Below are 72089 nucleotides of genomic sequence, written 5' to 3'. Positions count from 1 at the left end.
ACAAACAGACAGGTAGACAGAGAGAGAAAGAGAGAGGAGTGATGAGTGAGAGAGAGAAAAAAAAAAGAGATAGACAGACAGACAGACAGAAAAAGAAAGATAAACAACAGATGAGTGAGAGATAGACAAAGAGAGAGAAAGAGAGCGAAAAGAGATGAACAAGAGAGAGACATAGAAAAAGAGAGGGACATAGAGAGAAGAGAGATGAGCAAGAGAGACAGAGAGAGAGAGATAAAGAGAAGAGAGATGAGTGAGACAGACAGAGAGAGAAAAAAGATAGAAAGAAGAGAGATGAGCGAAAGAGACAGAGAGAGAAAATAGATGAGAGAGAAGAGAGATGAGCGAGAGACACAGAGAGAAAGAGAGAGAGAGAGAGACAAACAAACAGACAGTCAGAGAGAGAAGAGTGATGAGTGTGAGAGAGAGAGAAAGAGAAGAGAGAGACAGAGAGACAGAGAGATGAAAAAATGAGTGAAAAGAGAAATGTTATATCAAAAGAGTAAGATAACGTTGTTTTTTTTAATTTTTTTTGTGACAGAAAAATACCGTTGCATTTATTCAAACCATTTTGTGACTGTATATATATGAAGCCGTCTCAAAGTCACAATATATTTTTTTTTTACTTTTATTTTGCAACGGTACCTATTACAGTCGCAAAAAACTCACATTTTTTTTTGAGACTGCAGCTGGTGCCATCGCAAAAGCCTTATTTTTTCACGACAGGAATCTCTATCATTGCAAATACTCACATTTTTTTTGCAACAACAATTTCTGCCGTCGCAAATATTCTCATTTTTCGCGATAGCAATTTCCGCCGTCGCAAGTACTCTCCTTTTTCGCGACAGCATTTTCTGCCATCCCAAATACTCTATTTTTCCACGATAGCAAATTGTGCCATAGCAAAAACTCACCTTTTTCGCGACAACTAGTTGTTTGAGACGGCAAGTGTACCGTCGCAAATACTTCCGTCTTTTGAGCCCACTTTTCTTGTAGTGTTATGACATAGTTGATTGAAAGTTAAATTTAATTAATTTCAAATTTGAAATGTTTTCTTTCCCCATAAACAATTGTAAATAGTATCTATAATTAATAATATTCTATATATAATTTATACGTTGGAAAACAACCATCAATTAATTTTAAATGATTCACCATAACAATAAGTTTTTTGTTTTTGTTTTTTTTTTTTTTTTGGGGGGGGGGCTTTTTGAATGTGCAAGTGTAATAATAATAATAAATAAATTTGATATTTTCCCAAAAAAAAATTGAACATTTTTTTCAATCAATTTTCACAGACTCAAAGTGGCCACTTCTTCCGCTGGTGTCCAATGTGTATGAAATTATGTGAAATGTAAGTATATTTTATTCATATTTCACCTACTTTTTCTTTTTCCCTTTCTAAATCCCCCAACCAAATACAGCGTCTATTAGGCATTCGTTAATGACCAAATAATATCAAAAAAATCATACTGTAAAGACGGATTGCTCTACATTCAACCACACCAGAGTGACCTTCGAGCACACACAGAGAAACCATTAATAGTCGAGTGAAACCTGGTATACACCTAAATCGATCCATGACACTCAGCTGAGGTTGGTATATTTATAGGTTAACTCTTTTCAACTACATAAACCTTCTGGGTGAATTACACTTTCTATTAGACAAAGGCAAAAAAATTCAATACACTATATATATATTCTTATGCATTTTTATATATTTCTATAAAATTCATCTAACTAATAGACTAATGATATTTTTTAAAGATTCTGGCAGACGATTACTTATTGCGCATTTGTTAACGACCAAATAATGTAAATAAGAAAAGAAATGGTCACGTGTAGGTCCTAATAAGTGGACTTATTATCTAATAGGTCTTATAGAAAAAATTTATCAAAAAAAAAGTCTCTAATTATAAGTTTTAGCAACAATTTATAAAAATCATGACAAAAAAAAGTCACTAATTGTCAATTTTTAGCGACATATATAAAAAATTGTCACAAAAAAATTATTTTTAGCGATAATTCTACAAAAACTTATTTTCAATAGGACTTGATAGGAATTAAGTCCAACTATTAAGACCTATTGGTAGTTTATCCATAATTTAATACACATTTTATATGTTTTGTACACTTTCTTATATGTTTTAATAATTGTTTAACATAGAAACCAATATTAATCATTACCAGTTCGACTGTGATTAGTGTTTTCCTTTTTCAAGAAAGGTTGAGTTTCTCTCATGTTGAAATCTCAACATTAGATAACTTGATGGGCCTATAAGGCCTACTATGAGTCCCATTTCGATGGTCCGAATTGTTCATTTGGTAAGACTCTCAATGTATAATATTCATGAAAAAATTTAGATTAACTCGATTATCGTAATGTTTTCATTTTATCGAAATGAGACTCGTGGTGGGCCCTATAGGCCTCTCAAGTTCTCTCATGTTGAAATCTCAACATGAGAAAAATCCAACCCTTTCAAGAATACGAGTCACAATTTGTTTGAAATTTTTAAAAAATAAAATCATAAGCATGTTTAAATTATGGGGACAATTACCAAAAAAAAAAAAAAAAAGAGAGCAGGTTTTAGCCTTGTAATAAAATAAATTTTGAGTTTTTAATTTTGTCAATTTACATCTTAATTTTTTGATTTGTTTTCAATTTAAATTATTTACCTATTTTCATTCAATAAAATTGATGAAAAAAAGAGTATTTTAGTCATTAAACTCATTACAATTATAAATAAAGGGTAATTTTAATTACACAACAAAATTAACTCATTACACCAAATTTCTTATTAGACCACATAAAAAAATTTGAAATTTTGACTATCTCTCTTTACACTTATCATAATACTAAACATACCGTCATCTCTTATACCTAACTTTTTAAACCCTAACTCTTCTAACCACCTTCTCTAGCAATTATTGCCCCATCTGCGGCAACCACTGCTGCCGATTTTGGCCTCTCACTCCTAGCTTTTCCCCTACTGGCGACCCCCATTCCTTTACTAAACCTTTTCTCTCTCCTTTCTGGTGAGCCCTTTAAACGACCCCTTCCACTACCGCCACTACTTTTTGGCCATTGTCAATCGCTATACCAACCCTTTCTGCCTTACCTTGCCATCCCTAACCCTTCTCCGACAGCCCCAAACATTCATTATCCTCCTCTTTCTCTTCTTCTTATTTTTCCAGATTTGAAAACCTATATGTCTCTCTATCTCTCTCTTACTCTTAAACCTAGGGTTATGAGATAGGAAAAAACAGAAATAGCGATGACACAAGGTGACCGCAAGTGGGTCATAAAAGTGGTCGCTAAGAAGGTAGTGGTCATGGGATTGCGACGTACAGATTGGAGCGAGGGTTGTGGGGCTACAAGGATGGGGCTAATTGATAGGGCAACTGGGTGAAAGAGGGCTGCCAGAGATAGTTGTGGAGTTGGGAGAGGTGGTCGGAAGTGGAGAAAATAGTGATAAGGTTCGTGGGGTGGGGCTGACACTAACAAGAGAGGTAACAAGGGTGTTAGAGAAATTAGGGTTAGAAAATTAAGGTTTTGGTCTATTTTGATAATTTGCTATAAGGATAAAAGTGTAATAAAAACAATTGTAGCATTTTGAGATTTTCTCCATTGCTCGAGCGATAGATTGGTCACTTGAGCAGTCTAGCGTGTCATCCAGTACTTTTGCAGGTCTGTGATTCTAAGAGTTATTAAAGTTTGCTCGAGCACAAGATTGGTCATTCGAGCGGTCTACCTTGTATAGTCTAAACTTCTGGGAGCTTACATTCTTCGCTCGAGCGACGGTTTCACCGCTCGAGCGATCTGTTCGAATTCAACATCTATAAAAGTCACTTTTGGTCACATCCAGATCACTTTTCTCTCTCACTTCTCCATCATTCCGCCATTTTTGAGCCTCCAAGCACTTCATCTCTTGATTTCATATACTTCTACCCATCTTTGACCCATAGTTCTTTAGACCAAAATGTAGAGCTCAGCGAGGGCTTTCTTTTAATTTGAGTGGATCGTTGTTTCATCGCTAGTAATTTTTGGGTCATCTTCTCTCTGCTTTAAAAGGTTGGGATTTCTTTGTTCCTCTTTAATATCTCGTCTATATAGAGACATGTGGTAGATTTTATTACATAAAAATCATATTTATTATGAATTTTCAAAAAGCATGAAAGAGGGATCTAGGGTTTGATATTTACGGGTTTTAGTTGTTAAATTGATTGTCGTTTGGGTTAATTGGGAAGTAGCTTAACATGTTTGTGTGGAGAGGAAGAAAAAGCCCTAATTTAATATTTTGACTTAGTGAATTAAAAACAGGTAAAGTTAAATAATGTTTGTGTTTTGTTGATATGGATTGCGACATTGTGTTAATAGTTAAAAAGGAAGAATTAACCATGGTATTGGATTATCTTGGATTAATCACGTTAAGTTGAGTTGGATTATAGTTTTGATACCCATGTACTTAGTTTTGTGAAATAAAGATAATGGATTTTGTATAAAGATTGGAGTATGTTAACTTGGAAAATAAAAGAATTGATTTTTGAAAAGAGAAAGAAACCATAACATTTTGTAAATTCATAAATGAACTCGAGGTTGGATTGTGAACACTTTAATTATTGTTACTATTGTTGGGCTTAAGGTCTCGTGAGGATTGGATCCTGGTTTTACGGTATTAAATATACGTACTTAGAGGTTTTGTCCTTGGTCATCGGTGGGGGATGACATTCTGATGTTGAATAGATTTTGTGTATATAGTACACTCGAGTTATCTATGCTTGTTGTATATTGTGATGGTTGGAAATGTGCACACACTGAGAATAAGAGGTACAATTACCTTCTAGCTAGCGTTTAGAAAATTGGTAACGCTTAGAATGACAGGTACCGGTTCCTTTCAGCTAGTGCCTGGAAAACTTGGCAGAGATAACATTACCTTCTAGCAGGTGTCTGGTAAATTGGCAGAGGTCCCATTCCGTTCCAACTGGTGACTGGTAAATTGGCTTGTGTTATGGAAGTATGTATCCTTAGCTTACCATAATTATGGTAGGTAGAGTAGAGTTTTGTTTATCGTTATTATTTCAGTGTATTTGGATACATCATGTGTTATGATGGTTATGGTTCAGGAAGCCTGAATTCCTTTATATGTTGAGTAAACAGTTGTTGGGTGTTTGTTGTTTTCATTTTTTTTTTTTTCATATTGGATGTTATGTATACATGTGAGCGTATCAAATAAATTGTGAAAGTATATTTTTAACTTTGGATGAATGTGTTGGAAATGGACGTAGGTTACGTATTGAGTTTGTAAGCAAAAGTAAGATATCAGAATTTTTGTTAATGTATTTAAAAAAAAAAACGGTTGTTATGTGATACTGTTGAAATGGAAAACAAGAAGGAAATGTGAACTATCCGTATTATTGAAAGAATCGGATGATTTTGGAAAAAGTAGTTATGTAAATATATATTTCGATCATAACCATTACATTATTTACATAGTTTAGGATGAAGCATTTATGATCATAACTATCTGTAAGTTGTTATTGTTTAGGATTATGTTGGGATCCTTACTGGACTTTATGTTTATCCCATGTTGCTAATCCTTTTTCGTGTGAACGTTGAGAAGTGTTTTCAAGATCAAGAATCTTCTTTATTTATTGGCCACGGGGCCTTATGACTGCTGGCGAAATGCCATTATTGTAAAAGGGTTTAACCCTTTCTCTTTTATGTAGTAATGTAAGCATGCGGACAATTTATTTAATTATTTCACATGTTACATTCATTACGTATACGAATGAGAAAATCTTCATTTATTTATCTTTATTGATGTATTAGAACTTCCATAGGTTATATCTGAAATTGCATTATAATAATGGTTTTTGGTAATGTTATTCGTGAAAAAAAAAAAGTGAGACGTTACAACTTGGTATCAGAGTGAACCGGGTTTGAATACTTTAAGCTCGTGGGAAGTGATTTTTACCACAACAGGTTTGCTATGCTTGGTGACGACGTCTGCATATAGTTAGGTTAAGTATTAGGCCTCCATGTGTTGCATTTATGTGAGCATGGGGTTAAGTTTCTTGGATAGTATTTGTAGCCAGTGAACTTGCTTTGAGGTCTTATCAGAAACACGCCTGATCAATGTGGTCTCTGATAAGAATTCATTGAGAGTTCCAGGAGAGTAGTTATCCTTGTGGACTCGATTTAATTATGTGATTAAGTGTTTAATTGTTTATGTGCAATAGAATTAGGTATATTGGGGCTAAGTGTGTCTTGTAGCTTAGCGGTGGTGAGTGTGTGCCTCGGGGAAGGCTGTTGTGTTTTGCACTAAGTTTGGTGCTATTTTGGGATTTTATAGGATGTCTACACGAGGGAAAAGAAGATGAATTGGAAATCAGAGTGTTGGTAGAGGTACAGCGGTTCCTTTAGCACCTTCCATTACAGCATCGGCTGTCAGTGAGGAAGTTGCACGTGAGATTATGAGAGCGGTGCAAGATGCTCTAGCTCGCAATGATGGTGACAACGGGCGTATCCTCAAGCTTACTAAGGAGTTTATGCGCTCCAATCCACCGGAGTTTTTGGAGGAGGCTAAGTAGCTGGAGGCGGATGATTGGTTGGAACAAATTACCAAGACTCTTGACATGCTCAGAGTCGAAGATGAAGGGTTGAGGATCTCTTTGGTGACTTTTCAATTGAAGGAAGATGCGGGCTATTGGTGGAAGTATGCTAAGAATATTGTAGGTAACACGTGGGTTGCTTTCACGAAGACTTTTTTTATCCAAGTACTTCCCTTATTTCGCTCGAGAAAGGTTGAGGGAACAGTTTGTCGAGTTGTATCAGAATGCTATTCCTTTGGCACAGTTTGAGATGTGGTTTACTAGTTTGTCGAGATTTGCTCCAAAGTTAGTGGCAAAAGAGCGTCGTTGTTATGAGTTTGAGAGGTGGTTGCGTGATGATATTCGAGAGAAAGTAGTTGGATCTCTGTGGAAAAATTACTATGCTTTAGTTGAGGAGGCGACCCATGTGGAGGCCATGGTTGTGCATGTTGGTCGAGTTAGGGAGGAGGCCACTTCGGCAACTCCTACAGTTTATAAGCACTCTAGGCTTAGTAAGAGGTGGAGGCAAGCGCATGCTCAATCTTAGGCTCTGTCCTTGCCTTCATCGGGGGGTTTCAGACTCATCTGTTGGAAGGCCTAGTGAGGTTCAGGCTTCAAGTCAGTCTTAGAGTAGGAAGTCTATTGTTTGTTTTGATTGTGGTCATCTGGGCCATGTGAGACATTTGTGCCCATTGCGTGTGAATTCTTCAGGTGTTTCAGAACCTAGTCGGACTCAGTCTCTTTAGTCTAGTCGGGGGCGGTATTGATAGTAGAACTGAGTAAGTTAGTCTTCGAGAGCTTCACGAGGGTCGACTTTTCAGCCATCACAGTAGTATTACCCTTAAGAGGGGCTTTTGTATTAGAGGTCGGTAATATAATATTTGAATTTTTGTTATTGGCCGGCGTACTGTTGGATGTTAAGACATCCTGAATTATGTGTGATATATATATATATATATATGTATGTTATTGTTTGTCTATCCTTATGTATTGGGGGCACGTAGTGAATCTGGAAAACTCTTTTATATATATGTAATAAGAAGTCGTTAATAGGACTGGTGATCCCAGTGTTGTTGTAGACCTGATGTTAATTTATGAGATGGTTATGTGATGGCCTATGAGCATTGTTTTGTTTGGGAGTAAATTGTTGAAAGTGGGAAATCCGTGGGTTACTATGATTGGTGGAGTTGTGTTGCGAGAGCCGAGTTATAAGATTCGAATGTGTTGAGAGTAATGACGTAACTTTGGACTTAAGGCCTGAAAAATATGATGAACGTGTTGCAAATAGACGTAGGTTACGTATTGAGTTTGTAAGTAAAAGTAAGAATCGGAATTTTTTTTAATGTATTTCAAAAACAAAATGGTTGTTATGTGATATTATTGAAATTGAAAACAAGAAGGAAATGTGAACTATTTGTATTATTGAAAGAATCGGATGACTTTGGAAAAAGTAGTTATGTAAATATATATTTTGGTCATAACCGTCACATTATTTGCATAGTTTGGGGTGAACCATTCATGGTCATAACTCTTTGTAAGTTGTTATTATTTAGGATCATGTTGGGATCCTTACTAGACTTTATGTTCATCTCATGTTGTTAATCCTTTTTTATGTGAATGTCGAGAAGTATTTTCAAAATCGAGGATCTTCTTTATCTGTTGGCCATGAGGCCTTATAACTGTTGGCGGAATGCCATTGTTGTAAAAGGGTTGAACCCTTTCTTTTTTATGTAGTAATGTAAGCCTGCGGACAATTATTTGGGGCGAATTACACTGATGGTCCCTATAGTTTGAGATTTGTATCACTTTGGTCCTTGACTTTTCAATTATGACACATTTGACCCTAAATTTTGAATCTTGTTCCAAATATAGACAATTGAAGATATCATTACTCAATTTCAAGGGCAAAATTATCAATTTGATAAAATATAAACCATTTTGACAAAAACAAATGTCAAAAAAATATTTTTGAATTTTTAAAAATTATTTCTACCCACCAAAGATAAAATTATATAAAGTTGATAAATCTTTGACACATTTATTTATTTATTTATTTACTAAATTAATTTTTATTATGTGTTTGGATGATGATCATGTAATGGACAGTTGTTAAGCTTTTAATGTACAATCGATATATTTAATATATGAAATTTTTTTAGTTTTGGATTTTTTGATTTAATGGATTGGTTTAATAATAATATCAAAGTTGTCATCATATTTGACTTTTGGAAAAATAGAAACTAATTTAATGAAAATGAAAAAAAAAAAAAATCACCCATTACATGGCTATCATCCAAACACGTAATAAAAATTAATTTGGTCAAATTAGTTTATATTTTATCAAATTGACAACTTTGCCCTTGAAATTGAGTAATGGTATCTTCAATTGTCTTTATTTGAAATAATATTCAAAATTTATAGTCAAATATGTCACAATTGAAAAGTGAAGTATCAAAGTGAAAAGCCCCAAATTATAAGAACTATTAGTGTAATTCATCCATTCATTTAAGCATGTCACATGTTGCATTCATTATGTATACGAATGAGAGAATTTTCATCTATTTATGTTTATGGATGTATTAGAACTTCAGTTTGTTATCTCTGGAATTGTATTATAATAATGGTTTTTGGTAATGTTATCCGTGAAAAAAAAGTGGGGTGTTACAAAAATAGAAAAGAGAGAGTGTAATGAGATAAAAGTGTGATGTAAGTAGAATTACTGATACATAAAATGTTGGGTAAATTATACAAATAGTCCTTGTAGTTTATGCGATGTGCCAATTTGGTCCTTGTTGTTTCAATTTACTAGATTTTACCCCTTAATTTAACGGATTGTGTCATTTTAATCCAATAAATAATGTAGACGAAAAGTCAAACTATGTGTTACTTTGGTCCCTTTAGTTTACATAATGTGTCAATTTGGTCCATCAAAATCGAGCAAATTAAAATAATAGGAACCAAATTGACACATTGTGTAAATTATAAGGATCAAATTGGCACATTGTGTAGACTTTTTGTCCACCAAATTTAATAACCATTATTTAGTGGACTAAAATAATGCAATTTGTTAAATTAAGGGGCAAATCGAGCAAATTGAAACAATAGGGACCAAATTGACACATGGTGTAAACTACATGGACCATTTGCATAATTTATCCTAAAATGTTTAAAATATATATTTTTTAATTGAGTTTAATGACTAGAATACTATTTTTTTAATGATTTTATTTAACGAAAATAGACCAATGGTTTAGATTAAAAATAAATCAAAAATTTTAAATTTAAATTAAGAAAATTAAAATTTTAAGATTTATTTTGTCAAAAGATTCAAACTGTGGAAATACATATTTTTTTTTGGTTGAAATTTTTTCAAAATTATATTATCATTACTTTAATTGATTTGAAAGACTATTTTGACAAACAAAAAGTTCAACTCGCTGGGGAAAGAATCCATCCTTGATAAAGGGTGAGTTCACTTTTAGTATCATGTTGTGATGATTAAATTTTTATATTATTAGTAAATTATATTTTTTTTATGATTAGTTAAAAAAATATGATTTTTCTTTTTAAAATTTGATTTGTAAGAGTATCTCCAACGCTTACTATTGTATTCTTTTATATCAAATTTGAGTAAAGATTTGGTTTAAAAGTTTCATTTGATACTAAGTGTTCCAACATTAAATTTTCAATTTTCATCAAACAACCGGTATGACCAGGAGAATTTTCAAGCAGTCGACCGGCTTAGTGTAAATTTTCTGTAAATGTTCTCCAATCCGATCGTCCACCTGGTTGTTTGGTCGGTCATCAATTCGGTCATCCACCAACGGTCACTTACAAAATTTGATGAAAGGTTAAATGCTCCTTTGATTTGATAAAAAAAAAAGTAGGATTCCCTTTATTTGATACCAATTTGATGAAACTGTTGAAACACCATTTTTACTAAATTTTTATCAAATTTAAATTTGATGAAATATTTGAGTTTGGGTCGAAAATAGTTTACTAATGAATCTTTAGGATTACCAGAGTACAAAAATAAAGGAAAAATTACTCATAAATCTCATCTGGAAAAATATTAGTCCATTTAGTCCTACTTGTTTTTTTATAAACCAAATAATCCTTTTTATTTGTAGTACGTATTATTGATTTGATTTAGTAATATTTGAGTTTACTTGTTTGCCCCTTATTGTGATTATGTTTTTGATGTTTTTTTTTTTGGATTGAGTGTATGTGGATAAGGTATGTTTTAACATTTTTTTAGGGATTTCATAGAGTGATTGTGGAGATTATTGATGTTACCTTCTTGGTGTTGCATTATTATGTTAAATCATTTGCGTTTTCCAAGGAAGGTGTGTGGGTTGTAACATTCACATTTATCTACATAACATCAGCCTAGAGTCACATTGTCATACCATTAAACCTTCAACTAACAACTGATAACATTAGCACCAAACACCAACCACATAACATAACATCGACATAGTCCGATAATCCCCGACAATTAACAGCCACTACCCTTACTACCACCAAACCCCACCAACACTTTCAAGCATACATCCTCCTACTAGCCCCCAACATTATAAAATACACACCCAACCATACAAACATTAGCTACAACACCATGTGTCTGTTACATTACATATATGCACAACATCACATTTGCAATTACTGGTAAACCCCAAACTCGTGAAAATATTACAACATTAATCAACAAAATCGTGTGTCTGTCACATTAGAAACATGGACAACATCACATTGGCAATCAATGATAAACTCCAAACCTACGACGTGAACAACATTACCTAAAACCCCACATGACGCACCAATTAAACAAAAACCCATTTCGAGCATCGACCTTAATGTTGTATTGTTCCACAAACACCAAACTAATATCGAAGACACCCATATTTGTTGTCATCACACTAACACACGATCAACGATGCCGTCGACGGATTAATTTTAAATCGCCGATGTTACGTTCTCAATGTTAATCGCATTCCAAAATGTCCCAATATCCATGCCGTTTCGCCTCTGTAAATTTGATAGAAGGGGTTTCATGATTTTCTAGGGTTTTTTTTGAGGGGTTTTATAATGTTATTTGGGGAATAACGAATTCTAGGTATAACGTTTTCAAATCCAGCGTTCAATTCACACAAACTAAGGATCAACACTGCAACATCGTTAGCGAAACATTGATGCTCTCATTTTTGAGCTTCCGTTTTGTTTGCAATGGAGGGAAAAGGAAAAAAATGCTATAGTATACTTTTGGGATTTTTGGTAACTACAACATCACTTAAACACCCAATCTATCCCTCCAAACAGCCAACTCCTGCGTTACATTCGTGGGCTCAAGTGTAATAAACATTGACATGGGATCAATAAGTCTACAAAATAAATTACAGGACTAAATGGTTCAAACTATCTAAACTTGGGATTTATTAGTGTTTTTTCCAAAAATAAATGATTGTAACATATAAGTTAAAAAGAACAAAAAAAAATTCTTATATACTTCTTCCCTTTTGCTTATAGTGTATAGACATAAAAGTACGGGTGTAAAAAAAATTGGTAGAACCAATAAATTGATCTAATTTGGTTTAAATCGTTGGTTTGATTTGATTTTTATCAGATTTTGGTTTTGATTTTAGTTTTGAAAAAATTGGAATTGTTCAAATTGGTTCAATTTTCGGTTCCAAGACTTTGATTATGGTTCTAAACTAAACCAAACCGTGGTATATTTTATTTTTATTATTTTTTATATTTTTAATGTAAAAATTTATATATAAAAAATCTCTTATAAGATTTAAAGACTAACCTTCATTATGAAATTGATAAATTTTAATCAATTTAACTAAGTTAATTATTATTAATTTGTTTACTAACATAAAATATATATCATATTTATTATTATATAAAATTTTTAAAACCGTAAAATTGACTTGGTTATGATTCTATCTTTTCAGGAACCCATTCGTAAAATTTAGTTCTTGATTTATTTTAAAATTAGAAAAATCGGACCTGTATAAACCGTACATAAAAAATGGAAGATTATTGTAATACGAAATTTGCACCAGAAAGCAGAGGTTATTCCTCCCCTCTCCGCCCAAGTACTGTAACCTTCTATTTTGGGGTTGTACTGACTGGTGATGATTGATGACGTTAATAGGTAAATAAATTTTTATTAAATTAAATCAAAGGCATATTTAATAAATTTTTTTCCAACTCCTAGATTTATTAAATCACCAGTTATCACATTTGCTTGAACTTTCAACGTACCTTTGAATCATTTTTTTTTTTTAAAGTTAATTATATAATTTTTAATCTATTTAAATTTCAGTTAGTACCTATTGTAATTTGAATAAGTTGATTCTCACATGTGAAGTTCAGTTTTAATTTGATTATTCTACTAAACTTTTGTCAAATTTTTTTATTTATTTATGGGATTGATAAGTTTTTCAAAATTATTAATTTTAACCTTTTACTTAAATAGAAGATCTAAGTCGAAACTTAACGCAAATTGTTCAATTTTGAAAACTAAAAATCAAAATAAAATTTTAATAAGATTACAGAGCTTAAAAATATAATTTACACTTTCTTTTATAATGGGGGTGTTTGGTGTGGCTTTTTTGAGCCAACTTATGGCTTTTGGCTTTTAAAAAGTTATTTTGGACTGTTTGGTTAAACTTATTTTGAAACAACTTCTGATTCTAACAACTTATTTTAAGTCAAAAAAGTTGATTCTGAGAAGCTGCTCACCCCTTGCTTCTGATTATCAGCTTCTGCTGTGGACATGTTAATTCATGGTTATACTCTTATATATTTTTTTTATTTTTTATTTTTTTAAAATAGAAAAAGACCTAAATGGACTATAAAATATTATTATTATTATTTATGAGAAATGTAAACAAATAGTGAATAATAAAAAATAAAAGTTAATTGAAAAAGTTACTTCACAGCTTATTTAACAAACACTACTCAGCAACTTAAATCTATAATCCAACAGTTACACCAAACAGATTAACAGTTTCTAATTAAAGTCATAATCTATAATCTGTTAAGCTATAATTTATAATATATTTTAACAGCTACACCAAACAGGACCAATAAGCTTTGCTTGCTGAAATAAATTCACATGCTTTTCGTGCCCATCTTACCTTTCCTTAATATTTAGTTGAGTCATGCTGGAGACTCTAAACATTTTATCAAAATTTTTTATCAAATGTTTCATATAGGTGTGAGATTCACATAAGAATTATATAGTGTGGATCCCACACTCATATAAGACATTTGATAGAAAATTTAATAAAATTTTGAAATCTCTAACATTATTGTTAAAAAGAATATAATGAGTCATAACTAAACACTATTTATATAAAATATAACCAAACATCTCTTTGATCATAATCAAATTTTATAAGGATAAATTATCGGAAGATCTTAATAGTTGATCCTAGCAAAATCATCTCTAAAAAAACTTTTTGTGACATTTTTTGAATATGTCGCCAAAAATGACAATTAGTTACCTTTTTGTAACGATTTTTCTAAATTGACTTTAAAATTGACAATTAATGACTTTTTTGTGACAATATTTTAAAATGTAGCTAAAACTTTTAAACCACATGTTGTTTGTTGGTGTGACAATAATGTTAGAGACCCCAAAAGTTTTATTAAATTTTCTACCAAATGTCTCATATGGGTGTGAGACCCACACTATGTGAGTCTCGTGCGGATCCCACACTCATGTGAGACATTTGGTAGAAAATTTAATAAAATTTTTGGAGTCTCCAACATTACTCTCTTTTTTATTATGGCTGAAAGCTATTTATTTAGACACTTATGATATCGAGATTACAAATTATTATAACTTGCATGCAATTTATACTAATGAAAATGTGTATTATAGTATAACCTGTTTTTCCATGATTTAATTAATTTGAATGGCTATTTACCAACTGAAAGTTTAAGCTGGGAGAATAGCTAGAACAAATGAAAAAGACACTTCTGTTTTTCGAATTTTTTTATTTTTAGTGATTTTTTTTTTTCAAAATTATGCTAATTTTTTTTAAAATTTTTCCGATCTGTCCTGATGAGACAAATTGGAAAATAAAAATAAATAAATAAAAATTTGAAAAAGTCAAAATAAGCACAAAAGAAAAGCCTACTATTTTTTTTTTGTTTATTTTTTGTCTTTTCTAATTTTTTTTTTCAAAATTTTCAATTTTTTTTTTTAAAATTTTCCAATTCATCTTATTGAGTAGAATTTGAAAAGTCTAAAACTTTTTAATTTTTTTTAAAAGGATATTCACTAAATACAAAAATAAGCCAACAAAAAAAATTATAAAAAAGGCCATTAATTTCTGGTGTGATGATGTGGTGACTTAAATTTTTAGGAATATTAAATTTATTTATAATTGAGGTTTCAATTATGTTAATGTAATGAAAAATGTTTGAGATTTCAAAAAGTTTTTACAATTTGATCTACAATCATATAATATGATGTGTATTAATTTTTAATTTGTTACACACTCAGTAATATAGGGCTCAATTCTCTTGCAGGGTCAGCCCTAGTCCAAGGCGAATATGATGTGTATTAATTTTTAATTTGTTACACACTCAATATTATAGGGCTCAATTCTCTTGCAGGGTCGGCCCTAGCCCAAGGTGAGTGAGGAACTGTCTTGGTCCTTAAATTTTGTCAAATTTTAAAGATCCCCAAATAATTTCCCTTTGGGAATGGCTTCTGTCTAGTCCTTAATCGGATTGGACCGTGCTGTTGGGCCCATGGGGGCCCACCATGAGTCCTGTTTTGATAATCTGAACCATTAATGTGTAGAATTTGTCGAGTACTATATGCCTATAAAAAATCACGTTGATCGGATATCGATAGCTATGTGATCAAATAGATTTTTGTCAACCGTTAATTTATTCACTGTCTATTTTTTTTTATACAAAACTGATTTGATCACATAGCTATCGATATCTGATTAACGTGATTTTTTACAGGCATATAGTACTTAACAAATTCTAGACATTAAATGGTTCAGATTATCAAAACAGGACCCATGCGCGAGCCCCCACGGGCCCAACAGCACGGTCTAGTCCGATTAAGGACTGGACAGAAGCCATGCCCTTTTCGTTTATGGTATTAAAAGGTTTAAGACTCAAACCAACTAATTTGATTTCACAATCCAAATTAAAGGTTTTTAGAGTATCTCCAATTCTTCATTACCTTTTTTCATTTAATTTGATTCTAAATTTGAGTAAACAAAAATGCTTCCCACCTTCAATGACCCCAGTGAGGTGGTACTCACGTGACAGTCACGTGACTGTGACTGTAAGACCCAAACAACAACAGGTTCACATTTCATTTTGAAATTTTCCCCCCTCCCCCCTCAAACAACAGTAACAACTACTGACCCCCCACTCGGACGCCTGACTCCCACTCCGACGCCAGCGACCACTCATTCCCTTCACTCCGACACCGACAACTCGTTCCCTTCACTCGCCAATCTCTCTGTCTCTCTTTCCCTTCACTTCAATTGTAGGTATATCTGCGTATATATATATATATATCTATCTATCTATCTATCTATTTCCTGTTCGATGAATTGTGGCATTTGGAAAATTTGTGAAATTTCATTTATTATCTGTGAAATTTCTATCTATTATCTGTGAAATTTCCTTTTGATTTGGGAATTGTGGCATTTTCATTTACGAATTGTGGCCTTTTCAGTTGGAGTCTTACATTGCCTTAAACGTGTTCGATGAAATTCCCCAACGAAATGTTTAATCTAATCATTTACCTTTTTGAATTGGTTCAATTTCTCTAGTGCATAATTTCTTGATTAAATCAATTTCAGGTTTAAAGCACTCTTGATTATAAGCAATTGCTTATAATCAATTATGAAAACCAAGATAGATACAGGTCAACAGATTTGTAATTGCTTATAAGTAATTATGAAAACCTGAAATTTATAAGCAATTGGTAACTGATTAGGCAAGGAACCAAAAAAATTGAACTACCTGTTTTAGCAATTTAGTTCAATATCTGAGTGAACTACCTGTATTGCTTATAATTACAATATCTGAGTGAACTAAATTGAACTAAATTATAAGCAATTGGTAACTAAAAACATAAAAAATTGCTACAGGACTCCTCTATCACTTTCAGGAGATTTATCACTTAGAGTAAGCAATATGAATTTTATTAGTTTGGTTAGTGAAGGTAGGCTACAAAAAACTAAAATTGCCGTGATGCTCAAAGAAACAAATAAAAGGGCCTTTTTCTTCCCCATAGCCAGTAGGTTTAATGACATTGTTAACTACCCTTAATATGGATATGTTAGCAAAACTCTAAGGTACATGTTGTAAACACACAAACACACATGTAAGGATGGAAATGTGTATTGGGCATGTGTTATGTTTCAGATTGCCCCTGCTATCTCTAATTTGAGGTTTTCCTTTTATTTTATGATTTTCTGCATGAATTTCCATGATCACATTTTGTTATCTTTTCTAAAGCTGTATTAAGATCATTTGAATATATATATTTGAAATTTCTGTTTTATTAGTGACTAAATAGTACATAAAGGAAAACTGAACTTCAGAATGTTAAATGGTTTCCTCAACTTGAAGTATTATGTTGGTACCAACACCAACTGAACTCCTGCAGTTATAGAATGGGCCTTACTCTAAGTGGATTTTGGTTGATAAACTTATATTTTGGTTGCTACAGGACTCCTTATAACTGTAAAATTCATTATAAGGATGAAACCATCAAGGGGAAAATGAAGGATTGTATAAGAACTTCTTCTACTTGGATAATGGATCAGTTACAGGACTCCTCTATCACTTTCAGCCTTGTGAAGCTGAAACAGAGGAGTTGTGAAGCTGAATCAGATTTGTCGACTTCATACTATTTTCCTAATTATTTTTCATCAGAAATACTTTTAAGGCAATAATTCCAGCATTGTACAACAAGACCAAACTACATTCAATTAAAGGGTATTTCTGCTACATGATGACTAAGAAGAGTTGGGTGTTAGAAGTTCATTCACACTAAAATAGTTTACTTAACTTAACTTAACTTATTAACTTACACTAAAATAGTTCATAACCAGTGTTGCTATTTCTCCCTTAACTTACCTTATTAACTTTACTTAACTTGTTATTTGTCCCTCTTTGCAGATGTCAAGTTCAAGTGTCCGTGGTAGTAGCTCAGGTTGGTTGACATACGTCAACAGAAATTGTCATACATGTAATAAAAAGGCCACCATCAAAATATCACAAACCGATCAAAACAAGAACAAGTTATTCTAGTATTGTAATGTTTGTGGTTTTATCGGATGGTGTTTACCTACAAATCCAGAATATGGAGGTCATCAAATTCAAAGAGACGAAGTCCCAACTGTCGGCGAACAAGTTATGACCAAACAACTTCGAGCTATGACCGAACAACAAATACAGATGACGGAACAACTTCGAATTCAGAACGCAAAGATGCAAAAGTTGATATATATGTTGTCTGTGTTGTTTGTAATTGGTGCCTTTAAACTCATGAATATGTAATAAGTAGAAGTAGATGTCAATGTACAAGTTCAAGTAGACTTAATACTTTTGTGATGTTTTGGAGGAAGTTATGTTTTGTTGTGTATTGAAACCTACTTATTGTACATCTTTTGTGGTTACTGGAATGGAAAATGGCTTGTTCAAATTTGTACACTTTCTTCAATACTCATTGAATGGACATTGTTAAATACAGGAAACTGTTGAATACAAGGTAACTATTGTTGAATACAGGTAAACTATTGAACATGGTAAATTGAACATGCTAAATAAACATTGTATATTAAATAACAAAGTTTGAAACTCAAAATAATAGACTACATAATTTCCAATCTTCTCAACATCAAAGTAAACAACTCAGATTAGTAGACTACATAATTTCCAATCTCAAAAACAAACAGTTGGAATACATAGAAACTAGTCAAACAAGTCTATAATATCCAAGCTTCCCGACGCAAAACCATAAATCTGTGTTGGAGCACTCATCAAACTTCCCTGTGTGCCACTTATGAAGTCCGATGGAGTAAGAGATACGCCTCCAATACCATGGGCCACCTATGACAATTCATTGCAAAAAGTACATGTTAGAACAATACACTTTGCAAAAGTACATGAAGTATTATTTTGAATACACTTTGTAAAAGTACATGAAGGCCTCTTTGGAACACGTACCGGTACATACATACTATTTTCTGTGCCAACCATATAAGGATAATACGGTGTTTGAGCTTGAGCTTGAGCTTGAGCTTGAGCTTCAGGTTGAAATCGGAGCACTTAGCAGCCTGTATGTTTTGAAGAATAATTACAGATTGAAATTTATGAATTGCTTTTACATACTTCAATAGACTTTGTCAAAAAAAAAACGTTTGAATACACAATTTACCTTTGCTTTTGTTTGTTTTTTTGTCGTTGCCTTGAACCGATTAACAATTTGATCTACTTTGGCAACCTTCCGTTTCGTAACTGGACGACCTCTTCGCCGAGCAACCAAAGGACTAATCACCTTCCTACTAGTACCTCCTTGTGTAGAACCGGTGTGAATCGGACTTCTTGTTGAACATGGTAAATTACTCCCATCACCGGATTCTTCTTTCATGACTCTCTCCTTGATTTCATCCAACCCAAGGTCTATAATTCTAGTTTTGCCTTCAGAGTTACCAGCAAGTTGTACAATGGAAATCAATTTTTTGTTCATCCTCTCATAGGTACTTGCATTGAAATCATTCCCAAAGCCGGTGTATGTGGTTTTGATGCATGCGTATTCTCTATCCATATCTTTTCTCTACCGGAGCAAAATGTATTTACTTGGCACCTCATTTATGCATCTTCTGACAAACACAGCGAGTGAGTGAGCACACATAATGCCTCTAAACTCAAACAACCGACATATGCATTGAACTTCACATTCAGTTGAATTAAAATAGACAACAAAGTCCACATGCTTCATCTTCTCATAAACTACAATCGCTTCTTGGACATTATATGTAGAAATTGATCCCTCCTCTTTCATAATCACCGTCTGACAGTAAACTAATCTCTTCAACTCTCCTTGAACTTCTTTGAATTTCGCATTGGTGTAGGTTTGCTGAAATTGCTTCTCAAACCCGTATATAGTTAGGCAATCAAACAATTTGTGTCGAGACTTGAAGTCTGCTTTCTTCTCTTTCTCTACCTTATTTCTCAAGGCATTGTCATATTGTTCAACGAATTGCTTCAATGTAGTTTTTGGATTTACATATCCATCAAAAAACGCATTCATACTTTCACTTCGTTGTGTAGTTGACATGCCAGCCCAAAAAATGTCTTTAACATAGACAGGTATCCATCGATTCCGCTCATCATATAGTACCCCCAACCACTTATTATCATAAAGATTGAATGTTGCAAGCATCTCTTCCCATTTACTCTCAAATTCAGCTCTTGTCAAACAGTCATAAACTACATTTTGCATAGCCAACTTTATGGCTTCATACTGAGCATACCCTTTCAACTTCTCCGGAATTTTCTTCATGACATGCCATAAGCACCACTGTAGACGTCCCCGAGCGCCCCGGGAGGAACGAGTCCCCCCCCCCCGTTCCGTTCGATATTGGGCCCACTACAGTTCAGGACTCTAAAATTTGTCACGGTTTTAAGTCTGAACCAAAGAGTCCAAATCCGGCAAATCGTTTTGAGAAAACAGATTTTTAAAAGAAGTGCCAAACATGGACTGTTTTACCAGATACAGGGTCGCCACCTAAATGTTTTATTTTGGAAAAATTTAGGAAACCCTGACTCGTTTGCCTAAGGCCACGTGTCCGTCATCACCAAAGTTGCCTCGGCTCGGGAACTTGGGTACGATTGGGGAAGGTCACTTCGTGAGCACCCCCGCTCGCCCGATCAAAGATCGGCCTCTACTAACCATGATATCTATTTTTGAAAACATTATGTGTTCTTATTCCGGTTATCAGCCTAGATTTACTATGTGATGCACACCGCATACAAGTATAGACTGGGTCGCCTGAATTGGAACAAAACATTTCATGTTTGTTTATTTGAAAATGGTTTGATGGTGCTACCCGCAAGTAGGCTAAGACGTGGATTTGCCACCCTCAGGTGGGCTTAGAAAACATGATTTTGCCACTATCTAGTGGGCTTAAAACATACATTTGATGAATTGTTCCAATCCAAATAACCCAACCTTCACCCACAGGCATTCAGGCAGTTATATCACATAAGCACATAGCCTCATGGTAAGCCTGCTATTCATGGCAGTCACTCACACACATGCAAGGATGCTAAAGCATAAAACTCACCGAGTACTCCAAGCCAAAACAGAAGCTAATTAGAAATCCATGCATGATCCTAATTATACAGAAATGCCTAATGCAACACATGCAAAATGCAACTATAGCAGGCTCGGCTATTCTAAACATGGCATATGAGATGCAACAGCTAACAAGTATTCAACTTTGAAATTGAAATACAAATGTAGTTAGTATGATGCGCCGAGCCCGGTGCATGCAAAACAGATGAATGATGCAAACATGCTGTTATACTGTATACTAATTGAAACATGCCCTAATTTAACCATCATAAACGGGTAAATAAAAGGGAGAAAGACGTGGGTTTGGAAGACATACATCACACGCACGCACACTTATTACAACATTGTCCTCGCGCGGAGGGTCTGAATAAATAATATACAGTCCCAAATAACACAGTCCAAATAATACAGCCCAAATATGTACAAATCCCTAATTAATTTACAAATTAACTAAGAAAAATAATAAACTGGCGTGCAAGCCAGGGACTGTCTTGACTCTTTTCCAGATGATGAATGATGCATGTCCGGGTTACCTTTGCGCGGAAATCCACTGTGATGCCCCAATTAGCCTCTGTTTTGCAATGGTTCTTGGAAAGCGCGCCAAGCCCCGGAAGACTGTTGACTCTTGATTTGCTGTAACAGAGAGCAAGAAAAGGGCATGGCAGAGTATTTTCACACATGTATGCATGACTACCCTTCAGGGAGTGTAGTCCTCGATCCTCGTGCCACCAATCACGCATATCGATGCATGATGGCCGGGGAGTCGAATTACATGACTCACTATGGAATGAATGCACACGAAAACACAACAAGACCTAACTCTATCATGGGCAATCCAGAGTGTCGGTGACAGGGAATTGAGACACGTTCTGTCACTCGAAGTACGAAACGTCCCTCGTTTCTCGTGCTCGGGCTAACTCCTATCCCAAGCATGATGCAATATGCATGATATGCATGAAATGCAACTAAGATACAACCTAACATACATAATGCTATGAAATGGCATACACGATGCACGAGATAACATGGCATACACAATGCGCTAACATACAACCTAGCACACGCAATGCTATGAAATGAAATGGCATACACAATGCATAATGGACTTACATCAACATGAGTGGACCTCAGCCACACTCACATAGGAGGCCATACGATGAAAATGAGACAACTCGAGATGCGCGCACGCATGCACGCAAACCGAGGACCGACCCTAAGGCACAAAATGCCACTCTAACAAGACATGGCAAGGCATGAAATATGATATGAAAACATGAAAATTTCAGAAGCGAAATATGATGCAAAACAACCCCGAATCATGGAAACATGGCACCCGATGCATGAAATGGTACCCGAAATGCAAAATTAGGCATACGCAATGACCTATAGCTATACAAAGCATGCATTATTTGATCATGAAGCATGAAGACAGATTCAAGGAAGTCCCAAAACAAGCATATTTACAGTTTTAAGCAAGGCCAAATAGTGAACACAAATGGGGCTAAGCTAACATGCAAAAATGGCTCCGAAAGAGAGATAATGAAGCAAGTGGAAGCTGCTGTCCCTAAAAAGAGAAGGGCCCTTATACAATGTTGAAGAGGGGCCCAAAATATGGTATTCTACAGTTGGTGGCCGAGCCAAAAACAGCACACAAGCATGCTCAAAATGCTATACAAAATAAGGCCTAAAAGGAGGTCTAAACACAAGGAGGAAAAAGGAAACATCAAACAGAAAAATACCCTTGATGAAACATGAAGAGGGGGTCAAAATAAGGCCATTTACAGTTTGGACCAAAGCCCAAAAACAGAAGCATAAGAGGCTAACAAATCATGCAAAAATGGAGCCAAAAGAGAGATACAAAGGCAAGTGGCAAATGAAAGCCTCAAACAGTGATGAGCCCTTCAACAATGTTGAAGAAGGGCTCAAAATAAGTCACTTTACAGTTTATGACAGAGCTCAAAACAGTTTATACATAGGCCTAAAATACTATGCAAGGAGATGGCATAAAAGAAAGGTAAAGAAGCAAGTGCCACAAGGAAGCCTCAAAAAGTGAGAGGCCCTTAAACAAACATGAAATAGAGCTCAAAAAAATTCTATTTTCAGTTAGGGTCGGAGCTCAAAAAAGTAAGCACAAGGAGCTAGAGTATGAACCAAGAGAAGGGTCAAAAAGGGGAGAAGAGGACTTACCCTTGAAGACTACTCTTTGACAGTCTTTTGGACCAAAATGCAGCGCTCCTAGGCTCTGAAGAACAACCTCAAGCTACTGGAATGGAGGATGGAAGGGTGGGGCTATGGGTTGGTGAAGAAATGGGTGTAGGACTTGAGAGGTTTGAAGCTTGGAAGTGTAGAGGGAGAGAGATACAATATGGGAGCTCAAAGGTGATTTTTCTAACCCTTATTACAGAGCTGGGAGGCTGGTTTTATAGGCAAAAGAGGGGGAGAAAAGAGGGAAAAAATGGGGGGGAAAACAATTCAAGTTTCCCCCCAAAAAGTTGGCCCCCCTGATACAAAATCTGGGGGAGAAAGAGATACATATTTGAACTGTGTCAGCGGAGGGGGTCATGGCCGGCTGGTTATTGAGGTTGCAGGTGGCCGGCCGGCTCTTCCCATGGCCGGCCGGCCAAGGGTCAAAAGGTCCAAGAACAATTGCTGGCCGGCCACCACATATTGGTGGCCTCCCATGTGTGCTCAACACAATCATGTGGTCAAAAACTGGAGATAGAGAACTAGGAGAGAGAACAACCCACTTTTCAAAGGGGTTCAAAAGGTTCAAAAGCAATTACTGGCCGGCCACCAAATATTGGTGGCCTCCCATATGTGTATATCACAAATATGGGATTTAGGGTTTAAGAAAATGGCCCAAGGGTGGTCAACATTGGCTTTGAAGTGAGAAAAACGGGCGACGGAGGGCGATGAAGGGATAAAGTTGGCTGACAGAACAATTACTGGCCTCCCATCCTTCTACGGCCTTTTCACCAATGAAATAGAGGTCCCTACCAAAAATGAACCCAAACCGATGCAGAATGAAGGTTTGGGGGCCGAAACGCGCAGCCCGAGGCCCCGAAAACTGGCTGTTAGGCACCGGAAGTGGTGCTCGACCACGAAGTTGGTTTTTTGGGCCACAGTGTACCTCAAAAGGGAGCAAACAAGATGTATGCCAAAAGCCGGAGCAAATGGAGGTGGTTAAGCGGTCCCGAACCGAGGCACACGGCCAACGGCTCCGAAAAATCGGAAACCGGACTCCAAACGGGAAAAATGGCCTACGACCACGAAACGTAGCCTACGGCCACTGAGAGATGATCTACGGGACCTCTCCCTCCCTTCGGGAAGAGAAAACAGAGCCTGGTTCGCAAACCGAGGCAAAGCACAAAAAAGTCCGAAAGTCGAGAGGCAAGGCTCGCAGTCGAGACTCTGAAACCTCTGAACAAGCACGATATGCAACATCACCGAGCGCTCAACTGGTGACGTCTGAGTCTCAAGGTCGGTCAAAAATGGGGTGTCTACAACCACCGATGTCGAGCTTGTGGAAACACAATTTCTATAGCATTTTGCATAGCTCTACACTGATCAGTTATGATAGCTTTTGGCGAATGATTTGACATGTAACTTAACCATGACTTGAATAGCCCAACAAATGTGTTAGTGTCTTCACTAGACAACAATCCACAACCAAGCAAAATGGACTGTCCATGGTGATTAACTCCGACAAATGGAGCAAATGGCATGTCATATTTGTTCGTCAAATAAGTTGTGTCAAATGAAACGACATCTCCAAATGCTTCATAAGTCGCCCGACTCTTTGCATCAGTCTAAAACAAGTTTCTAATGCGAAACTCCTCACCAACATCAATCACATAAAAGAATCTCTCACTATGTGCTTGCATCCTCATAACATAACTTTGAAGTGATTCGGTATCACCTTCCCCAAGCCTCAACCTTCTAGCTCTCTCAATGTAATTTCTTGCATCTCGCTCGTCAAATGTCAATGACTCGTATCCCCCCGCTTCAACAACCATTGAATGAAAGTTCCTAGACACCCCAATCCCTGCTTGATCATTAATTTCTAATCTTATCTTCACAAGAGTAAGAATTTTCTTATTCATTGCAAAATGACGTGAGTCGGTGGGAATCAAATCATGATTATGCTCAAGGTTAACTGTGGTTAGTTTATATCTCCTATCCTTTTGTACACTACCTCGTACCCTTGCTGTGCAACCAATTTTTGTGGACAAACATGGCTTCAGAGGGTTGACTTTAGATGTCTTTTTTCTCTGCCCCGCTCGAGAACATTCAATTGCAAAGTTTAGCAATTGCCCATCATCTCCAAAATGTTGTGCTCTATGAGCTATATAAATCCAACATGCTTAGCATATTTGCCATAAAATGTGTACACCTCTTCCCTTGAGCTAAAACACATACCCTTTTTAGGTTCTTCAACGTGTTCGCCCTCATTTATTAAAGGATTCTCACCAACATTTGAATCAACCTCCATTTCTCCACTTTGCGTATTGAAATAACAATTAAACAAATATCATTTCTGCAACAATGCCCAAACAAAAATACTGTTTACAGATTATGGAACTAAACTTCATATTTTAGATTTTATATAAACAGTTTACAGATTATGGAACTATTCATAATTGTGAGCCAAATTTCATATCTCACATTACTTATCTCACAAAATTACTTATCTCACATTACTTTTCATAATTGGAACTACACTGTTTACAGATTATGGAACTACACTGTTTACTTATCTCACAAAAATGTCTACAAATTACTCATATTCAGATTACAGATTATCTAACACTGCCCAAATTTCATATTTCATATTATATAACAATTACTCATAAAATAACCACAGTTAATCATAGGTCCAAAATGACAGATTATATTTCATATTATGTTTACAGATTATATTTCAGATTTCATAGGTCCAAAATGACAAATTGATTAGAATTAATTTCAGATTTCCTTCCTTGTACTGAATTTACAATTACCAGTAACTGTGTTTACACACAAGGAATGACAAATTGATAATATGTTTACTTCTAATTATTTCTAGTAACTGTGTTTACACACAAGGAATGACAAATGCATAATATGTTTACACATAAGGAATGACAAATTGATTAGAATTAATTTTAGTAATTTACCTAAAAAACACAACTCTTGTCCAAAATGACAAATTGATTTCAGTTTACAGATTATATTTTAGATTTCAGAATTAGCATATAACTGAAAGAGAACTCAAGTTGGATTACCATATGAAATTGATTTTTTACCTCATAAACCAGATTGACGGACAGAGACAGAGCAGAGCAAAACTAGACAGAGCAAAATTACAGGACTTCTGAGGATAAATGAGAGCGAGTAATCTGATATGGTGGAGGAGGAGGAAATTTCACATTCTTCTGAAGAAATGAGTTAACATCTGAGACCCACTTCCACAACCCATACAGAGAATTTCAATCCTTCTGGAGAAAGACTAGCCACTAGTTTTTGCAGAAATTCCCGGCGAGCTATGGTGGAGGAGGAGGATGGCGGCGAGAGGTGAGGATGGGCGAGGGAAGACAGACGAGGATAGACGACGATGGCGGCGAGAGTTGAGGACAGACGAGGGAAGACAGAAATTCCCACTTTTTTCCAATTTTATTTTATTTTTTTTTCTAGTTGTGTTTACACATCAGTTGCCACCTCATCGCCATGTCACTAGGGGTTGCCATGTCACTGGGGGTCTGTAGCGGGATTGCTTGAGTAAAATACTTAATTTGATATCGATTACTTCAATCTTTTCATCCAACTTTGTCATTTTTCTTAAAATTCTCTTATCCCAAAATTTTCATTTCATCAAATTTCATGAAAAAAAAACCATCTTTAATGCTTTATTTGTTTTGATTTGATGTTTGATGAATTCCCAATTTGATAAATAAAAAATTTTCTCTCTTAATTTAATAACCATTTAGGTTTTGTTTGTTTTGACGTAAAATAGTTAAAAATATTTTACTCTTTTTCAATTATTTGGTTGAATAAAAAGTAAGTAAAATATTTTTGCATCATTTTTTCAAGAATGACTTATCTTTAAAAATTTCGTAAGTCAATTTTTATAAAGTTGACTCTCACTCACTATCTTTTCAACACATTTAGCCATTTCGAATAAATATCTTAGCTCACTAAAGAGTCATAAATGACACTTTATTGAATCAAAAATTTTCTTTTAGGCAATAAAATATTTTTGTTTCAAGTGGCAACCAAACACTAAAAAATAAAATCAAAAATATTTTATATCAAAACAAACGGAACCTTAATGAAAAGATTATAGATGGTTTCTATGTGGGTATTAATATATAAATTTCTTTTTATAAGTATTTACTTACCATTTTACCAACAAATTTATTTTTAATTTTTAATTTTATTTTATGATTATGAATACAATAGTACTATGTACTCTTAAAAATTAATTCAAAAAGATAGATTTCTTTATTTTAGGTATGACTCGTGTTATACTAATTTTAAATTTACATTATTCATTTTCAAGATAAAATTTTGATTAAATAAATTTTTTTTAACACATACAAGGCCCTAATTTTAAAATTTGACCTTGGGTTGCAAAAATTTCAAGGTGGTCCCTGTTCTCTTGCCATGGGTGATATTATAAGTCTAAAATTATAAGTTTCTAACACTTCTCCATTACAATAGATCACATATTGCATGCATTAAACAAATGAGCATGAATGACATAAAATATCATATCACATAGTCTATGTTAAAAGTCACTTTTGATTTTTAATCTTTTTTAGGTCATATCACCCCTCTATTTTTTACATATATATTTGTTTTTTTAAAAAAAAAAGCCAAAAGAATCCAAAAACTAACTTTTAACATAATTGGATTGGAAATGAAAATATTTTATTATCTTCACTTTATAAAAAACAAAGTTATTTTTACGTAAATTTATAACTTTAATCTGAACTAACTAATATCTTCATATTAGTTCATAAATAAATACAATTTATCTTACATAATTAATTTAATACAATCATATCAATAATCTTATCATTTAATCTTACCATACTCATAATGATATCCAATCTATTTCAACAAACAAATATAGCCAAAAGTAAATTTTCCTATAAAATTTTGGCACATTAAGAGCATCTCCACTAAAATAGCCATTTTTTGAGATGACACATTTGATAACAAAATTTGAAAAATATTATAAACCCCACTTAAATACCTCAAATTTACCCAAAATGGGAGTTGTGTGGTTGAGATTGAATTTGTATAATGTGAAATTCATGTGTAGAATAAACTTGAACAACAAGATAACAATTTTAAGTAATTTAACTTTGGATTTATAGTATTACTAATAAAAATTAACATGTAATTGTGCTCCGCTGAAACTTGCAAATTTGAATTGGCAATTGATGTGTATTGGGTTAGCAGTTTGTTTAATGATATAAATATTTATCATAATATAATTACTCTTGATAAAAAAAATATATAATAAAAAAGATGTGAAATTCTATTGTTGTTATTATTTTAATGGTAAGGACTTACAAAAGTGTTAAAAAAGCTTTACCATTACTCCTATTTTTGGTATAATGCAATTCACAAAATTCAAAACTCCATTTATCTACCAGTCTTCCCACTTGACTTGAACTTTCAAAGTACCTTTCAACAATTTCTTTTATAGTAGGCTTTTCCTTGCCGCAAAATTTAAAATTCTTTTTTGTACCTACCATATTTTGCCTTTTCTTGAAATTTTTGTTTAAAAATGGAAGTTAACACCAAGAAACAACATGTAGTCTAAAATAAATAAAAAAAAAAGAAAAAGAAAACAAAGAAACAACGTGTGGTAGTGAAAAATTGTGTGCATAAACATCATCTAATGTTGTTGTAGATTCATACTGTTGTTGGATAAGTAATTATACAGGGTGAGTTGAGCAAACTCTCTCATGATTTGCCCCCACCGCCCTGCGTGTATGGGCACTTTTACATTTTGTGATTGGTTTTTTAGACCACTTTTGTGTTGGTAGGATTACTCATGTATCACCTAATGGATTTTACTATTTTTATTTATGCAATAAAATGTATGAGATAAAAATGAAAATCCACTTTTTAGAGTAATATGTAAAAGAAGTGATTCATTAATAATTAGAGAAGATATAACATAAAGGGTTGTCTTAAATATTTTGGGATAAATTACAAACACCCTCTAGTTTATTTAAAATACAATTTGCTCCTTATAGTTTTGAAAATTACATCTCACCATTTGAAGTTTCTAATTTTATAATAAATGCCTCATTTTATTAATAAATTATCAAATCAAGTAACAGTTTTTAATGATGTCAGAAATTTATTTTAATTAATAATTTAAGTAATTTTATTATTATATAGGAGAGTAGTTAGCAGTTTTATTTTTTCAGTTAATTCTGACAAGGAATATTTGTAATTTTCTAAATCACAAGAATAATTCGTATTTTAAATAAATCTCATAAATATATTTATAATATATTTAATATTCTAATAAACTATCATATCATTCGGTTTAAAAAGTCAACCTAACTTTTGGGTTAGAATTGCATTTCTCAAAAGAATATTAGTAATAGCTCTCCATTTTTTATTTTTTTGAGGGGGGTACCCCATTTCTTCATATTTTTGTCACAATTTTATCTCATAAAATATCAATTTATCTCCATCCCTAACCTCATACCCTACCCCTACCAACTCCGACCACCTTGCTCGCATCGCTGCCACCCTAACCTCTCTTTGTCAACTCTGTTAGGGTTGTTCAAAACCGCAAGTTTGGTCTAATTTTTCTTAGTTTTACTTTGCTTTTGATTCCGAAAATGATAAAACCATTCAAATTGATCCAATTTCTGATTCTAAGATACAGTTTCAAACCAAACCAAACCAAACTGTTATATATTTGTTTATTTTTTAATGTATTTTTACATGTAAAAATAAAAGTATAAAATTTTCTCATAAGATTTGAACATTAGGCACCGTTTGGGAAGCAAGATTTGAGGCTTTTTTTGGCTATTTTAGCCACAAAAAATAAAATAAGCTATTTTAACCACAACAAACAAAACATCACATCTAACCCATAATCATTACACTCTTCTCTCACAAAAAAAGCCAAAAAGCCAAAAAGTCCTTCCCAAACCAAGTTTTTTAGCCCAAGCTAAAATAGCAAAAAAAGTCAAAAAGCCAACCCACTTCCCAAACCAAGCCTTAATCTTGATTGTAAAATTGACAAACTCTAATTAACTCTACAAAACTAATTGTTATTAATTACTTCGTTTACTACCATAAAATATATATCATATTAATTGTTATACAAAATTTCTAGAATCGTAGAATTGAACCAAATCAAACTAGTTTCTATGATTCAGTTATGGTCCAGTTCCATAGGCCTAATGGTTTAGTTACAATTCTAATTTTTCTAAAGTTGTAAGAACTAGTTTGGTTTTTGGTTTACTTTAAAACTAGATCAATTTGATCTGTGAACACTCCTATCCTTTGTAGAATGAGAATAAAAAATCAAGAGAGAGAGAGAGAGAAGAAGAAGAAGAGTAAGAAGAATAAGAGAAAACAGAGGATGAAACGATGAGGAAGAGGAGCGAGAAAAGGTGTTGGCGAGGGTGGAGATGGTATGGGGGCAATTGGGGAGAGGAAGAAGAGGAGAGGAGTTGTGAGGGGTTGGGATGGGCCATTGACGATAGCAATGGTTGTTCTTAGAGGTAGTTATAAGGCCATCTTTAATCCAAATTCATATCTTTTATCAAATTTAATTTGGTGAAAAAGATGCTCTAACCGTTTCATCAAATTAATATTAAATGAAGAGAGATGTATATTTTTCATCAAATCAAGGGAGTATTTAGCTTTTCATTTAATTTTGTAGGTAGTCAGTGGTGGACAACTAGTTGAACGACCAGATTTTGGCCTTATGAATCGAAAATTTACTCTAGGCCAGACAATCAAATAGATTTGATGAAAATCTTAGTTCACTATTGGAGTGCATCACATCAGATTAAACTTTTTGTCAAATTCTTATTCAAATTTGATAAAAGATTTGATGAACGGTTAGAGATGCTCTAAGGTTAGGGTTGGGGTTTTAATTAGGTTAAATTACAAATATACACCCTTTGAGATTTACTTAAAATACGAATTGCTCCCTATAATTTCAGAAATTACATTCCGTCCATTGAAATTTCTAAATGACATATTTTATTCATAAATCATCAAATTAATTAACAGTTTATAATGATATTAAAAATTTATTTCAATTGATAATTGAGATAATTTTATTATTGTATATGAGAACAGTTACAAATTTTATTTTTTTAATTAATTCTATTAAATAAAAAATTATGACGAAAGAATATTTGTAATTTTTTTAATCACAAGAACCAATCAGTATTTTAAATAAATCTCATGAGATATATTTGTAATTTATCCTTTTAAATATTAGGAATGAACACTGAGTTGGTACTAAGATAGGTAGGTGTTAAAAGAAAAAATAAATTTCCAAATTCATAGATGAGTATAAATTTTTTTTTGATGGGTGCTATTAACAGGACTTGGAACAAAATTTGGTGAAATTTGATGATTTTTGTTTTGTTAGCTAGCAACCAATGGAGACCACAAAATTGAAGAGTGTAAGAAATGAAGGAAGGTCGGTGAGAGAAGAAAAGCAATTGGAAACAGCTATGAAAATGGAATGGATTTGGATTGGGATTTGGGATTGAATGGGGGATGAAAAAGTAGGAAGCAGTCTTTGTTAACTTTTCCAGAAAAGAGGCAATCAAAGATGAAAAATGGGATGGGATGGCTTTGGTTCCCTTTGACTTGAATCCTCTCTCATCTCATCAAATCAAAAACAAGAAAAACCCTAATTCTTTGCTTGGTTTACGCAACTTCACTTTATAGGTTCTTTTAACACTGACCACCCCCTACCCAAAGCTTAGCTATATTTGAAAAATGGTTGGTAACTTAAATTTTTGTAACTTAAATCTGTTAAAACGACGTCGTTTTACACTCATTTACACTCAAAACGGTTGAGCCACAAAATTTTAAATTACCTAACATTGTTGGCTATATTATTCACTCTTCTGAACTATTTTGAAAAGATAGTTATAATTTATTTTTTTGATAAAAAATTTTATGAGAGAAGAAAGTGGATTATAATTTGAGAAGTGAATTATAATTCACTTCTTAAAAAACCCCAAAATCATGTCCAAAACCAATCCTACATGGCCTAAATTTCTCAAGTACTACAATTATTATTTTTATTTTATATATAATTCTTCTTCTTATCTTCTCCAGTCTTATTTTTTTAATTTTTTATTTTTTTATAGCAAAATATAAGATGTTTATTAATTAGTTGAGTTTTCGGAAGCTAAAGTGTGAACTCTCAGCATAGGGCGTTTCATACATATTTAGATGAAAAAAATTGTGTATCCAATTTTGTTTTGATAGTGCATGTAAAAAATTATTTCCAGTATATATGTATATTAAAACTTATTTAAATATATAATAAAGTTTATAATAAGAAAAATGAACAAAATAATCTAACCTAAAGTATCAAATAAAAAGTGAAGAAATTGTAATAAATTATTAATTAAACATTGCCCTTCTTGCATTTTTAGCTGTAAAATTATTAAAATAGTTTGCATAATCTAATTCAACTTATTAATCAAATCATTTTCGATGCATAAAATTGGTAATCCATTTAATTTTTCATGTTACATAGTCGAGTAAGATAAGATTTAATCAATTTCAATTTGAAAAGTTATTTTCCTAAAAACAACTGTAGCTGATATAGTCAATGGGTGTTTGAGAAGCAACTTTTTTTGGCTTTTTTTTTTGGCTAAAATAGCACTAAAAGACAAAATAGGCTAAAATAACTAATAATACAAAATGTCATATCAAATTCAAAATCATTTCACATTTTATCTCATAAACATCATATCTAACTACAAAAAAATCAAACTATCTTTCCAAATACAAAAATTTTAGCCTCCTAAAATAGCCAAAAACTAAAATAACCTATTAAAATAACAACTTCCCAAACACCCAAATAAGATTTGTAGATTTGGAAATCTTTTAGTATCAAATAATTAACCACATCAATAAATTTTTTGATTTGTTTTGATAAAAACAATCATCTATTAGTCTTAAATGATTCACCACATCAACAATCTATTGGTTTTAATACATTTCAAATTCCGGTGGGCTTTTTTTATATAAACTAAAAAAATAGTTTTAAAAAATATGGGCCCTTTTTTCAGTCAACTTTATGGGCCCAAAAAAGCATCTTTCCCGGCTTTTGTCCAAAATCGGCCCTGATCACAATAGGCCAACATTCCTCGATTGATTTGAACTTAAAATCTCACCTCATTAGCAACTAAAGTATCCTCTTATGACCACTTTGACTATACCTCACTGAAAAATGATGCAGACCACTAATTAGTGGTTGCACTAGGGATGTGGCAGTGAGTCCCATTCATTGCCACATGTGTTTTGTGTCTTAGTTTTTTTTTTTTTTTACTTGCCACATCATTAGTGGTGGTATTAGTGATAGAAATTTAGTGATATGTAGCATTGTTGATACCTCACTCGTTGTATCTTCCCTAGACTGACTAATCACGGGTTTTCTCATTTATTACCAAAAATAAAAGATTTTGATTGGTCATTTTTCAATAAAATATAAAGAACTAAACTAGATCTCAATTCCGTAGAATAGTGACAAGTTCAAATATCGAGAATCCATAGCGACAAAAGCTAAATTGTTTAAATCTTAGAAATCAATTCTTAATTATTCAAATGACACCAATATTTCTTTTAATCTAAAATTAACTACAGAAAATTATTAAACAAAAGAAAAGTTTAAGGTGGAATTTAAGTAGATAAAAGTTCAAAGTTTTGAATCTACCACTAATCACATAACGAGTAATTAAAGTTCAAAATTTCGAATCTATCACTAATCACATAACGAATCTACCACTAATCCTAGTAAATCAATGATTGGATAATAGTGATGTATTGTGACTAGAAGTCCCGATATCATTGTCAAGAGGATGAATATATTAAAAATGTAATCACAAATCATCTTCAGTTGGCACCAATCGTTCTCACTAAATTAGGATTGTGGTACAATTTATTTTCCCTAACCGATCGTGCATTCTCAATCACAAATCGAATGCATTAAAAAAGTTTTAATTGTGACGATTATTTAGACCAAATCAAAACTAAAATCACAATATATCAATACGAGTTACTTAATTAGACCTTCATTTCAACCCTAAGGAAGAAGATTAACTGCTCATGGTTGAGATAAAATATACCATCATAGATGAGAACTCCATGATTTCGCTTTGAAAAGCTCTTCTCCTTGCCTCTCTAGCCGTTCTCTAAGGTTGAAGACCTTTATTTTGGAGTTGGAGAACTTTAACGTTGTGTTTGATTGAGAAATTTGAGAAGGAATTTAAAAAAAAAAAGAAAAAGAAAAAGTGTGTGAAACTAAGTGAAACGTAGGTATATTTCATTTATATTTTACCTTCTTTTCTCATTTTTCTTTCTAAATCTTTTCTTAAATCTTCCGACCAAACATAATATAAGAATCCCATGAATTAAATTAAATTCTTATCAATGTCAGATTTTAGAAACGTAACTTCTCTTCTTTTTTTTCTTGTTTGGACTTTGGGTTCCACATATGCGGATTTCGGGCAGAGGAGAGCTTTAAATATTGGTGTTTGGGAAGGATTATTATTATTATTATTTTATTTTATTTTTCACTAAAAGACAAATTGGTTACAAAATTAAAAAAAAAACAAATTCAAACAAAATATCACATAAAACCTCATAATCATTTCACTTTTTCTCTCACAAACATCACATTCAATTACAAAAAAACTCAATTATCTTCCCAAACACAATTTTTTTTTTCTCCAATAATATTCTACAACTAAAAAAACTTACAAAAAAACCTACTTCCCAAACACCCACATTATGTCTTGGAAATCTGTGAGGAAGATAGTTTCATACTTGCAAATTTTGACAGCAATAGATTCTTTCGAGCCCATTTTGGCCTAGTAAACGTTTGAATTAAAAAATTTGCATCTCACAAAAAGTAGTAGTCCTTTAGGCCCGGTTTATTTACCGTACATAAGCGGCGGATATAAGGGTGGAATCAGATATAATATAAGGTGGGTTTTACATATTTTTTTTTGTCTCTTTATATCTCGTATTTAATTACTCCGGATATAAAGAGTTCCGATAGTACATGATGCAAAAGGGGATATGCAATACCAACTCCCTCATGGTATTGTATATTTCCCACTATCGGATATAGAGAATCTTTCATCTAAAGGTCAAAAATAATTACTCTCCTCTTATCCCATCCTATATCCTATCTTAATTAAATATAATATAAGTGACTCTACAGTATATATAAGCCATCTCATATCCTACAACATATTATGTCCTATCTTTATACTTAGGTATTATATATCCTCCTCCAATCTATATATCCAATTCGGACAATCAAACAAGCCTTAAATCTTCTTTTGAATGCCCATTGACTCAGCTCAATCTAGTTCTACATGAGATTTGTTGTTGTTGCTGTTGTTTCTGCTCAAATTAGTATTATTTTCAATATAAATTTGAGAAACTACTAAATATTCTTAAAGCAAATTTATATGGCGCTCCAATTTGATAGTTATTGGTCTAGATAATAGAATCTATAATCTGAGTGTTGGTATTTAAAATGACAACATGAAAAGTGCCAATTGATAAATGATATTGAACATGAAGTACTTAACAATAATTTTCCATAAATTAAGCTCACATTCCCCACACATTCATTAAACTAATGCAATCAAAAAAAGAAAGAAAAAAAAGTGTAGTTATGGTATCGATCAGGTTGAGCTTGCACTATATTACAAGAATATTTATGTCATCTCAATCCAACTTGTCATGACATTGAGTTTAATACAATCATTCCAAACACAGTCATAATAAATTTTTAAATCCCAAATCTACCCACTGAAACAAATTTGGCCCTTCTAATAGTTATTTCAATCTGTGTCATTACAAAATCCTACTATAAATGATTTTTGACATTTTGCCTAAAAAGAAATATATATTTACTATTCTTATTTTTTAATTTTTTTTTCTAGTTTATTAAGTAATTAAATAATATAAAGTTAGGTCAAATCAGGTTAGAATTCCTTATTTCAAGTTTGGCCCAATAAATAAATGAGCTCAGAATTTTAGTATAATCTGACCTTATGAGACAAATATTTAGGGGAGACCTAAAAAAAAAAAAAAAAAAAAAAGAAGTGAAAAATTAAAAAAATAATTACAAACTCATGAAAGTATAAACTATTTATACACTAGATTGTGCAAATGAGTGTTGTAATTTCATGAATTTGCAAATATTTTTTGTACTTCACATTTTTTTGGATATATTCCCAAATATTTATCTCAAATCCTGAAAATATGGGACTGGGTTGGGCGACCACCAGGTTGGTGTTGGCCACCCCTACCCCAAAAGATAATAAAAAAATGTTCCAACTATTTGTTAACACTCATAAGATGTTCGTTAACAAAATTCAAGAAAGAAAAGCAAAATGCAAAATGAATTTTACATTATAAACCTGTGCGGATTTAATCATAATTTTCAAATAATCAAATAGTCTATGTAGTTCAAATCTACACAATGAGGCTTAACAGATTATACAATTCAGATAAAAGTTTTTTAAATTTGCCTAATACACGTAACTTGAACGAAAATGAAACATTTTGGTAGCACTCATAGGTCATGTTTGTTTGGACGGACTAGATTAATATTCCCATGACTAATAGTCCTAAGACTACTAATCCGTTGGATTATGTATTTTATCTTAACTAATAATCAAGTTTAAAATAATTAGTCCGTACTTCAATTGTTTAACCAAATATCGAATTAATAATTTTATTGAACTATTAGTCCAATCCCAAACTCATGTCCACCAAAACAAACATGGCCATAGCCTCATAGGCACAAGGTTTTTTTTCCTAAGCCCAAAACAACCTTTCCTTGAAACACCCAACCAAACAACTCTGCTTGGAAAGATCCAATCAAATACATACATGCATAAATACATAAATTCCATACATATTCCATCAACATTGAAAATCACATCAGTCCCATCAACCTTATCTTCTTAAGTTCATAATTTTAAAATAATTTATTTATTTATTTATTGTTTTCATCTTTAAAATGCATTATTGAAGACAATTTTCTTAGGAAATGCTTGTCTATACCCTCTACCTACTAAGATCATTCAATTCACCAAGTTGTCTCTTAACTTCACATATCTTTAATAACAATTCAAAAGGTTGATCTATTTGGGTTCAGAATCTCCGGATCTGTAATTACTTTCAGATGCTTACTCTTTCGTTTCTGTGCCCTTTTATTGTTCCTGCAGTCCGAATTACTTGTGCAGACAAGAAGAGAGCACAAAATAAAGGGAGATCAAGCTCGTTTCGTACGCCTTCCAACCTCAAGTGCAAGCTCTGTATCAATTTTCAGGGAAATGTCAAGTGCTTTCACAGAATGTGTCAGTGCACCGCTGCAAAACATCAACACAAATATTGTAAATTTATTAAAATCATTTCATGAAACATAAGAGAAAAGTTGCTTCAATAATTCTTTGCATCCTAAACCACCAACCTTTTCTAATTTAACCTAGATGGGCTGGCAATAAGATGTAGCTAATGAAACCTCATTGCATTTTAATTGTTAGTGTAGTGAACTCTTGTCATAGTGTTACAGCTGAGTCCTTCACAATTTATGGTCTTACAAATTAAATAATAAAATCTAACTTTTTCCTGAAACCTCCCATGATACAAGCAGTCTTAGGCATCTTATTTCCAAGTCAAATGTTCTCCCTTGTTTGTTCCCATTATCAGCACATTTATCAAACATTCCTCATCGGTATTTTGCTTGCCGTTCCTTTCTTAGTTAAAATATAGTTACGCAAACAACCATTTTCTTTAGATACCCATACCATTATCATCTTATTTACGGGAAAAACTATACCAAAATCCTCTTATCATGCTATATCGTGTAAGTAAAAATCTCTCCATTGTCAACAACGATGTTCTATTTTGTTTTGCATTGTCACAACCTAAAAGAACGATAATTCATTGCACCTCATGAGCAGTTAATCTGAACTACATCTCGAATCCAAAAGGCATAATACCCAGGAAAAAGAGGTTCATGATGCCCCCAAGACTTCTGATTCGGGAAATATATCACCAAAAAATGGAATTTGGGAGTTCCATCAATTATGTGAACAATCACCCAACATATATATATATATTTTGAATAAACCCCAAAAGCCTGACTTCATTGACCGTGATAAAAGAATGACATCATTACCTAGAAATGTAGGTCACGCCAGTTTGTCCAATTTTGTGCACTGTTTCAAGGGTAACATTTCCAGATGCCTGTCACAATGAAACCCATATGGACATTAGATTCAGTATCTCCCATAGATATGATAACAAAAATCAAAGTAACCAAACGGTCATTTATAGTGTATCAAATGGCACCCAAAAACCATTGACGAGGATATCAAACAGCTGAGTAAAGCTTGGATGATGATGTCAAGTCAGCAACCAATAATTTATTACATCACAGCAAAAACCAACATAATATGATGAAGCAAGTTTATTTTTGAATATATATATATTGATAACTGCGTGCCTAGGCCAGCTTGCATTTCAACTAATCCTAGGGCCTGGAAATTAACCACCGGGCAAGCCTCCAGTGGCCCTTTTGGGGTGAGTCAAACTCGAAACCTTGAATCTTATCCTCAAGTCTTTACTGCTCAGCAAAAACCAACATAATATGATGAAGCAAGCTTATTTTTGAATATTGAAAAGCCAGTGGACTGAGAAGCAGGTGGATGTTGAAAATATATGGAACACCCACAATTAAAGAAAGGATGACCGTAAATTCAAGGGTTATGACAAGCAGACAAAGGGACTCCACAGCTGTAATTAGAACAAAATGGCCAATTGATGGTAAATTCAGTATTTACACAATAGCTTAAATTCAATAATACATATTGATTGATCAGGTAGGCTTGACAATGACTAACAGAAAACTAGCATAACAAATAAATAAATTTGAATAAACAATAAGAAATACCTCAGTGTCAAATCTGCCATTGATCAGATCTACAGCTTCTTTAAGCATTGACACGTCAACATCCCCATTAGGTAGCGGGACAACCATATTATCCAGCATTATCCTAGTCAAGGAAGTTTTTGTTTGAGATGCATAATGTAATGCCTCATTCACTTCCTCAAGTGTCCTGGTTTCAACCTGGCAACAGAAATAAAAAAAACTTCAGAAGAATACATAAATTTGCTACTAGATGAATTATGCACATGATCACAAGTACAGAGATGCATCACATGCACACGTAGAGGGCGGATGCGGGAAAGACAAAATTTCACTTCCCAAATAAAAATTAAAACAATTTGTTCTACTTGCACATAAACCACTCACAGAACTAGACACAACCCTCTTACATGGGTGTGGGTGGGACCCACAAATGTGAAAGAGTTTATGCGCTCCCTGTGATCGGTTTCTGCATTCCTAAACTTTTTCTAGAACAAAATATTAGTTGAGAACAATCAAATAATTGGGAGGCACTTCATTACCCAATTGGCGGGTTAATATATTGTTGAGATCTACAATCCACGGGAAACATTAAAAGTTGAGGTGAGCAGATTACCTCAACCCCCATATGAAGATTATTTTGCTCTAAATATAGGTCCACAGATCTGAGAGCATCTTTGACACCCCCAGCTACTGATATATGATTATCTTTTATCATCACCATATCAAATAAACCCATTCTGTGATTCCGCCCTCCACCTATTAGTACCTGTTAATAGAGACACAAAAGATCACCAAAAAGAATTTAATTAAAAAAGGATAATAGACACAGTGCAACTACGAAGGAGAAAGCCAAAATAAGTGATCCACACCGCCCACTTGTCCACTAGACGTAAGCCTGGAGCTGTTTTCCTTGTCTCTAAAATGTATGCAGGGCGTGCAGCATCAGCCATTGCCTGCAGTGAACATGGGCATTCTGTACTTAGACATATGGATTTTATGAGGCCACTATAGCAAGACATCATTCAATCTATTATGCATCAACGTATAAAACTTAAAATTCCATTAATAAATTAAAAACAGAAATGCTTCTTGCTTATTTTGTCTATTGCAGAATTAAAAATTCATCATATTTTAAGACAATAAGACTTTATTCAATCTACTTTGCACCCGCAGTTCTAAATTTAAAATTTAAAATTCTGTTACTAAATTATCTATTATCAACAACCAAGAACGCTTCCAGCTCATTTTAGTCTGTTGCAGAAATTACCTATCACCATATAGTTTTAGTTTCATAAAGTGGTGATTAAACTTGAGCTACTGAGAAATTATGGCCAAAAGATCAAGACAAAAATCAGTAACAATATGTAATGTTCACCATAGCAAATATAGCATTGAGGAACTTGTTTTGGCAATTTTTTTTGTTCTAATCTGATTTAAAATCCAAATATAATCACACCCATTTTGTTAGCACATTCCAGCCAAAGGTCCAAATTGGAGCAGATAACCATATTACTATGGACAGTGTGTGTTTTCATGCTAGAGAGAGAGAAAGAGAGAGTGGAAACAAAAATAAATAAATAAAGTGAGAAGGAAAAGGTTGCTCTACCTTTGTTAGAGTTGCTATTCCACTCATCCTCTGCATAAAATTAAGCACAACCCTTTCAGCTACAACAATGTTGTGTGCCCGCCCTGCATGTTTTTAAAAAAGTGGGGCAAAAGAGAGCTGAAGAAACAAAAACTTGTCCAAATTTGTCCATTTGTGACATAGGAGCACTTTTCTTTGTTTACCATGCACTTTGCCAAACTGCAGTCCTTTCTGAACACAATCTCCATCTTTTCTTGACCACTCCACCTGATATAAGTACATAAAAAAAGAATGACCAAGCATTCAAATCACATATGTATGTAAAACATAGAGACTTTTATGCCTGACCTTCAGGGTAGGATCAACCTCGCCGAATATCATCTCTGCCAGTGCAATTCCAGCAATGACCCCATTCTCTTTTGCCAAGAAATGGGCTTCTACTTCCATGTCAGCTGGAATCGTGGCCATACAGGTCACATCCCCTGTGCATTTGAAGCCACATAATGAACAATATTACGAAATGTTGTTTACAACCTTGATAATTCATAAATTACAGCTTGTAAGAGCATCTCCAATCGTTTGCTCTTTTTTTTTAGTGAAAATTTGGTTAAAAGCTTGATGTGGTGTAAAACACTCCAATCCGTACTCTTTTTTTCTTCATCAAATCTTTTTGAAAAATTTCAAACTTATCCTAAAAACCTGTTTTAACCATTTTTGATCATAGAAAACCATCTCCAATCCTTCTCTTTTTAAAATTTCATCAAATCTGAGTAAAAGTATGAAAGTCGGGAAATTGGTGAAGATTTGTTTCATCCTTGATTTGGTGAAAAAATTGCCTCCCTTGATTTGATACATATTTGATGAAATGATTCAAACATCCTTTTATAACCATTTTTTCATCAAATTCAAATTTGTTGAAAAAATTGACGAACGATTGAAGATTCTCTAAGAGAGTGGATTTTAGTGTAGTTGATAGTGACACAAAATATTGTTAAATCTACGTAAGATTCATAAAGTTGAAACACATTTGCAAGAGAACCACAGAAGACGAGAGGAATTAAACCTCGATCCCCAGCATCTTCCGCGAGGGCAAGCTTGATGACACCCTTCAAATCATATGTAGGGTGAGAAGGAGGCTTTACAGCCACAGATTGGATTGATATTCCAGGGTTTCTGGTTCCTGTTGCAGACATCTTAACGATCAATCTGCAAGGTTCCCAACAAAGTGATTGAGGGTAACATAAAACACACCTATTCAAATACTATATTGATAGATTCAAAGTTATCAATAAACCTTGAAGCTGTAGATAAATGAGGCGAAACAAATGTAGAGACAGAAATGACCCCAAACATTGGTAGTTTCTTTCTGAAGCTCTTTTATAGATAAAAATGCATTACTTTATTGCTTTCACCAGGCTTCTTCTCCAATATAAACTATGCACCAAATGTGAACGGCAAGCTACAAATCTCCTTCGAGCTTTTTGTTCATGTATAGGAAGAAGTTATCAAAAACAGACCTAGAATACAACGAGATCAGGTTACAGTAGTCGTGTGACAGCCATATGCCAACAAATTCTAGGTAATCATGAAAAAAACGCATAGAAGAGTTTCAATAAAGCTATGGACATTGTCTTATTACTGCATAATGATGTGGACTGCCACATATACAAAATATGGGCGTCACCACTAAAACATTTCAAACTATCACGCGTAGTGAGACAGATGGACAAAAGAAAAACATTCAGTGCGATGGGTACTCACACACTCACTCAGTATAGAGAATTCACAACCCCTGAGCTTTGGACATTCACCTGCCGACCCAAACTTTTCTCACTGGCGATCTAATTGTGGGTTTGGTCATTTCACTGGCCTTTTGTTTATTCATCTTGATTGCTGCAGTTTATGGGAAAAACTGATTCCCTTTAATTCAAAGTCCATGTTTGTTTTCCCGTGAAACAAAATACCTTAAAAAAGACAAACCAGTGGCTTTTTTTATTTTATTTTATTTTTTAAATTTTAAAGATTGCTCTTCATATACGTTTCTTTTAACACAAATAACCCACTTTCATCCATTATTTCCTATTTTTTCTCCTATGTTTCACATAAAGCAATCACCTATTTTGTTATGGGCACACAGCCACGTGGTAGGGCAGACCTACCAGATATCTTCCCAAGAAGATGGGTTAAATTTGAAAACTGTTTAACAGTTATTATAACCATATAGCAGTTATTTTATAAGCATTGTTGGAAAAGAAAATAGCATTACAAGCTTCGAACCATCTTTTGAGTTGTAGATAAAAATTGGAATTTCTACATGATATGGTTTGAATATATTGTATTTCTATTCAATTATACAATATGAATTTGCGATTTGAAGAACTAAAAAAAATTCATCACACAAACATTTCTTTGAGAACTCACAGACAAATCAAAAGCAACAAACCCACTAATCAAATTAGACGACCTGAAATCCACAATCATTAAAAAAAAAAAAATCTAAAATTCATAAATACCTAATGTTGTGGCAGAGTTGGAACTTGTGTGGCCTATCAAAGCTATAAGATCTATTTTCTGGTGAAATCTAGCAAGCGTTGGAGATTACAAGTCAGATTTTGCGGCTTCGATTTGGTAATCAATGCTCAAAATTCGGTAATCTTCATCCAGAGGCTGCAGAACTCCCACATATATTGATTTATTAGAAATTATGAGTCAATATATCAGATAGCATTCCTGATCCATTAGAAAGAAATACACTCATATGTGACATCAAAACATTATTGAGAATATTAAAAAAAAAGAAAAAGGTTAACAACTCACAAGAATGATGTATATAAATATTGGCTTGTTAGTAGTACCAAACCAAACCAAGCCTTAAGTCCCATCAAATGGAGTCGGCTACATGAATCCTTCTCTATGCAGCTCTATCGAAGGCTATTTCGTTAGTCAAATTAAGTAGATCCATTCTCTATTTATAACGCTAGCCAAAGTTAATCTAGGTCTACCCGGTCTCTTAACATTACCATTCACCGTCACTGTATCGCATTTCTTTACTACTGTCTCTGTTGATTTCTGTTGAATAGGACCAAACCATCTCAATCGATTCTATCTCAACTTAACTTCTATCGGTGCTACTCCTACCCATTCCGGAATACACTAATTCTTAATTCTGTCTTGTCTAGTCTCGCCACATATCCACCTTAGCATCCTCATCTCAGCAACACTCATCTTATTTACATGTTGTTTCTTGGTTGCCCAACACTCCGCTCCATATAATATCGCTGGGTCTAATAACAGTTGTATAAAACTTACTTTTTAGTCTAGTGGGTATTTGTTTATCGTACAGTACTCTAGACGCACTTCTCCACTTAAGCCATCCCGCCTTAATCTTATGGGCCACCTCCGCATCAATCTCTTCCGCCGTTGTGATAATTGATCCTAAATAATGAAAATGTTCACTCTTAAGCAGTTCTTGGTTCTCAATCTTCAGTTCTTCTTTGCTTTCATTGTTACTGTTATTAAATTTATACTCCATGTACTCTGTCTTAATTCTGCTTATCTGAAATCCTTTAGATTCAAGTGTTTTTCTCCAAATCTCCAACTTTGTGTTAACTCCTTCTCTAGTCTCATCCACTAACACGATATCATCTGCAAAAAGCATACATCATGGCACGTCATCTTGAATATTTTTCGTTAACTCATCCATAACTAAAGTAAAAAGATAAAGACTTAAAATAGATCCTTAGTGTAACCCTACAATAATAGGAAATTCACTTGTCTCTCCAGCAGGCGAACTAATAGTGATCACCACCCCTTCATACATGTCCCTAATTGCATCAGTGTAACCTTTTGTCACCTCTTTTTTTTTTAACAGCCACCAAATTATATCCCGAGACACTATCATATACTTTCTCAAGGTCGATAAACACCATATGAATGTCTATTTTCTTTTCTCTATATTTTTCTATTACTCTCCTCAAAAGATAGATCACTTTCATTGTTGACCTGCCACGCATAAACTCAAATTAGTTCTCTGACACCTCTGTTATATCTCGCAATTGGTGTTCCATCACCCTCTCCCACACTTTCATTATATGACATATTAGCTTGATTCTTCTATAGTTGTTGCAATTCTAGACATCTTTATTTTTATAGATTGGAACTAAAATACTCTTTCTCCACTCATTTAGCATGTGCCTAATCAACAAAATTTTGCTAAACAACCTAGTCAACCAAGCAACTACCTTTTTACCCAAACACTTCCAAACTTCAATAGGGATATCATCGGGTCCTAAAGCCTTATTTGGTTTCATCTTCTTAAGTGCAATCTCCACTTCAAAGTTCTTAATCCTGCGATAGAATCTATAGTATTGGTTTTTCATATTACTGACTATTTCTTCCCCTATTGATGTACCTCCATGTTCCTCATTTAATACTTTCTCAAAATAGTCCTAAAACCGTATCCACCATGCACCCTTTCATAGCCTAATTTATTTATGTCTACATGGCCATTGAAATCTCCACCTAGAACTAGGTTCTCTCCTATGGGTATCTCCTATAAGATCTCATCCATTCGCTCTCAAAAATCCCTCTCAGTCTGATCATCTAATCCTACTTGAGGGACATATGCACTAATAACGTTCACTATATTCCTTCCAATAACTTGTTTAACTAACATAATCCTATCCCCTTTCCTAATGACTGCCACTACATTTTCCACAAGACCCTTGGCAACTATGATTCCTATCCCTTTCCTGCGTCTATTTCCTCATAAATTTATAATAGATTAATTTTTCAAATGTATTACGAAGGGAATAGGACAAATGAAGGTCCAACAAAATGACACATGTCTCTAGAACGAATCACATGTAAATAAATATATATATATATAAATATAAAAAGAAACTTTCACCAAATCCATATTGAATAGCTTAAGACCATAAAGCATTATAACAACTCCTATAAAAAATTATATCAAGATTTGTTTTTAAATGTCTTAATCTATTTGTGTTGAATCATGTAGAGTGTTCATAAAAATTATTCAATTAGCTTCAAATCTCTCTCAATTTCAATTTCTTTCCAACTCCTATTAAACAGTGGTATAGTGGGAGATATGACACTGCTATTGAACTTCCTATTAATTGAGCAAACTTCACCACAAAATGCTCATCCCCAACCATATGAAGAAGCCAAATCTTGCACTACAAATTAATTCATAACAAGATAAAAAAAAATCTCCATAAAGCAACCGAGGAAAAAAAAAAAAAAAAAAAATTCTAGAAAGATGCAATCCTTTTCGTTTTGTTTTCGTTACATTTGTTGCCTTCTTTCAGTAGGGGAAAAGAAAAGAAAAAAAAAAAAAAAAAAAGCCTTCTAGAAAGATGCAATCCTTTTTGTTTTGTTTTTGTTATATTTGTACCTTCTTCCAGTAGGCCATCTGAAGAAGAATGGACTCTCAAGGGCACTTAAACCATTCCACAGATCTACACATATACTAAAATTGAGAACTAATTACAACAAAGATTAAAATAAAACACACAAACCACTAAATCAGTCTATATCATTCTATCTAGAAGCAAAATCGCCAAACAACCAGCAATTACAAATAAAATCATCTGTACCTCCGCAAAAATCATCTACAATTTCAACGAATAATATTAAAGGGTGGTTTGGGAATTAGTATTAGCTTCTTCTTTTTTTCCTTTTCAATTTTTTTTTCCTTCTAGAACTGAAATGGCACAAAACCCTCAAGCTGTAAAATTTACTCAACAAATAATAACTCAGAGTTGTATACGAGTTGAAGTAATAACAAAACTATTTCTAGATAAACATCTTTGACAATTCTTGAGAAAAAAGTTTACTACAAATCTGGGCTACCAATTTTCCTAAATAAATTACCAATGCAATGTTGCAAGTAGTCAAGAAGCTGTTCTGATAATTGGCAAGTGAGAATAAGCAAGTAGTGATCTTGAAAAGTTTAAATGATTCACCAATTTTCATAAAACAAAGAAAACAAGACAAACGAACAAAAAAAAAAAAAAAAAATCTGGGCTACCAATTTTCATAAATAACCACAAAATGAAGGGCAAGATATAAGATTTTTAGGATGAACTACAGTCTACTGTTTAAATTAATTAGTTTAATTGTTTATACATCTATTTTTCAATTGAAATCCCAAATCAAAACTTTTTTTTTTTCCCCCCAAAACTCCAAATCTTAACCCTAGAACAAATAGGTTCCAAACCTGGTTAAAGGGAGAGAGTTTTCTCCTTCGCCGAGTCTCTCCGCCGCGAGTTCATTTCTTTCGTCTCTCTCCGTCGTTCCCCTTCCTGCCGGCTTCTTCCCTCTCTATCGTTTCTCCTATCTCTCTCAACAAAACATTTTTTATTTTTCTTTTCAGGAGTAATATAGGTAGATTTTTTTTTGAGACAAATGGCTGTGCTTAGTTTGTGATTGCAAAGGAGTTTTTGACGTAAAAAAAAGTATGAAAACTTATTTGGTTTATTTTTTTAAAAAAATAATTTTAGAAAATTGTTTTGAAGAGAGAGTTTTAAAAAAAATGATTGATTTGATGTGTATGAGAAAGAGAGTGATTTTGAAAAATAAGTAATTAAATAAAATTTTGAAATTTTTGTTAAAAAAATTTGCTTGATTTGATTACTCTTGAAAATTTGTTTATAGAAAATTTTTTCTAAAATTTTTTTTCAAAAAATAAACCAAACAAGGCTAATTTTTGTCACCGATCACCAATTTTAGGCGCGCTCAATTCCGAATGGCGCACTCAATTTGGTCTTAAAAAAAAAAATTCAACTTCTTGTGATTTTTATGACAAGGGCCTCTTTTGGGAAGTGGGATATAATCCACTTCTGGGATTATAACTCACTTCCTCTCTCACAAAAAATGTTGTTTATAAATAATTTTTTATCAAAAAGTTGATTATAACCATCTTTTCAAAATAGTCCAAAATTAAGGTTAGGTTTGGTTTGATTTCATTTTTAATTTTTTTTTTTGAATTATCATTTATGTTTAGTGATTTTTTTCTTCATATTTTCATCAAATTTTTTTTATACTTTTTATTTGCACCTAATTTAAATGCATTTAAAAAATATTTTTTTAAAAATTGACTAAAATATCATAAAAATTAATTATGAACAGATAAAAATTTAAATAAAAATTTGTGTACATTTTTGTTTGAATTTTCGTTTACTTTTAATGAATTTTTTTTCATATTTAGTTATTATTATTTTTTATTTTTTTATATGCATCTAATCTTAATATATTTACAACATAAAAAATTTTGACTAAAATATGGGGAAAAAAAATTATAAAAACAAAAAAAAAATTGTTTAAAAATAATTTCTAAGAATTTAAACCAACAAAATTTAAAGTTCAAAAACTAGCGAAGAATAATATTTTTATCACCAATCTATTTGGTTTTGAGTTTTTGTTTTTTCGTTTGTCTTTGGAATTTTTTTTTTAAGTTGTAGTTATTAATATTTTTTCTAAATACATCTAATCTAGATATATACTTAAAAACTAAAATATTTGTGAAAAAAATTAAAAATAATTCAATAAAAATATGAAAATATACTAAATTTTTATATTTTTTTTGTGAATTTTTTAAAGTGTTTTCATAAATTCTGTACTTTTTAAATTTATCTGAATTGAAGGGATATAAAAGTAAATAAATATGTATATTAAAATATTAAAAAAGGTTCACTAAAAAAATACAAATTAAAAATTCATTCTTTAAAACTTCACAATATACAGGGTGTGTAACGCCCTGACTTTTATTACCCGAATTCATTACTAAATCCTCATATTATTACCACCTGACAAGATTATAACCATTCAAGAACAAGTATGAAATAAATAGTAACATTCTCTCACAGCAATGATGATGAAATAAAAATAAGTCATGGTACAATGCCTTTACGTTTATATTGAATGACAATAATTAAAAACAAAAGGGATTTACCCTTGTACAATACATGACACTCGGCCTACAAGTAAAGGGCCCCATGGCTAACAATTAAGAGACTTTAAGTCATGAATAATCCTCCAGCCTTGAACCTAAAAAAGATTGTCAATACATGGGATGAGCACTAAACCCAGTAGAGATCCCGAAGATCGTAACCAATCACAACATATAGATAAAAATGATCATGAATGCATCATGACATACCATATAAGTAGTGTGACATTGAATATCCACAATATACATATATAGTTGTGTTTTTCCCAAAACGTTTTTTTTTGACACAATTCAATATAAGGTCCTTTCTTCTTTTTCACATTCCCATCGTTACTCTCAAAGGAAAAATGTTTTAAAGCCTTATGTTTTTTGTTTTATAAAACTTCACACATTAACATAAAAGAATCTCACTTAAACAATCGTTCCGAAAATATAACTCCACATGCAAATTATAAAACCCCATCCTACCTCTCAATACACTATGAGCATTTACATCCCAATATATATGTCTACAACCTTCCCTGACCATAGGCCCAAGGATTTAAAAAAAGGTGACTGGTATGAAACCATGAACACATATATACATTCAAACGAGATAACCGAAGTAATACATACTATAAATCTCATCTTCATAATATGAAAACTGACAACACGTATATATATATATATATATATCCATACAAGATGACTGAAGTAATACATACTACCAATCTTATCTCCATCGGTCTACAGCACGGATGACAGATCCAACAATACCAATAACATATAACACTTTACCGGCCTCACCCGGAAGGAGGTGCTCCTCAGGTCATACTTTACTGGGCGCAAATCGGAAGGGAATGAAGAACTTATCACAATGCGCCACGCTTTGGCGGCTAAGATACGGCAGGAAACGGACATCCTTTTCACACTTTACAGGGCGCAAATCGGAAGGGACGATGAAATCTTTGTCAAGGTGCCATGCTTTACCGGCTCAATACAACGGGAAACGGACCCCCAAACATCATCACAATAAAAACATAATCACGCTAACCGACATCAATAATACACGGTGTAATACATACACCTAGTTCGATCACCACCATAACAATCACTATCAGTAATTACATTAACTCATTTCTTTTAAAATATACTCTGCGAACCACCGTTCCACACGGGTTTTCCTTTATTTTAAACATTCCCAAATTCATAACTCAACAATGGAATTGTCTATTCACAATGTTCACTTACAACAAACAACAAATCATCTCATATCACATAGTCCATCCTGCAATAGTACACATGGCATATATTTAACAACTACCATCCTCCACTAATGGCCAATGACAAAACTCTAGACACCAACTACATAATCCGAAATAATAAATACACCCATAGGTAATTCCATACTCCCATTCATTGCAACCCTCATGTTTTATAAAAAAAAGTAATTAGTTCCATTTTGTTTTGAAAATAAAACCTCATTACTCCAAATTCCAACAAATACCACAAAGGCCGCGTCTACCAACATTAATCCAAAACCCCAATCATTCACAAACAACCACATCATAACCCCATGTCTACTTAACATTAAACTTCTCTTTGATATTCCAATTTAATAAACGAAATGCTAAACCTTACCAATTTATATCCTAAACATGATTTATAACCCACAACCAATTATACACATAATCCACAAACTCATCAATGTAAACCCAAATCCACCCATATGCTTTTTAACAAAAACCAACAATAAACTATGTTTTTAAATGCCATAAAAATTACCACAAGAGTATCTATAGTAAGGTATTGAAAAAAAGCTCAAACATCCCTACCTCTTGAAGTGAAGGGAAGAGAAGCCGAAAATCCACCGGTGACAAAAATAGGATCTGCTCAGATCAAAAGGAAACCCCTGCGACCGTTTATGTTTTGATCTATAGGACTAGGGGTAGAAAATGGAAGTTTACAATGACCGCTCGAGCGCAGGAAGTGCCGCTCAAGCGCAGAAGAAAAATTCTGGGCAATAACAGCTTGAGAAACAAGTCACCAACCTATTCCTAACACAACCAAGACACTCTAATAACCAAACCCAATAAACAATGAGTAGAAGCAAGACATGAACAACCAAAAAGCCAATGAAACCCGGATCCAAAACATCAATGGGTCGGATTCAAACCAAGATCGCAATAGGGTGATACTATCTTAATTTTTAAAATTGGCAACAAATTCTTATTTTTTTCATCTATATTTTTGCTCACAAAAAAATAACTACATCAATCATCTTTTTTTTTTCTTATTTAATTATTATTATTATTATTTTTCTTTTATGGAGAGGGGTTTTGGCCTTCGATTTTTCCGAAATGAGTGCTTTAGAGAAAAAGTGAAGAGTTGGTTCAAAAAAGAAAAAAAAAGTACTTAGTGCAAGAGGGGGCTTGACTGTGAGAAAGAATAGTAGCCTTGCAAAATGTGTCTTTTTTCAATAACAATGCTTGCATGCACAAAGGGCTTAAATGTGAGAGAGAATAGAGGAGCTTGAGTTCGAAATAGAAGAGATGATTTATAGAGATTGTTTTCTCGAGTCACGACTTCAATACTTGTGAGAAAGGAGGCTCAAGGGCGAGAGAGAAAGGAGGGTGTCACACCCGAAAATTTACACAATAAGGATTTGTCAACTACCATTGTATAATGTAAACGTACGTAAGTCTCAATATTAGCATCATTCTCAAATCTCCAACATTTATATTCAAAACCATCAAGAGATTTACAAAAGAATATTCCACATGCGACTATGCATTCAACATCCCTGGTATATGAATCTATAGCATGTGGCATAGTAAGTCCAATATGAATAAATGCCCTAAAGGGCTACAAATTCCATGGCTTAAGCTTGGTTACACAAAAGTGGTTCTCGAACCCATGCATATAAAGCCCCTGGCTTGTCAAAAATAATTACAACAAAGAAAAGAGCCTTGTGCTCTCAAAACATATTCCACGCCAATAACACGGCAGGATCACCACATCCTTTCCTGCACAAAATCCCATAGGGAGAGCATAAAGCCTAGTAGGAAAATATTAACAAAGTATATACATTTTATACAATCTCATAGGATGAATACATATGCCATGCCATGTTCAAAAACATATTTCTTTATCTTTGAAACTTTTATGCATAATGTAATATTGAGAATTTAACAATTCAATAGTTTCAATGTAATTAAAAGGGGTGGTAAATACGACTCAAGTAAATCCCTAGGGTTAGTGTCTGCAAGTAGGCGTATCAGGCACTACCAAATCCTACCTTACTGGTTTCTAACCGGAGGACTTAGGCACCCGTAAGTGCGTGTTTCTGGTTTTACACTAAGGACACTTTGGCTAACTTAATTCTCAAACTATACCCCCTAACAGGATTTTTCACCGTATTTACCCCCAAAATAAATCAATATGATTTTGTTTCACAAAACAATTTCCTTTCTCAAAATAATATTTTTTCCAATGCAATAACCAAAATCAATTGTATTAATGACAAAAATGGAATGGCTATGCAAATGTCTAATGCCATAATAAAGTTCCATTTAAACATCTGAACAATGCCATTTGGAAAGGAGAAAATAATTAAATCAAGTGCCAATACAATATATTTCTATATCAATGCTTTGAAACTTCATAATTCATCCGCACAATCCTCCATTGTAATCAAATTCCATATCTCTTATCAATATAACATCATAGTATATTTTTGCCAAGAGACTATAACAATATCAACATTCATGTATTCTCCACATGTTAAATATCGTTTTCTAAACACAGTTTTTCCAAGACAAACCAATAATAAGTCTTAAAACCAACTATTCTCATTTCCTTCATGAAATTCCCTCATTTGATATAACTACAGGAATTTCTCCATCTTTTCTTCACATGGCAATTTATCAAGTATCAATTTCACAATATCACAATTTTTTTTCCAAAATCTCCAAATTCTAGGATTTTTGCCAAAACAAGATTTTTGCTCCATTTTTGAAAAGATTTTTCCAAAACAACACCCACACCTTAAAACATACTCATATTCTCAAAAGTTTTGGGAAAAGATAGATGAAATCAACTTCTAACATCATCTAGGGTTCAACAACCCAAAATCATAACTTAAAACAAGATGAAATTCTCAAAACAAGTATAAACTTGCAAAAATGTATATATAACTCAAAGATTATCCCTACCTCAAGCTTGAGAGGTGAAGAGGAAGCAAACCCTAGAAATCGTCGTTGGCGAAAACATGATCCAATCGGTTATATATGTAGCCCTCGTCGCTGTCACGACCCAAACCCGCCTATATAGGTTGTGTCATGATTGGCTAGTAACCATAGGTTACCTACGACCTCTATAAACAAAATCCATGAAATATAAAGTACGGGGCTTAGCAGAAGTATAACATAACATGAAAATTATCCATTGAACCGTGCGTAAAAGAAAAGAACTTCATATCAAGACTGTACAACCATTCAATAAGTAAGTGCATACATTATGAAAGTTTTTAAAACAACACCCAACCCACAATTACCAAAAACTTTACTATTCATACATTCACAAAAACCCCTATACCAAAAATCAAACTAAGAGTCCATAACAAAAAGGGGGTTTAGACTTTGCTTGGCTCCATACGAGTCCAAGTTGGCTCCTTCTCGGGAGCTCTACAAAAGGCTGACCACTAGGTGACTCCGAGGCAACTTCTATACCTGATGCTTAACTGGCTCACCTACACATATATACATAAATAGTGAGCTAATGCCTAATGAGTAATAATAGAATAAAAGGGTATGAATGAAGTTCAACACCATTACAAATATCAATTAGATTAGCCATCATATTAATCCTTTGCAATAACAAAACCATTGTTTGATAGCATTTTCAATACAATTCCAATTTCAATACAATTCTCAATAGCAATACTCACTCAATGACAAATTTATGTGGTACATCCAATAGAGTAACAATGTATCAGTAACAATGGAACCTCAAGGGTCAATCAATGGGACCACAATGGGTCAATTAATGTATCTTATCCAATGTGACCAGTAAGGTCTAACAACAGAGATCTCTGTATTTCAATTATCCAATGGGTCACATTATTGTTTCCCTTGGGCGAGGGCCAATGGGCCATGGTATTATATCCTCCAGGCAAGGGCCTATTAAACAATGGGCCATAGTATTAATTTTCCCCAGGCAAGGGCCTATTTAACAATGGGCCATGGTATTAATTTTCCCCAAGCAAAGGCCTCACTAAATGATGCCATGAGTTTACTTTCAAAAATGAACTTCATTCATTAGTAACGAATAGTACTTCAATAAGCCATTCAATCAATCATGTATCTATTTTGATAACAATAACATTTTTGAAAATAAATATCACTTGAACATATCTTTATAAAGTTATTACTCACAGTGGGTTACGTTGCCAATAGGCCTTGAACGTCCACCTATACAAAACACATAATAAAAATACAATTGAAGCACCATTCGATATCCATTTCACTTAATTCAATTCTCCTCATGTGTTTTTAACTCATTCCATGTATATATGAGTTCAATTGGTGTCTAAGAGTACTTGAAATGACATGAGGATGCAAGTACGCACTTAAAAGAGTTAATTAAAATTTGTTGAGACAAGGTCCTTGCTCGAGCGCCACTTTGGTCGCTCGAGCGGTCTGCAAAACTCTGTAAAAGTACTGGTTGCATGTTTTTTTATGCTCGAGCGAGCTTCCTGTCGCTTGAGCGAAGAGTAAAGCAAAATAGGGTTCGCTCGAGTGTAGCTTTGGATGCTCAAGCCACCGTGCAATTCTCTGCAGAATTTCTAGGAGCTTGATTTTTACGCTCGAGTGACACTTTCTTCGCTCGAGCGAACATGTCGAATTCTGGTATTTTCAGAACTGTGTTTGAAGTTCAAATTTGATATTTAAAGGTCCAAAACTCGTGTTTTTGATACAAAAACATGGAGAAACGTCATAAAACATGGAAACATAGTTAATTTGAAACCAATTACTCAAAATCATGGACCCAATTCTCAAAATCAAACTTAGATCATAAAATTGGAACCATACATGACATTAATCACACTCTTTTCTTCTCAAAACATAGCAAAATGACATGATATGTATGAAACCATGAAAAACCTTCAAGTTTATGCTTTCTAGACCTCGTGCATGTATGAAATTCAAGAAATCTCAACTCAAAAACAAAGGATCAAGCATGCATGTGTATAATTCAAATCAAATTCATCATATTCATGGTAATTCATGTTTAATCCCACTTAACTCATGCAAATGATCCTACAACTCCATGAACTTGGTTCCTACATGACTTAATTCTAAGAATTTAGGATGAATTTCATACCTAATGTGTGAATTCAAGTGTGTTCTGGCTCCAATCTTCAAATCTTCCACAAATTCTCTACAATGCTCCTTGTTCTCTCTCTAAATGTTGAGTTCTCTTTCCTTCTATCTCAAAATCTTAGCCCAAATGTTTGTATATGTGAGTTCATGACATGCATTAGGCTTATATAGGGTGTAATTAGCTTAACTTAATCAAAGTTGATTAAGGTTAATTAATTAGGCTTAATTCTAACTAAGTTCAATCAATTTATTCTAATTATTTTAATCCAAATTGAATTTTGACAAAAGTTGCCATAAAATTCTAAATGTTCTAATTAGCCTATTGGGCTAGTCAATTTCAGCTTCTGGAGCCATTTGGGCTTTCAATTTCTAATTCTAATTCGATAAGTGAACATATATTCCATGTAATAATAGATAACTACAAAGTTTAGCATGTAAACACATAATTAAACACACAATCATACGGAGGTTAGGGCCATCATAATCGCCTTTTTCGATTTGGTGTAAAAAGCTCCCTCGAACTCTTGAAGATTTGAGCTAAATCTTAGAGAGAAGTTGGATTTGGGTGTCTTTTTAGAGAGAAAGAAGATAAAAGATAAATATAGAGAGAGGGGAGAGAAAAATCTATGTAAAATAACTTTTGGCATCAGTTTTGAGGAAAAAAACATGAGTTTCGAGACAGATGCGTCAAAATTTGCTCAAGGGGTTTCAATCCCACACGAGCGGAATTCCCAATCCGCACGAGTGGAAATTTTTGCCTAAAGAGAGGATTGCTCCAAAGAATTGCCCAGAAAAATCACCCAAAATCTGCTCGAGTGATTTTCTGCCCCAGAAAACCTAAAAAATTTGAAAAACCCTGTAAGGATCTGCTCGGGTAGTTTTCAATTCTGCACAAGTGGTTTTGCCCAGAACTTAGAAAGTGATTTTGCAAACCAAGGCAAATTCCAATGTTGAAAACTTAAAGTTTACAACCCGAAAAAGTTATGAGAGGTTAAGTAAGAGTAGAAAGGGAATCTTAATGACCCGATACGGTAAACCAAACACTGAAAGAAAAAGCATACTACCCTACTACACAATACTATTCAAGCCTCAAAACTCGGGACATCACAGAGGGTTTGTAGATGGTGTTTTTTTGGGTCATGTTTTTAGTATTTGTGTACATGAAAGTGAGTGATTAAGGTGAGAGTGTCTATTGGGGTCACAATTTCAGTGCTCTAACAATATTTTAATAAAGAAAAATAATTAGTGATAAAATATTTTTGTCTCCTCAAACTCATATGTTCATTGCCTAATCAATAAAAATACAAAAACAAAGTTGTTTGGGAATGGAGAATTTATTAATGATGAAATATTTTCGTCTCCCTCAACTTAACCTTATGAGACGAAAATATATTCATTGTGCAATCAATCAAAGGCCCTGTTTGGGAACCCAGGTTTGGGGCTAAAATAGCCTCAAACACTAAAAAAGCTAAATAGCCTCAAATAGTAACCTAAGCCACTGACCTATATTAAAATAAAAATAAAAAAGTAACCTTAGCCATTGTCACGTTGATAACCTACCACTGTCACATTGATAGCCTATCCCACAGGTAATAAATGACAATTTTTCCCTTTTTGACTAATTTTGAAAAAAGTGAGATTAGGGACAAATTTGTTATTCAACACTGTTGCAGACCCTCACCACCCCTACATACACGTGGGGGTCAAAGAGAGGAGGCAAAAAAAAAGAATATATATTTTTTTTAGACCAATCAGCACCCACTGGGGGTGCTGGGGCTCTCCCCCATTTTCCTTTGTCATTTTAGCCTCAAACATCATTTCAAACACATTTTTCAATATAATAATTAATCAAAAAATTCAACCCAATTACCCAAACACAAAAATTAAAATAGCCTATTAAAATATCCATATAGCCAAAAAACCAAAAAAGTAGCCACTTTCCAAACGAGGCCAAAATACAATAAAATACATGGAGAATTTATTAGTGACGAAATATTTTTGTCTCTCAAAACATATCCTTTCGAGACAAAAATATATTTTTTGCCCAATTAACGGAAAGATAAAACGAGCATGGAGAGTTTATTGTGACAATATTTTTGTCTCCTATAACTTATCCTTCCTAGACAAAAAATATATTTGTCACCAAATAAATAAGAAAATGAAACGACATTGTCTAATAAGTTTGGAATTTATTGGTGTTGAATTCCTTTTGTCGCAAAAAAAATTAAATTTTGTGACAAAAATGTTCTTCTCCAATGAGCTAAAATAATTGGCGCCAACGAGGAAAAAATTAGTGTCTCATTTTTTCTGACGAATTTATTTTTTCGTCTTTTATAGTTTTGAGAAAAATTAAAAGAAATGACAGAAGTAATATTTTGTCATGTTTGGGTTACATTCTAAATAAAAATAAATTTTATCATCAAATTTCGTCACAATAGCCTAGATTTGTTGTAGTGTGAATATATATTATCGCTCTCATTTTGAAATTTATGAGATTATATCTGTTGAGTAGAAATATTTGTTTTGGGTTATCAATGGAGGATAACTTTGATTGTTGTAGAAATTGTATGAGGATTAGGTTAATTGAAACTAATTACTCATACATTTTGCATCGAGCATTGTTTCATACTTAAACATTGAAAATGTATTATTTTCGAGAAAATGGGTGTATACTTTGGTGAATCTAGTTAGGGGGTATGGTTGTGGTTTATATTGTTGGCCTATGTGTCCTTGGTGAAAGTCTAGAAACTCACGCGGTTAGGTGCCAATCCTTTTGGTTAGTATCAGTAAAATGGCTTTGGTAGTGCTTGTATAGCCTACTAACAGACACGTAGCTAGAGATTCCCAATATTTTGTATTCACTACTTTGTTTTTTAACTTGAAAAGTATTATTTATTGAATCGAATCACATATAATTGAGACATGACATAGTTTTGAAAGAGAAAGCATAATGTTTTGAAGGATGACATTACATTCCATTCACCACATGACTTTGTTAAGTTTCATACGTTGTGTTTGAGTATCTCTACTGGGCTTTAGCTTATCCTACGTGGAAAGCAACTTTTAGCTACTGATGATATGCCTCCACCAAGGACTTAGCTTTGGGAGGACCGTAGAGCTAAACGCTTATTTTTGTTTCTTTCATTGTAAATATCTTTTGTATAAGCCTCAGGCTTTTTAATTGTTTTGGATTTGATCCACCTTGTTGTAAGCCAGTAATGTCTTGGATAGATGTTGCCATTAAGGCATAAACTTATCTGTATTCCCTTTTATTTTTAGTTCACCCATGCATGGAATATGCCACAGATTCAGGACCTAGGATTTATGAATGTATATATGCATATGTCATCTTTTGTACGGTAAAGGAATATAAATGAAAGGTTAATATTTTGCAAGTTTATGTTTTTCTATTGAACATCATGAGACATGTTTTGTTATTATTTCGGGGTGTTATAACTTGATTTCAGAGCTACTGAGTTTGAATATTTTAGGATCATGAGACGTGGTTTTTACTACAATGGGTTTATCTCGCTATATAATGTTAGAAGTAGACCTGGTATGCTATGTGATAACATATTTATATGACTAGATGAGTATGAGATTTGGTTTCTAAGATATTAATTGGATTTGCAACTTTCTAAAAGTCCTATTAGAAAAGCACTTGATCATCGTTTATTCTAACTGGAACTTTGGCAATGTTGTGGAACAATTATTATCTAGAAAGGAAATATTCATTTGTGATTATGTGACACGGTGCTTATGTGGAATGAATTAATCGTTGTCTACTATATCAGGACGTAAGTGATTTAGCCTCGACACATTTATAAATGTGTTAAACTATTGTGTTATGTTTATTAAAATGTTAAGGCGCGGATGTGGTGGTGGTAGTGGTAAGCATGGCAGGCCTACGCGGCAGGAGGTGCCTATATAGGATAAAATTTTGGTGCAAAAGGAGGCAATTGGTTAGGCCAACATGGCCAAGCTAGTAGGTCAACAAGCCATGGACGCCTTAGCGGAGCGTTATGGAAATCCATGGACATTTTCATGGCTGAGAATCAAATCCAGGCCCATGTTACAGAAACATGGCCATCATTTCTGAAGAGGGAGTTCTTCTGGTTGAATCTAAATGAGTTTGTTGGGGATTCGAAGGAGCCATTAAAGGCTAATGAATGGCTAGAACAGATGGTGGATACGTTCAAGATGCTTGACATCGAGTGAACGACGGTTTGAGGGTGACCTTGGCGTCTTTCCAACTGAAAGGAGATATGGGTCAGTGGTAGAAGTATGCGCAAGGGTGTATTGGGGTGACTTGGGAGACTTTTGTCAATGCCTTCTAGGATAAGTTTTTCATTACTCACAGCAAGAGAGAAATTGAGGGAGCAGTTTTTGAAGCTCAAGTAATTAAACACACTAGTAGCCGAGTTTGAGGCTGTTTTTGCTACTTTGTTGAGGTTTGCACTAAAACTTGTGGCGACAAAAGAATGTCATTGTATTGAGTTAGAGAAGAGGTTGAGGACCAGACTCCTTTTTAGGGTGGCCGGGTCTATGATTAGGGATTACCATTGTCTTGTGGAGTTGGCGGCCCAATTAAAGATCGTGATCGAAACAGAGGAGAAGCGAATGAGGGGCTCTAGGCAGAGGTCCCAAGATGTTCAGAGGGACGCTAAGGACAACAAACGGCAAAGGGGTTCCACCCCACAGTAGTCCTAGGCCACATAGTTTAGATCACTTTTCCCATACCGAGTTTGGGTTTAGGGAGAGGTAATTAGGGTGGGTTCACTTGTTTCAAGTGTGGTCAGTTGGGCCACAAGTCTTCAGTTTGCCTACAGAGAAGAGGAGGGCAACAAACTGCATCGTCTTCTGCTCGTCCTCAGAGCTAGAGTTAGGGAAGAGGTCAGCCACCAACTTGATATTAGTGAGGGTAGTTGGAGCACTTGAGGAGGTTTTTTTATCAGTCTAGTGGCAAACCTAGTGTGTCTAGTTCGAGATAGACATAGAGCCATCAAGCAGCATAGTCAGCACAGGCACATTGACTCAATCCGTTTATCAGGCCTATGCTCCGAGGAGTGAGCAGGTGGATCAAAGGCCTTCAGGGCATATATATGCTGTTACCATGCCAGATTAGTTGCTAGCACCTTTCATATTGAGGGATAACTTTTTGTTGTTCAACTTTATTGCCAATGTATTGATTGATACTGGTGTATCTCATTCATTTATATTGTTTTCTTTTGCATCTGCTTTGGTATTGAAGTTGAGCTGTTGTAGTCTCCTCTATTGGTTGAGATACTTATTGAGGGTAGAGTGGCATTGGGTCAAGTGTGCTGCACTTGTGAGATTGAGATCGCAGATCGTTGGCTCTCTTTCGATTTTATTATCCTTGATATGCATGCTTTTGACGTAATTTTGGGTATAGATTGGTTGACTCATTATCGGGCTTCGATATATTGCCATCGTAGGAGGGTACCGGTGTGTATGCTATCGGGGGAGTACTTTTGCTTCATGTGTGATTGCGGTGATAGTTCTACTCCTCCGTTGTATGACCTTAAGGGTCGAAGAGAGTTGAGTTTTCTTTTTGCCATCACAGTGGTCAATGAGGGTAGTACATTTCGTGGTGAATTGCCAAAAGTAAGTCAAGAATATCCAAATGTTTTTCTGAAAGATCTCACAAAGTTTCCACCACATAGAGAGATTGAGTTCTCAATTGACTTAGTGCCAGGTATGGCTTCGATTTCCATCACACTGTATAGGTTTGCACTAGCCAAATTATGTGAGTTGAAGGTGCAACTTCAAGACTTGCTAGATACGGGCTTTATTTGCCCAAGTACATCGCCTTGTGGAGCACTGACTCTTTTTATAAAGAAGAAAGATGGCCCATTGTGACTGTGCATCGACTACCAGAAGTTGAACCGGGTAACTGTTAAGAATAAGTATCTATTACCGCGAATAGACGATTTATTTGACCAATTAAAGGGGTCTCGTTGTTTCTCTAAGATTGATTTGAGATCGAGGTATCACCAGTTGAGGGTAAAGGAAGATGATATTTAGAAAACGATATTCCATACGCAGTATGGCCATTGCGAGTTATTAGTAATGCCTTTTGGATTGACCAATGTATTGGCTTTGTTTGTGGACTTGATGAACTGAGTCTTTCATGAGTTCTTAGATCAATTCTTAGTTATCTTCGTCGATGACATATTAGTCTACTTACCCTCCGAAGAGGAATACGAGGAACACTTGTGAGTTGTACTTGAGTTTTTTAGAGCACACTAGTTATATGCTAAGTTCGAGAAGTGTGAGTTTTGGTTCAGCGAAGTTTAAGTTCGTAGGTCATGTAGTGTCCAAGGAAGGGGTGACTGTGGATTCATCCAAAATAGACGTAGTACAAGATTAGGAGCAACCTAAGAACGCCTTTGAGATCCAGAGTTTCACGGGCTTAGCCAGATACTATCGACGTTTTGTGAAAGACTTTTCTAGATTGGCCTCATCATTGACTAAATTGACGAGGAAAGGGGTTAGATTTGTGAGGAGTGAGACTTATAAAAAGTTGTTTCAAGAGCTTAAGGTTGACTCACCATTACTCCAGTTTTGATCATTTGGTAAAGGGGTTTGGCTTATTCAATTTATTGCGAAGCATCTCAGGAAGGCTTGGGTTGTGTATTGATGCAAGAATAGAAGGTGGTAGCATACGGTTCACTGCAGTTGAAAACATACGAGAGAAACTATCCTACTCACAACTTAGAATTAACAGTAGTAATAGTTGCCTTAAAATTCTGGAGGCATTACTTATACGGGGAGAGATTTGAAGTGTTTTCTGATAACAAGGGTCTGAAATGCCTATTCTCACAGAAGGACTTGAATTTGAGGCATAGGAGATGGATGGAGTTTATGGAGGATTATGATTTTAAGTTGTAATATCATATGGAGAAGGCCAACGAAGTGGCCGATGTTTTAAGTAGGAAGTCCGTAAGTAGTGTAGCTAGCATTGTCATTCGAGAGTGGGAGATACTGGGCGCTATTGGCGAGTTTGACTTGTACCTAGGTGAATCTGTTGAGTTGGCCACCTTATTTACCGCAGTTGCACAACCTACCTTAGTTAGCCATGTTATAGAGGCATAATAGTGTGATCATGAAATAGAGGTTATCCGAGAGAAGATATCTAGTGGAAAGGTAGAGAAGGGCTTGAATGTTTATTCTGACTCGAGTGTGAGGTATCTAGACTGCCTTTTTGTGCCAGAATCTTGTAAAGAGGAGGTAATTTGAGAGTTCTATCATTTACGCCTTGTGGTACACCCACAAGGCACAAAGATATATCACGACCTTAGCCACCAATTTTGGTAGAGGGAGATGAAGAGAGATGTAGCTTCTTTTTTGTTTGTTTGTTTGTTTGTTTGTTTGTTTCGAGATGCCTAACTTGTCAAAAAGTGAAGGTCGAACATCAACGACCAGCGGGTTTGTTGCAACCCTTAACTATAGCCGAGTGGAAGTGTAAGCATGTCACGATGGATTTTGTTATGAGTCTTCCGAGACTTAATGGGAAAATGACGTCGTATGGGTAGTAGTCTATTGGTTAACCAAATCTACACACTGTATACCTATGCGCACGAGTGATTCAGTAGACGACATTGCCAATCTGTATGTTAGAGATATAGTGCGACTTCATGGGATTCCAGTGATTATCGTTTTGGATAGGGATTTATGTTTTACGGCTCGATTGTGGTAGAGCCTATAGGGTTCCTTAGGCACAAAGATAACTTTTAGTACCGCCTATTATCCTTAGATTGATGGGCAGTCTGAACGCGCCATTGAGATTTTAGAGGACATGCTTCGAGCTTACGTTCTTGATTTTAAAGGGTCGTGGGAGAGGCACTTACCTTTGGTGGAATTTGCCAATAATAATACTTTTCAGGCGAGTATTGGGATGGCACCTTTTAAGGCCTTGTATGGCTGCCCGTGTAGATCTCCTATGTGTTGGACTGAGGTAGATGATGCACCTATGTTAGGTTCGGAATTAGTTCGGGAAATGATGGAGAAGATTGCGCTTATTCGTAAGAAAAGCTATGCCGACCGTAGGAGGAGACTTTTATCTTTTGAGGTAGGAGATTTTATATTCTAAAAATATCGCCGAGACGGGGTTTGATGAGATTCGAGAATAGCAGAAAGTTGTCTCCTAGATTTATTAGGCCTTTTCAAATTCTACAGTGAATTGGGGAGGTAGCTTATCGTTTGGCTTTGTCGCCCCAACTTTCTAGGGTTCATGACGTATATCATATTTGTATGCTCTGGAAATAAGAACCTGATATTTCATATGTGTTGGATTGGACCGATTTAGAGATAGATGAGGATGTCTCGCATGAAGAGAAGCCAGTCCAGGTGTTAGATACTTGGGATCAAGTCTTGAGGGGAAAGATTATTCCATTGGTTAAGGTGTTGTGGAGACACCATGGAATTGATGAGGCAACTTGGGAGCGCAAGGCAGAAGTCTATGAGAAGTATCTGGACTTGTTTGTTGATATTTGAGCCTTATATTGAAAATTTCATTTATGTTATAATATGTAAACATTGTAAATGTTTTGAAGACTCAAATTGTATATTTTGTGGTAAGGAGCATGATTTCTACTATAGTTACTAGTAAGCGTTGTCAATGAGATTAGATCGCCTTGATTATTGTTTTGGTTTAAATTTTGAGGACCAAATTTCTTAAGGGAAGATTATAACAGTTCCAGTTTAGACTCGACCCTTATCACGTTCTTGGATTCGGGATCCGATGTTCTTATTCATTTTCTATGTTCTTTCTTGTCTTGTTGCTGTTAAACTTGGGGTTGTTGGTTGTATTTGAAACAGGTTGGGAGTTAGTTTTTCAAAAGAGTTGCTATCTAGTTCTTTTATTCTTCACTCGAGTAGTGTTTTGGTCGCTCGAGCAGTCTTTGAGATCTTCTAGTATTTTTGTAGGTCTGCAAAACTTTAAGGAGTAGCGTAATCTTCGCTGGAGCTGTTCTTTCTGCACTCGAGCGGTCTTCTGTAGTTTGCAAAACTTTTGGGAGGGGTTATTGTGCACTTGAGTGGTGTTTTTGGTCACTTGAGCGGTCTCACTAATTGTGTTTGACGCTTGAGCGGTGTTTTGGTTGCTCAAGCAGTCTGTGTGTATATCAAATTGGGAAAAAAGGATTTTTAGTCACTTTTTCATTTCCTTATCTCTCTTTAAAACATTTCAAAACCTAATTTCCTCTCCTTATCTCTCTATTTTTTTTTTCTCTTAAAACCCTCTAATACATCGTAATCCATTGATTTCAACACCATCATGGTTTAGAGTAAAACATAGAGCTCATTGAGGAGGTCATTCTAATCGGAAAAGATTTTATTTTCGGCTCTGCCAAACTTTGATACTTGCTCATTTCCCCTTTTACTCTTAAGGTAGGGATTTCTTCAACCTTGTAATATAATTCTTAACTTTGTCATGTGTTCCTTGTCAAGTATTGAGAATTGGGAGATGAGGAGTTTGATTTAGGGTTCGGATTTCGAAATGTAAAAGATGAGCTTTCAAATGGATTATTGAGAAAGGTTGTGGGGTTGTGTTTATTGTTGAAATATGTCGAAATGTTGGAAATTCCTTCTTTAAATGTGTTTTTGAAAGTAAAGGATGTGTGATTTGAAAATCATTAATGCTTGATTTATGAATAAAAAGGAAAAGATGTGAAGAATGTATCTGTTGATGATGAGAGTGGAGTTGGATATATATTATAGCTCTCATTTTGAAATTTATGAGATTATATTTGTCGAGTAGAAATATTTGTTTTGGGTTATCGGTGGAGGATAACTTTGATTATTGTAGAAATTACATGAAGATTAGGTTAATTGAAATTAATTACTCATACATCTTGCATCAAGCACTGTTTCATACTTAAACATTGAAAAATGTATTGTTTTTGAGAAAAAAAAAAGGGGTGTAAACTTTGGTGAATTTGGTTAGAGGGTGTGGTTGTGTTTTATATTGTTAGCTTGCGCGTCCTTGGTGAAAGTCTAGAAACCCGCGTAGTTAAGTGTTAATCTTTCTGGTTAGTATCGGTAAAATGGCTTTGGTAGTACTTGTATAGCTTATTGGCAAACACGGACCTAGAGATTCCCAATGTCTTGTATCTACTTCTTTGTTTTTTAACTTGAAAAGTATTATTTATTGAATTGAATCACATATAATCACTACTAGAAAATTGACTTTTTGTGACTATTTTTTTGCGACTGCTTGTTTGGCCATCGTAAAAAAATTAAAAAAGAGCTCTAATTTATATTTAACATTTATTTCTCCTATGTTCTTTTATTTATTTGCTCCATTTCCTTAGTTTTGCCCTAGCTTGGCTCGCTCAACCTCTCTCTCTCGCTCTCACTCACCGGTATGAATCTCTCTATCCCTCTTGATCTCAATTGATTGATCTCTCTATATCTCTATCTCTCTCTCTCTCACGATCTCTCTCGATCTCTCAACCTCTCTCACTATCTCGCTCTCTTTGTATCTGTGTATACATTATCTACATTCTCTCTCTACAATTTGCGCGATTCGTCGCAGAGAAACCCTAACTCTGCCATGGAAAAGTTCTCTTGGAGCACTCAAATGCAGCAAAGTAAGCTCGCCTCTCATGCATTTGAACTCTTGCTATTTGATTGAATCGCTTTAATTTAATTCAATTCTTCTCTTATTTATTTGTATTTCAAATACCTGTGTATAGATTTTGGAGTGATTTGGTACGTATTATATGTGATTGAGTGGAAGTTTGTGATGATATGTTGGACTAATTTTTGGATTTGTTGGCTCTTTTTTGATATTTGTTGCTTCAATCTCTTTATTAATTTGTTTGCTTGCTCAGAAATTGAAGGGAAAAAATGGAAAATGTGATTTTGAACATTTATATTTGGTTGCTTCAATCTCTCCATACTTATCTAGCTTTCTCATATTCTATCTATGATTTTGGATCATTTATGATCTCTCTATGCATCCTTAGGTTTGCAGACTTTGAGTTCAAGTTTTAAGTTCTGCGGTAAACATTCAATCGAAATTCAAGCTGAAACCCTAGCATCTTTTGCACACTCAGCAGGCCAAACTAGTGTTGCCACCATTTCTTCTGCAAGGTAAACTTTACCGCTAAATTTCAATTTATGTTCATAATCATGTATAGATAATGAAATATTAAATTCTAGGTTAGTTGTTTGGTGCTTTGAATAGATGATTGATAATAAGGGATTTATGCTACTTGAGCCTTGATTTGTTAAAATTCATACAAAAAGCTTTACAAGAATGATGTGGCAATGCTCGGAGAAGAAATTTAGATTTAGTACTATTGGTATTGATTGTATAATTCTACATAACTTTTAATGGATCTCTCTCTGCCCAATGGCAGTGCTTACTTCAGCTGCTTATCCCTAAAAACCTTGTGCGTCTATTATGGTTGATCTTTTTGCCTGATAATTTGGCAACTGTATTGTAGTTGGAGCTTACATAGCATGGAATGATTGCTTGAAGTTTGAGTTTTGGATCTGATATGTACTCTTAACTTGCAGTGACAGAAGACTTCTTCTGCCCGTTCTGCTTGGTAAAATGTGCAAGCTTTAAGGTAAACAGATGTTGATTTCTATTCATACTCTCCCTTGCTTGGATTGAATTGAACAAAGAATATCTAGATTTATGGGTTCATTCTAACAAATATATCAACTTCTGTACAGGGTCTGCAATATCACTTGCCCTCATCCCATGATCTATTCAATTTGAGTTTTGGGTTGGTAAACTTCAGTAATCTAGGATAGCATTCAATCATTTAGTTCTGTCAAACCATAACTATTGACAGCATTGATATTCTCTAGGTCACCGAAGATTATCAAGCTGTCAACGTTTCTGTGAAAACAGATATATGGAGACCTGAGGTCAGATGCTATTTCTATATTGAAAAGTGTCTATTGGAGATTGGTTTAGTATTTAATCAATTGTTGACATCTGCATAAATGTTTGAGTGCATATAACTATAGATGTGCATATATTTTATATATAAGGGGGCATGTTCTGGCCAGAGTTGCATACTTTTCTTGATGAGAAAAGGTTAGTAAGGTGCAAATCTGCAGTTGCATCATCTGCCGTACTTCCTGGTGAAGTCTCTCTTTGGGGAGTTTCAATTAATTTTTCAGTACATTAGCTTCCAGATATACTATCGAAAGATTTTAGATGTAGGTGGCTGGTCTAAATTCCGCTACATGGTCATCCTGCCGCTGACTTTGGTGATAAAAGCTTTTTCATATTTTTTTTTATAGCTTAACTGAATGCATGTCCACTACTCCACCTTTATTTGTTGACAGATACATTATGGCCAAAATCAGGCGAATGTTTTATTATGATGTGAGCTTGAAAGGAATTTACTATGTTTATTGATTTTTTTTCCCATTATGTTCTGCTCAGATTGTTGCAGATGGTGTTGATCCTAAGCAACAAACATTTTTCTTTTGGTAAGTTATCTATAAATATAAAATTTTGTTGTATGACTATTGAATTGATAAATTGCTTCTGCTTATTTATATATATTTTTAATTGCTTTTGTTAGTTTGAGTGCCATTGACCTTAAATGAATGAACATAATTTGTATATAGTTCAAAGCCACTAAGACGCAGAAAACCAAAAAACTTAGTTCAAAATGCAAAGCATGTGCATCCACTCGTCTTGGATTTTGACTTTCTTGTCACATTGAATGAGCTTTTGGACAAAACTAATGGTACGTGAGTTTTTCTTATGGTTATTTCTTTAATTTTATTGATTGGCAAGCCTTCTGAAGTTGTATTAGGAAACTGGTGTATGGATCCTTATGTATGTCTTATGTGAATCAATTGTTTCCAAATAATAATCTTTCATGGACTTGCCTTTGGGGCTGAAATGACAAATAAGCTGTTCATTTGCTGTAAATGTGGACATTGAGTAGTTGTGATGCATGATTTTCATTCATCTTTGCCAAGAGTTCTTAGGTGTATCCATTCAACTAGATTTTGATGCACTTCATAATCATGGTATAAAAAGGGGGGTTCATCTGGTAAGAAATACTTGTGATGCTTATATCATATCTTCAAAAGTTATGTTACATGGGCTCTTTTAAATTTGGGAAGTATTGCATCGGACACTTGGAACTTGAGTAAAGGAATAATATATGCATCCATTAAATATGCCTAAGTGGCCGAGTTTACTTGTAACAAGTTATAAGACTCCCATTTTATTTACAAAATACCATATGTTAATTATGTTCATTTTTCAAATATTTTAGTTTATTCATTAGTCTGATTGGATTGGGTGACCATTTTCTTGTCTATTTATTTGTGCAAATTACGAATTGGCATCTATATTTTTGTAATTTACTCCAAGCAAAAGAATTTAGAGAATGACCTCTTTTTTTATTTTGACAATTTCTTTTGAAATAGTTTTATTTGATTATTTCAAGTTAAACTAACACATTAATGTGCATTAAATTTTCAAGTCAAGTTTGATATATGTTTTTGCAGGTTTTTTGAAGGAGTAGTTGATAGGATCGAGCGGATGATGTTGGGAGCCAAACCAAGATTCTATTGCTCTTTTTTTTTTTTTGTTTTTTTGTTTTTGAAGGCTTGAATCTTTTAGTACAATGTATTTTAAGGATAATCGATAGATATTTGTTTTGCATGTATGAAAGTTTATATTTTGTTTGCACACTTGTATATATATATATGAAATTTATAAAAGCTCACAAGCATCACCTTGGAGGAGGTAATTGAACACAATCTTTCTGAGAACTTAGAGCTTTGTCTATTTGTCAAGTTTTTTGACTTAGGCATCGGAGAGGTTTCCGGCACACACCCGCCGGCTAGCTCACGTTTGTGTTTTCAGGTGACAAAGCGACGTCGTACGGAGGAGCGTGGATTTGGTCAACAGGATTATACGAGGAGAATTATTTCCTCCCCGTACAATTGGCGCCGTCTGTGGGAAGAACAGACAAGAACAAAAACCTCTTGACTAAGCTTCTCCTTTTCTCAATCAATGGCACACATTGAAGAACCACCACAGTCCGCCGTCGACGGGCTAACTCCAGACGGGGGCGCAAGGCGAGAAGGATTACCCTCTGTCCCTCCTATGGCAGATCTGGAGTCCCAACAACATAACTCCAGGAGGAGTGGCAGGGGAAGACGGATTAACAGCCCTCGTCACTCTCAAAGTCCTGACAGGCAAAGGAGGAGGATTGATCCTCAAGCCCTGGAAGATCGCGTGAAGGAACAAGATGAACTAATTCGAAAGATGGCGGCGGACATGGAGGCTTTGAAACGCCAGATGAAGACTAAGGATGTGGCGACAGGAGAGGGGCGCAAGCACAAGACGCCCCCTCGCCACTCAAAGAATCGTAGTAGGAATACTACACCTTCCCAAGGAGAGAGCAGAAGCCTCAGGACAGGCGACACTCACTCCTTATCCTCAAGGACTCGTCACTCCAGGTCTGAGAGGACGAGATCCGAAAGATCGTACACTGAAGGAAGCACGTATTGGCCTTCACATTCACACCGAACCAGATCTAGACAAACAGAGCTGCCCAGGTCATCCGACTTACGAACCGTGCTAGAAGAAAAAGCACGATGCAAGGAGGATGCCAGGGCGAGAGATCCACACCGAGTTTCGGCCTTACAACGGTTGGCTCCTCGGACGCATGGAAGCGTCGAGGTTGGAATGCCAATACCGCGACCGGCCTACGAACCAGCGGACAAGGCATTGGCAAGACTACAGACTTCGCCGTTTGTCCCAGCAATCGAAAACGCACCCCTACCATCAGGCTTCCTTCAGTCGAAATTCAATACATATGAAGGGAAGACGGACCCGTATTCACACCTGAGCCACTTTCGCCAAGTCATGGCTGTGTACAGGCGAAACGAGGCCTTAATGTGCATACTCTTCCCATCAAGTCTTGGCGACCTAGGCTTGACTTGGTTCGAAAAGCTCCCAGAGGGCAGCATAGCCTCCTGGGCCCAACTGGCAGAAGCGTTCGTAACGAGGTTTCGGACAAACACTAAAACACCGGTGGAGATAGACCAGTTACTCTCCATCGACATGGGAGAAAAAGAGACCCTCAGATCTTACAACAGTCGCTACTGGGAAACATTCAACCAGATTAGAGATTGCCCCACCAATCTGGCCATTGCGCAGTATAAAAGAGGCCTACCAGTAGGGAATCGACTAAGGGATTCGATTACAATGACGCCACCCCTCACCATGGAGGCCCTGATGGAGAGAGTGCATCAGCACATCAGGGTAGAAGAAGATGGCGCACGTTCCAAGGCAAAATCAAGTGCGACCGCGGTACCAGAAAAGAAAACCTCAGCAAAGGTTAATACGGTGGACCGAAGTAACAAAAACGGGCGTGGCAGACGAGATAACGGAGAAGATCCAGACAAAAGATGGCTGAGAATCCGCACTGCCATAACAACGGTGTTTAAAAAACCAATATATCGGATTCTGAGCGAAATAAAAGACAAGCCTTTTGTCAAGTGGCCAGCCAAGTTAGGGGAAGGTCAGAAGAATTACGATGACAGATCACGGTGCACCTTCCACAAAGAAAAGGGGCACCGAACTGAGAATTGCACGCCACTGAGACAGCACTTGGAAGAATTGGTGGCAGCAGGCCACTTGGACGAATACATTGAAGAAGGAGTGCAGCCGGCCACCCAAGATCATAATGACCATCCCAACAGAATGCCAATCAATGCACCACCTCAAGGCATTATCAATGTAATTCATGGAGTCTTTGAACCCGAGCGCGTATGCGAGCTCAGGGGTTCAATCAAGAAGGCTGAGCACTTTAGGGAAGTATTGAGTGCCCAACCTGCCATCAAGAAGGGGAGGACAGAGGCAACCAACGTCATGACCTTTTCAGACAAAGACTTAGAACGAATTTACTGCCCCCATAATGATGCCCTGGTCGTCACTCTCCGAGTCAAGGATTTTGACGTCAAGCGGATTCTGATTGACCAGGGTAGTTCATGTGAGATCATGTATTACGACACATTCAAACAACTAAAGCTGCAAGACAAAGACTTGGCACCTGCAGTTTCTCCCCTGATTGGATTCAACTCCATGCCAGAGTGGCCTGTCGGCAAAATAATCCTTCCGGTCAGAGCAGGAAGTGTAACAAAACAGGTGGAGTTCTGGGTATTGAAGGTCCCCTCCACCTACAACATCATCTTGGGCAGAACATGGCTGCATGCCATGCGTTCGGTAGCGTCATCATACCATCAGGTAATGCGGTTCCCCAATGACGCCGGTATAATTGAAGAAGTCTATGGCGATCAGATCATGTCAAAACAGTGCTTCGCCACAGCGAATGGAAGCCGAGCTGCCAAAGGATACGTTCATTCGGTGGAAGAGCCAGAAAGTAATGAACTATTCGCTGACGTCGGCAAAGAGGCTGATCAAAAAGCAGTGGAAGACTTGGTGGAGGTAAAAATAGATGAGAAGAACCCGGATAAGTTCTTTTTGCTTGGCTCATCGTTGTCCAGCGCTGAGAGATTAGAGGTCTTGGAATTCTTGACCTCCAATATCGAAGTGTTTGCCTGGACACCTTACGACATGCCAGGCATTGATCCAAACTTCATCAGTCACCAACTCAATGTCCACCCATCCGCCAGACCAGTCATTCAACGCACACGCAGATCGGCACTCCACCACGCCGAAATAGTGGCAGAAGAGGTAGGCAACCTGCTGGAAGCAGGAGCAATAAGAGAAGTGCACTACCCAAGATGGATCTCCAACACAGTCGTAGTGCCGAAAAAGAATGGTAAATGGCGTGTCTGCGTCGACTACAAAACAGTCAACAAGGCGTGCCCAAAAGATAGCTTTCCTCTACCAAGGATAGATCAACTGGTGGACCTAACGGCAGGGCATAACCGTCTTAGCTTCCTGGATGCATACAGAGGCTACCACCAGATCGCCATGCATGAACCAGACCAAGCGGTCACCTCCTTCACAACACCAAGGGGGTTATATTGCTACAAGGTCA

At 34.6% G+C, this 72089-nt stretch overlaps 2 protein-coding genes and 1 long non-coding RNA gene across 20 annotated transcripts; 1 reads left to right on the top strand and 2 right to left on the bottom strand.

Annotated features, from left to right (window-relative positions):
• Positions 1 to 24762: 24762 nt before the first annotated feature.
• Positions 24763 to 25445, bottom strand: LOC145800720 (protein FAR1-RELATED SEQUENCE 5-like). The gene is made up of 2 exons (XM_082890450.1): positions 25373 to 25445; positions 24763 to 25298 (listed from the first exon to the last, which is right to left on the bottom strand). The coding sequence occupies exons 1-2, from the start codon at positions 25443 to 25445 to the stop codon at positions 24763 to 24765; spliced, it is 609 nt and encodes a 202-aa protein (XP_082746576.1).
• An 11158-nt stretch (positions 25446 to 36603) lies between these two features.
• On the top strand, positions 36604 to 37577 carry LOC145801324 (uncharacterized). The gene is made up of 2 exons (XR_014342655.1): positions 36604 to 36779; positions 36994 to 37577. It is a non-coding gene; the product is annotated as an uncharacterized LOC145801324 (long non-coding RNA).
• Positions 37168 to 47487, bottom strand: QPT (quinolinate phoshoribosyltransferase). Of its 18 annotated transcripts, none has more exons than XM_082892416.1 (14): positions 46967 to 47147; positions 46142 to 46216; positions 43239 to 43392; positions 42020 to 42242; positions 41789 to 41931; positions 41074 to 41207; positions 40929 to 40992; positions 40747 to 40829; positions 40010 to 40093; positions 39754 to 39906; positions 39548 to 39625; positions 39162 to 39338; positions 38388 to 38455; positions 37168 to 37575 (listed from the first exon to the last, which is right to left on the bottom strand). In XM_082892416.1, exons 4-14 carry the CDS (start codon positions 42076 to 42078, stop codon positions 37479 to 37481), a joined length of 1140 nt encoding a protein of 379 aa, XP_082748542.1. In that variant the 5' UTR covers positions 42079 to 42242; positions 43239 to 43392; positions 46142 to 46216; positions 46967 to 47147; the 3' UTR covers positions 37168 to 37478. The 18 variants fall into 18 exon arrangements, with proteins under 18 accessions (XP_082748542.1, XP_082748543.1, XP_082748547.1 ...); XM_082892417.1 differs by having other exon boundaries at positions 46142 to 46205; positions 46967 to 47101; XM_082892421.1 differs by having other exon boundaries at positions 42124 to 42242; positions 46142 to 46205; positions 46967 to 47101.
• Between the last annotated feature and the right edge of the window lie 24602 nt (positions 47488 to 72089).

This window comes from Camellia sinensis, chromosome 10, assembly GCF_055761805.1.
Source record: "Camellia sinensis isolate YWXY chromosome 10, ASM5576180v1, whole genome shotgun sequence".
NCBI lineage: Eukaryota > Viridiplantae > Streptophyta > Magnoliopsida > Ericales > Theaceae > Camellia > Camellia sinensis.
The sequence above is the reverse complement of the archived record's forward strand: the minus strand, read 5'-3'. Positions and strand labels throughout refer to the sequence as shown.

Excerpts from the sequence above, each read along its gene's own strand:
- LOC145800720 (XM_082890450.1), bottom strand. The coding sequence starts at position 25,445 with ATGGAGGTTGATTCAAATGTTGGTGAGAATCCTTTAATAAATGAGGGC. Across the intron at positions 25,299-25,372 it reads CGTTGAAGAACCTAAAAAGG|CTCATAGAGCACAACATTTT; the intron begins GTATGTGTTTTA and ends GGATTTATATAG.
- QPT (XM_082892415.1), bottom strand. The coding sequence starts at position 42,078 with ATGTTTGGGGTCATTTCTGTCTCTACATTTGTTTCGCCTCATTTATCT. Across the intron at positions 40,993-41,073 it reads AGGTTGATCCTACCCTGAAG|GTGGAGTGGTCAAGAAAAGA; the intron begins GTCAGGCATAAA and ends TACTTATATCAG. Across the intron at positions 37,576-38,387 it reads GGCGTGACCTACATTTCTAG|CGGTGCACTGACACATTCTG; the intron begins GTAATGATGTCA and ends GATGTTTTGCAG.